Consider the following 72,089-nt stretch of genomic DNA (forward strand, 5'->3'; position numbering starts at 1 on the left):
AGATTAGGGCCATTATGGGTATGTTTCTGAATACGGCACAAACAGGGGTATCCATTTTGGGGTGAAAGTCCTTATTCATATGTGTGTTGTACAAAAAAAACTGTTTTTAAATTGACACAATTGCCAAAAAAATGAAAATTGTAATATTTTTCCTACTGCTTTGCTTAGATTTATTCAAAAATTGCATGGTGAAAATTCGCAGTAGACCCCTAGATGAATTCGTCAAGGGGTCTAGTTTTCAAAATGGGGTCATTTGTGGGGGTTCTCTATGGTTTTGGCCGCTCAAGGGCTCTACAAGTGGGCAATGGGGCCTAAATCGCCTTCATGCAAAATGTCTATTTTGATAAACCACCGATTACTCCTTTCTTTTTGGGCCCTGTTGTGCATCCAGACATTAGATTAGGGCCACAATGGGTATGTCTCTGAACACGAGAGAAACAAGGGTATCCATTTTGGGGTGCAAGTCTTCATTCATGTGTGTGCTGAAGAAAAAAAGCTGTTTTTAAAATGACAGAATTGCCAAAAAAACGAAAATAACTATTTTTTCCTTCTGCTTTGCTTGAATTCATTCAGAAAAATGTGGGGTCAAAATGGGCAGTACATCCCTAGATAAATTCGTTAAGGGGTCTAGTCTTCAAAATGGGGTCATTTGTGAGGGTTTTCTATGGTTTTGGCCGCTCAAGAACTGTACAAGTGTGCTATGGGGCCTAAAAGGTCTTCAAGGAAAATTTCTGCTCTGAAAGCCACCGACTACTCCTTTCATTTTGGGCCCTGTTGTGCATACAAGCATAATATTAGGGCCACAATGGGTATATTTCTGAAAACAGGACAAACAGGGGTATCCATTTTGGGGTGTCACTTCTTATTCTCATGTGCACTATAGAAAAAAATATGTCTTTAAAATGACATATTTTCAAAAATGTAAATTTTTATTTTTTCTCTTCCAAATTGCATTAACTCCTGAAAAAAAAACTGTGTGGTCAAAATACGCATAACCCCCCTCAGTGAATACATTAAGGGATGTAGTTTTTAAATTGGGGTCATTTGTGGGGGTATCTATCATTCTGACACCTATGAGGTTTTGCAATCTTGGCTTGGTGAAGGAAAACAAAGTGTTCCTCAAAATGCTGGAAAGTAATGTTAAATTTGTATGTCTCCTAAATGGTTAAAAAAACATGATCGCTACTCTGGGCCAAAGTAGGTGGATCGGCTTAGACTTTCCAAGGACGAGCACACACATACACGCACTAAGAATCTTTGCATGTATTGCAGGATCTCCAGGTCACCTTGTTCACGCTTTTCCCCTCAAACTGGGAAACTCCTTCACCTAGGGCCAGTTGGAGAGGCTACCCTAGGTGAAGATTGTTCCTCTCCCAGGCCGAACTTACCTGTAACCATAGTTCTTTCCGGTTTTCAGGTTTCAGTGGCGGCCTTCTTGGATTCCAGCTCTGTCGGCAACTTCCTCCAACAAGCTTTTGTGGACCGCTACTGGATTCCTGTCCAGCGTCTCGAGAGACCACTCGTGGTAACCACAGTTAATGGTAGTACCCTCTCCAAAACTATTAAGTTTGCAATGGAGCCGCTAGAGTTGAGGATTGGCACTCTCCATTCTGAGAGGATTTCCCTGCTGGTGTGCCTGGTTTGCTCCGATTATGTAACCCCACCTTGGACTGGAGTACAGGCAAGATATTAAGTTGGGGTGCCACCTGCTATATCAAGTGCTTGCATCCCGTGCATCCTGTTCACAGGGTCACTTTACCATCTAACCTCCATGGTCTACCGAAACCTTATCATGGTTTTACAGACGTCTTTGACAAAAAAGAGGCTGAATCTCTGCCACCGCATTGCCCTTAAGATTGTCCTATTGAGCTTGCGCATAGTGCTATGCCTCCTTGAGGTAGAGTATACCCTCTTTCTCTACCCAACACCCAGTGCAGGGCAAAATATGTTAAGGAAAACCTAGCCAAAGGGTTCATCCATAAATCCTTGTCTCCTGCTAGGGCCGTTTTTTTCCTTCATTAAAAAGGATAGGTCGCTTCGGCCCTGTATCAACTATCGTATTCTGAAAGCAATCACGATTAAGAATAAATATCCTTTACCCTTGATCCCTGAGGTATTTAATTAGCTGCGTGGAACTCGGATTTTCACCAAGACCGACCTGAGTGGTGCTTATAACTTTTTTTTTTAATTCTTTATTTTCAATTTTAATAGAATTAACATTGAAAGTTGTTGGGGCACCATTATACAGTACCGTAAAATGAAATCCAAGTTATATTGATGACAAACTTTCCTTTTTAAACTGACGATAAGGAAACACTGATGCCGTCTAACTCTAGACATTAAGTGAACTTTAAATTGTGTGTGTGGGTACCATTCACACTTGAAACCAAACCGTACGATCTTTTGTTCAGGACAAAGCCCGTTTGTTGTAGTTAAGCTAGATTGTCATTACCAGTTTCCAGTTCTTACAAACAGTCAAACAGGATTAAAACTCAAACAACCTTAGGTAGGAACAAATAAGAACAAAGACACAGGATAAGATACAATAGGAAACGTTGAAGGATGGGCAGGAGAATTGTGGGGTATGGGGGTGAGTGTGTGTGGGGGGGGGTCTCTATGACCTTGGGTAGTTGGCGTCTAGTAGTCTCCGGTATTCCACTGAGTTCTGGAACTCGAGCCAATAGAACCATGTCTTCGCAAACTTTTCTTGGGTGACTTTAATAGATGCCGTAAGGTTCTTCATCTCCCTTATCCCTTGTATCGTATTAAGCCATAGAGCTGTCAAGGGTGGAGTCGTCAGACGCCAGAGTCTCGGTATGCAAGAACGTGCTGCGGTAACCAGATGACACACTACTGATTTTTTGTACACTGCAAGAGGAATCTCGTTATGATGTAGAAGAAAAAAGGCGGGTGTTTTGAGTATAGGATTTTGAGTAAATTTAGAGGTAGTCTGCCAAACTTCCGTCCAGAATCTCACCAGCACAGGACAGTCCCAGAAGATGTGTAGGAGAGTCTCTCGAGCGGCACCACATCTCCAGCATAGGGGAGAGACTGATGGGTATATTTTGTTTAGGTGGGCAGGTACCCTGTACCAGCGCAATAATACCTTGTATCCAGCTTCCTGGATTTTACTGGATATGGATGAGGAGCGTGTAAGCATAAAGATTTTTTCCCTTTCTGTCTGGGAGAGTGTTATTTCAAGATCCTCCTCCCATTTCTGGACAAAACCTGGAGGATGGGGTTCTAGTTGTGTGTTGAGAATATCATACACTAGAGATAGTGTGTGAATGGGCCCTCTGCACTGCATATTGACTCAAACTGGGTTTTTGGGCGAGTGAATGAACTCGGGTGGGGGAGAGAACTGAGGAAGTGTCTCAGTTGCACTGTTTGCCAGAATGGGATTGGGGATTGGTCTTGTGTCCCTATCAGATGGTCCATAGAAAGCCATTGGCCTTCGTGTAGGAAGTGAACAGCTTGAAATCTACCACTTCGAAACCAGAGGCGGAAGGCCTTGTTCTCGTTCCCCGGGGGGAACGAGGAATTGCCCAGGATTGGGAACATTGGTGAGGGGCTGGGGGCGATGTCCGGCCTTATCAATACTTTTGCTGCTGTCGCCAGGGTGGGACCGATTGTAGGGTGATGGTTCAGCTCCCTGGGGGTCTGTTCCTGTATCCAGGGCAGAACCCTCAGTGGTACGAACGTAGCTGTTTGTTCTATAGTGATCCATTATTTAAGGGCCCTGTGTCTGTGCCAGTCTATTATGCTGACTAAGTGAGTTGCTAGATGGTATCGCGTTAAATTCGGGAGGCCCACACCCCCTTCTTTTTTAGGTCTTGTTAGGGTATTGCGAGCGATGCGCGTTGGCTTATCCACCCATATGAATTTAGATGTGAGAGATGATAGATGTTGGAAAAATTGTCTGGGAACATATATGGGGAGCGCCTGGAACAGATATAATATTCTGGGGAGGATGTTCATTTTGAAGATTGCGCATCTCCCGAACCAGGAATGAAGTCCCTTAGTCCACAAGTTTAGATCTGTCTTAATCTTGCTTAGGAGTGTGGGATAGTTAGCCGCATACAGGCCCTCCACTTCAGGCGTAAGACTTATGCCTAGATATTGAATATGGCTACCGGCCCATGTGAATGGAAATGAATTTTTAGTTCACTGACTAACATTTGCGGGAAGGATATATTGAGAGACGCAGATTTGTGGTAATTAATTTTAAAGTTTGAGAACTCAGAGTATTGTTTGATTTCGGCTAAGTTCGGTAGCGAGATTCTCGGGTTGGTAATGAAGAATAGAAGATCGTCTGCATAAGCTGCTATCTTATGTTCAGTATCGGCAAGTTTGATCCCCATTACATTTGGATTGGAGCGAATTCTGGCTAATAAATGGCTCCAGGCACAGGATGAAAATTATGGGTGATAAGGGGCACCCTTGTCTCGTACCGTTCTAAATCGGGAAGAGGGGTGATATTTGTCCTTTTACTCTAACCGAGGCCTTGGGGTAGGAGTATAGACTAGAGATTCATCTTAGCATTCTAGGGTCCAGTCCCAGGTGGGTCATAGTGGCAAACTAGAAAGCCCAGTCCAGTCTGTTGAACGCTTTGTCTGCATCTGTGGACAACAGACAAGAAGGTATTGCTAGTTTTTTGGCCAGGTGGATTAGGTTTATCGCTTTTGTTGTGTTGTCCCTTGCTTCTCTGAGTGGGACGAATCCAACCTGGTCTCTATGGATTGTATGTTGTAAGAGGGGGAATATCCAGCTTTCCAATATTTTTGCGAACAGTTTCAGGTCCACGTTCAGCAGGGAGATGGGGCGGTAGCTCTGATATTGTGAGGGGTCCTTTCCTTCTTTTGGGATTACTGTAATATGAGCTCTTAGGGTGTCTCTGTGCATCTCTTTTCCTATCGTGAGAGAGTTAAAGGCTTGTAGAAAGTGCGGGGTTAGGGTCTCCGAGTATTTTTTGTAATATGAGAGAGTGAGTCTGTCTGGCCCTGGGAATTTTTCTGTTTGGGTTTCTGAGAGCGCTGCTGCAACTTCGTCTTGCATGATCGGATCTTCTAATATGTCTAGTGTCTCTTGTGTGAACCTTGGAAGTTTGATTAATGTAAGTATTCCTGTATTTTGGCCTTCCGAGCAGCCCTATCTTGTTCCGATAGTGAGGGGGTTAGATTGTATAGAGATTGATAGTAGGCGCGAAATGCTTCCGTTATCTGCTAGTGTAGGTGCATAGTTTGACCGGAGGGAGAAGAAATATGCAGAACATATGTTTTTCTCTGGTAGCCCGGAGGGCATGGGCTTGTTGCAGAACTCGTAGAAGTGATGTCTACATTTTGCTAAGGACCCCTTTGCTTGTCCCAAGCATAGTGTCTGTACCCGATTCCTCAGCTGAATTAGTTCCACCCCACCAGTGCTGTCCCGATTGGCTTTGCGTAAGAGTTCGAGCGCCTGGTTTGGTTTAATAGCCCACGTAGGTGTGCTCCTCGTTCTTTTTTGATGCGAGACCCCAATCCTATCAAGTTGCGCCTGATTATACATTTGTGTGCCTCCCAGATTACCAGCGGGTCCGTATCTGAGGTGCAGTTGTTTTCAAAGCAGTCTGCTATGGCTTTTTGAATTTCTCCTGATGTCTCAGGGCTGTGGATGAGGGATTCATTTAGGCGCCAGTGCCAAACTCTGCCGTGAATTGTGGGGAGTGTCAAAGAGAGGGTTATGAGAGCATGGTCAGAGAGTGTGATCCTATCTATCTCTGCTGAATCTAGCAGTGGGAGGGTCGAGTGGTGTATCAAGAAGAAGTCGATCCTACAGTCTGAATTGTGTGGTGTGAAAAAGTACATGTAGTCTCTGGTGTCAGGGTGTAAGACCCTCCAGGCGTCTGTCAACTGATGTTTGTGGAGTATTTTCCTAATCCTACGGTGTGCAGATAGTGTGAGACAACTAGATATGTCTATAAGTGGCTCAAGCCAATACCAGGGTACCCTCCTTGAATTCCTCCAAGTCCTCCAGGGCCCTTTCTAGAAAAGATACCTTGTTGGAGTTGGGGAGGTACATGGTTGCAAGTGTTACTGGAGTGCTGGCGAGCTTACCTTTGACGAAGATGCATCTTCCCTCAGGGTCGCACTGCGTTGCTGTGTGCTCCCATGGAATAGAACTGGCGATTAGGATCAACACCCCTTTAGATTTGGAGACTGGGTTCAAGCAGTGGTAGGCGTTCGGGAACCTGGCGTCGGAGAATTGAGCGGCCCCTTCTGCTCTGAAGTAGGTCTCCTGTATGAAGCCTACCTGCGCCCTTTTCTTCCAAAGGAGACGGAGAATGGAGGACCTTTTCTCAAGGACGTTCAAACCCTGTGCATTAAGAGAGACGACAGCAGAATTTGAGGAAGCAAAAGGCATAATCGATGCACTTGTGGTGGTACCAGGAAGTTGTTAAGAGGTTAGCTGAGATGTGATCACACGGGCCAAAGGAGGGGCAGGGGAGAGGAGGAAAGAGGGGCTAGGTAACAGGTGGGTACAACGCACGAGAGGGTAGGGGATGGGGATTGAGGTAGACAAGACAAATTCTATATTCTCTCCAAGTTAGTCAAAGGGCCTGTATTCCCCCGAACAAGGGGAGGATATCAGGAACTCTGTAGCCCTACTGGGGAAAACGTGGGAGAGCGCACAGGAACAAGCCGCCGCAGATCCGGAAGGTGTGGAGCACTAGGAAACAAAAAGGATCAGATCAATAGGTAACGTTCTCTGCAATAAGGCAATAACCGAAAAACAGTAAAGTTTGATCCAGGTGGTTCCGGCGATCCGAATCACCGCAACTTGTATATCTTGCGACTGATGAGTAGGAAAGTCGTCGCACGGGGTAGAAAAAATGTTGACGTAAGGGTAGTGTTTCCTTCTTCCCATTATGAGGGAAGGATAGGGTTTTTAAATGTTTAGGGGGAAACAGTTCAGTGTCCCATAGCATTATGGTAGCCTGTTAGCACTAACCACGGGGTGACAGTCTATGGGTCTGAGACCTGAATGAAAGTCTGCGTATTGTCTGAATTGAGTCCCGTAACTGTAAAGGGATCTGTCGGTTCAAAAGGCTGTATTGCGTCTTCGAGATTAATGGTCTGTGAGGCCCCTGGGTTTTTATATGCTGGGTGGAGCCGTCTCTTGGCTTAGGGTCCAGTCTGAGATTGGTGTTGAGGGGACGCCGAGGAAATCAAATGCCCCATCTAGGTCAGCCAGAGATCTGACCGTGAAAAGCCGGCCCCATTTTCTGAGGATCAGTTGAAAGGGGTGCCCCCATCTGTATGTTGCCTCGGCCCTGCATGCTGCTTTCAATAGGGCGCGTATCAGTCTCCTGCTGTTAAGCGTCAGTCTGGACACATCAGGAAGAATTGTTATGTCTACGCCATTATGTTTAATGGGAGATTCGGGTTCCGGGCTCTTCTGCCTTGCAGGCAATGTACTCTGTCTAATTCGATCATCCTGTTGTCAGGTCGCTATAAAAACTTGTTAAAGATGGAGGTCACATGGTCGTATTAGTCCTCCGAAGGAATATCTTCAGGGAGGCCCCTTAGTTTGAAATTATTGCGGCGGCCTCTATTTTCAATATTGTCCAGGTGAAATGTCAGTTCTCTAAGTTGTTTCTGCTATTTCTCAATTGTGAGCGCCATTTGTTTAAAGTCCATATTCGGGGCCACAGCATTCTGCTCCAGTAGTATAACCCGCTCTATCAACTCCTGCACTGCGTGGCTGACCGCGTTGATTTGCGTCGTGTTTTTTCTCAATGCGTCTAAGGTGCATATCAAGGTCCGTCTTAGTGGGCAAGGCTTGGATCATGACCCAAAGAGCCTGTAAGGTCTGCGAGTCGTCTTGTGGTGGGCCCTGCGTAATTGGGGGTCCTGATATAGCTAGCGGTGCTAGGGCATGAGGTGATGGTTGGCTTTATACTGCTGCTTCCCGCCATAGGTGTTGTGGGGTGGATGGGAGTTTTGTTCGTTATGTGGACAAGGCTACCCAGGCCTGTTGTGACTCCCAGTGGTTGGTTCTGACCCGGCTCTTGGCTGCAGCAGCTGCTGCTAAGCAGTGTCCCCAGTACCTCTCTAGTAGCTGCTGGGGTGGGTAGGCTCCTCTGGACAGTCGTCTGTGGGGTTGGGGGGCTCTGGGGCATCCCTTGCTGCAGGTCCCCTTTCCCCTCACTGACCTTGTTTTGTGGCTGATAACTCTGGAGCAGTGCCGCTGGGTCCCCTGAGCTGGTAGGCGCCAGCTCCACTTGGTGGTCCGGTGCCATTTTGGAAGTGCAGAGTGGAGTGTCTGTAGCGCCCACGCTGCACGGTAAGGGGCCTTTCTGAGCTCCGCTGGCTGGTGGTGAGTCTCCCTCACTGGATGCACTCCATTTCTGCCTGTCCTGATGCAGGGTCAGCGCTTCCGAGTCTCCAGAGCAGGTGGGCATCCGTTCTCTGGGGCTGTCCGGCGCCATGTTGGGGTGGCTGTGTGGTGTGCCGGCAGAACTGGAGCCATTTAGATACCGGCTGATCGGGGTGCCGCAGGTGGATAGTGGGTCTCCCCTCCTTCTTCCCCCCCTCTTCATGGCCGGTAAGCGCTGCATGGTGTCTCTGGAAAGGCTGTCTGAGCAGTAGCGGCGACGGAGCTAGGGTGAACACGGCTTCATTCTTCCATGCTCAGGCCACGCCCCCATGGTGCTTATAACTTGATCTGCATCCGCGAGGGAGATGAGTGGAAGACAGCCTTTAACACTCGAGACAGACACTACGAGTATTTGGTGATGCTATTTGGGCTGGTTAACACTCCAGCCATCTTTCAAGAGTTTGCTAATGACATTTTCAGAGATCTCCTTCAGCAATGCATTGTCATGTACTTGGACGATATACTCTCGCACCAGAGACAGGTTCGCAGTGTTCCAGCGATTAAGGGCTCAGTCAGACGAGCGTTTTTTGAATGCATTTAGGTGCGTGAAAAAAGGGCAAAATATATGTATAAAAAATTTGCATGACCGAACCGACAGGCGCCTATTTAATTCGCAATGTGCAGCTACAAGCGCATTAAACTTAAAGCGTCAGGAACTTCATCCTGGTACAGCTGATCCTCATTCATCCCACTGTAAGGTGTTATAAATTGGGGACAATTAGGCCTGCGCTTCATTCTGCTTCTGGTTCGACCTGGATGTGCAAGACTTTACTGGACTTGAAGACATGTCGTCGCAAGATAATATTTTCTTTGGCTGGTTTATTTTACGCGTTCTTAGGCTGTCGCATCAGATGCCAGGGGAGGTGCTTGGTGACCTTGCTAGGGACCAGCCTATTACTAGCAATAGTGCTGGGGCAGTCAGGAGGAGGCAGATTAGGAGGTACTGGGTGCATCCGATGAGAGCCTCGCTATTAGAAGTGCAAAAAAAGAGCAAAGACAAAAAATTCAGAAGAAAAGTAGAGGAGCAAGAGACACCGATCACAAACTAAAATATTTTTACACAAATGCACAGAGCATGGGAAACAAACAAAAATTGGAGCTCCTAACACAGGAAGAGAAATATGATGTCATAAGCATCACAGAAACATGGTGGAATGATACACATGATTGGAATACAAAGTTTGAAGGATCCAACTTATTTTTAAGAAACAAACCAAAAAGAGGGGAGGTGGTATTGCATTGTATGCTAGGAAAACATTAATTTCCATAGAGATTCAAGCTTCAGAGCATGGTAGTTCTGTAGAAACTGTTTGGGTAAGAATACAAGAAGAGAACAACAGAAAGGACACCATTGTAGGCATTTACTATAGGCCACCTAGATGAGCAGAAGATATGGATGAACTCTTTCGACATCAGATGGCCAAGCTCTTAAAAAGCATGAAATAGTGATTATGGGAGAATTTAACTATTTAGACATTTGTTGGGAATCTCCCTCAGGTAAAAGTAATGGATCCAACAAATTCTTATCCGCTCTTGCTGACAACTTTATCTTACAAAAGGTCGAAGAGAAAAAGAAAGGGATCCGCTATCTTGGACCTAATTCTTACCAACAGGGAGGAAATGGTTGAGAAGTAAAGGTGGCTGGGACCTTAGGAGGCAGTGATCATGCTATCCTTGAATTTTGGATAAAAAGGGGAGAAAAACCTGAGAAAACTCAGTCCTCAAGGTTGGATTTCAGAAAGGCAAATTTCAATGAAGTCACAAAGAGGGTAGGAAGAATCCAATGGCTGGATGTTCATAAGGACAGAAATGTTCAAAAAGGCTGGGAAATATTGCGAAATGAGATTCTCAAAGCACAATCTTTAACAATCCCTAAAAGAAGAAATAATAGGAAACATTTAAAGAAAACCAGGATGGATGAACACAGAACTTGCACACATGTTAAAAACGAAGAAAAATATGTTTATCAAATGAACAGAGAGGGGAATATCTAAAGAAGAATAAAATGCAGTCTGCAGAAACTGTAACATAGTAACATAGTATGTAAGGCCGAATGAAGACATTGTCCATCTAGTCCAGCCTGTCTATCCTACTGTGTTGATCCAGAGGAAGGCAAAAAACCCCAAGGCCAGAAGCCAATTAGCCCTTTTGGGGGAAAAATTCCTTCCCGACTCCCTAATGGCAATCAGACTGTTCCCTGGATCAACCCCTAATAGTTCCTACCTGCCTATATACCAGGATTGACACTTAACCTAATATAGTAGGGCAAGTGTCAGAAAAGCTAAAGCTGATAATGAATTGAGGCTTGCAACACAAGCCAAAAGCAATAAAAAAAAAGATTTTGGGGGTATGTCAAAAGCAAAAGAAGAAGTCAAAGATGCTATTGGATGCTTACAAGATGAAAATGGTGAATTAGTTATGAATGTTGTTGAGAAGGCCGAACTTTTAAATTTCTATTTTGTATCTGTTTTCTCTCAGAAAGTAGATAGAACATCAACTGATCTTTCCTGTTCTATTGGGGGAATAAAAGTATGCAGGCTATCTATAAGCAGAAAGATGGTGAGGGAACACTTAGGTAACTTAAATGAATTCAAATCCTGAGGTCCAGATCAATTACATCCTAGGATACTAAAGGAAGTAGCAGAGGTAATTGCTCAGCCACTCGTCATAATCTTTGAAAATTCCTGGAGAACATTTTGTGTTGGCAGAGATGCATGGCTGAGCAATAAAACCCATTTTTTCTGTATCTATAGGTATTCTGCTGTCGGTCAGGAGCACCTGCAGACTAGGGAGGCAGCAGCACTCTCTTTGAAGCTGTGTGAATGTTGTACAGGTAAGATGGCAAGGCAACAAAGTGAGTTTGTTTCCAAGCAAGCAGGCAGATATTACCCTGCCCAAATAACGTATGGCAGCATATATGGTGCTGTTGGCAAACTAGTTATTTAGGCAGTTTGAAATATTTACAACTGCCTAAATAACTTGTTCATCAAAAAATAGTTGACAGAGTTGCTGTAGATACGTTGGATGTAAATGTTGTGTTGTGGAGGATTTTAGGTCCTTTTGCCGGAAGTTTGTTATCAAACCTGTATTTTGCATTTTCCTTGTGGTTGTGTGACCTGAATCCTGTGCTCTGTTTTGGTTCAAATTCACAGATGTTATCCACCTTCTTCAAACCTCATTGTTCGCCATGCGTGGCCAAATCTTCCCAAGGCTACCCACACCTTGCACATGCAGAAGCTACAGTATTGTTGGCTGGACCACCACTTTAAGCATGTGTTAACAGTGACTCTGCTGGCTTACATGCTGCCCTTTTCTTGAATGCCTGGTCTAAGTCCACCCCCCCCCCCCCCACATCCCCCCAAAACTATGTGTGATTTTCAATGTGAAATCCATGTAATAACATGAGTACATTCTTGTCCGTTTGAAAAATATTTTTAAGAATGTGGAAGGTCTCTCACAGGTTTCATTTAGCTGATAGGATTTCCTTTTTGCTCTGAATTGTAGTCAGGTGTCTGATGCATGAGAATATCCAAGTGCGACAAAATATAAGACATACTGGCATATGCCACTCTTGGGCAGCTGTAAAATAATCTAGCAGTATTGTGTGTTAGTTTGTAACAATAATTAATTAATTATCTTAATTAACTACCCCCCCTAGAAAATTTGAGTATCTAGATAATCTGTAGCTTTCGCTAACTAATGCACCGCTAATAGTGTGGATGGCCAAATAAACAATGCTGATAGGCATGCCCATAGACACCACCTGAAGCTTGCCATTTGGCATCGGCCAATTAGCTACCGCTCTCTTGAAGAGTGTGTTTTCACGGCTTACTGTTTATGACAGATCATCATGTGGTAACATACAAGCGGCATGGCTACTACCGTGTGATCTAGTACTTCAGACAACTTGTCATCCAAAGAGCAGGATATCCTACACTCTGGTGCGATTTTCTACAGTCATACCATTTATGTTGTCCCACACATTGTACATGTTTAGGCCTCGGTCAGACGGGCGTTTTTTCGCGCGATTTGCGCATGCGATCTGCGCATAAATAGAACCATTGCTTCGCAATGGCATCGGACACATGGCTGCTTTTTATGAGGATGTCTGATAAATTATAGGACACGAGGAATCGCAGATCGCGCCTATCCGCGATCTGCGATTCCTTGTAGTCTATTATATGCGCTCAATGGGGCCGGCGGCAGCAGCGCCGACCCCATTGAGAACATATACTACAGAAATCATTCTCCTCTGCCACACCCATTGAATTCAATGGAGCCGGCAATACAGCCGGCTCCATTGAAAGCAATGGGCTGCGGGCGAGCGCGTGATGAATTTTCGGGAAGGGCTTAAAAATATAAGCCCTTCCCTGAAAATCACCAAAAATAAAAAATATATATATACTCACCTTGTCCGTGCAGCCGGAGTTCAGCCGCGGCCGGCCGGTAGTTCTCCTGAACTGCTCTGGGTAGTATTCAGCAACCAGGGATTTAAAATCCCCGCCTGCTGAATGGGCTGCCTCTGATTGGTCACAGCCCTCACCAATCAGAGGCAGCTCTCACTCACCTATTCATGAATTCATGAATGGGTGAGTGACTGCTGCCTCTGATTGGCTCAGCGCAGGGACCAATCAGGGGCAGCTCTCAGCTGTCATTCAATAGCTGAGAGCTGCCCCTGATTGGTCCTTGCGCTGAGCCAATCAAAGGCAGCACTTACTCTCCCATTCATGAATTCATGAATGGGTGAGTGAGAGCTGCCTCTGATTGGTAAGGGCTGTGACCAATCAGAGGCAGCCCATTCAGCAGGCGGGGATTTTAAATCCCCGGCTGCTGAATACTACCCAGAGCAGTTCAGGAGAACTGCCGGTCGGCCGCGGCTCAGCTCCGGCTGCACGGACAAGGTGAGCATATATATATATTTTTTTTAACACATTTTTGGATGATTTTCAGGGAAGGGCTTATATTTTTAAGCCCTTCCCGAAAATTCATCCCGCGCTCACCGTCAGCCCATTGCTTTCAATGGAGCCGGCTGTATTGCCGGCTCCATTGAATTGCAATGGGTTGGACAGCGCTCCTGTGATCGGGGCCTTTTCCCCGAAAACATTGCTAGCTGCAGAGTTTTTCGGGCAATTTTTCGGCCCCGGTCACGCGATTTGCGGATGCGCATCCGACATGCGATCCGCAAATCGCGTCATAAAATGATCGTCTGACCAAGGCCTTATTAGGTAGGCCCCTGCAAGCCTGACAGGAGGTATGTTTCAGGAAACAGAGTTGTCCCATGATTTGGAATCTACACAAACGCACACTTTGTCCAGAAGGTATAACAGTCTATATTGGCATTTTCCTGGGCAAATGAGATGGCATGATGATCCCAAGTCCGTGAATAATTAACAAACCGGGGTCACCAAGCCATGCTCCAACCATGACCCGGGTATTAAGGACTAGCACCCCCTCCTTTTTCTTCCAGCATTCCTTTCTTCAAATAGCCCCCTCCTTTTCGTTAACCCTATCATGCTGTCTTTCTCCTATCAGCTCTGCAGGCCTTCGGCTCCATCAGTCCTTTATTAGGGCAGTTGTGCTCTGGTGCTTTTGAGACAACACAGGGGTACAGAGAATTTTATTAAATCATGGCCTTATCTCTTCCACAGTGAGGGGTATAGCCACAAAGGGCATAGAGGACAACGCTGTAGGGGCATAAGTACACATTCAACAATTACTCAGTTTTCTGCATCATCAAATATTACAAAGTCACAGAATTGGACCAAGAAAAGAAAAAAATATTTTTCCCTAAAATTTAACTTTTATTAATATTATGAAAATTAAATCACTTCAAACTAAATAATAAATAGATAAGTGGGATGTGAGGCTCTACTCCTCATCACATCAAATTTAGCTGTACTGAAAACTCACAGATCAACATATAGTTGATAGTATTCCTGTCGAGATAACAAAAAGATGTTCTATGCCCAGAGCCCAAATATAGTGTCTTTGGCTCTAGTCGCAGAGGGAACAGAAAATATCTTGTTTCCAAAACTCAAATGTTCTGACAAGAATAGAATATTCCTAAAGACTCAACACGTTTCTGTGTTGATGTACCGTAGGCGATCAAACCTTAAGCCAGCACTCTACCACAATGAATGTGCATGCCAAAGTGAGGGAGACCATGAGATTTGCAGAAGGGTTGTCACGGGTGGCTCTATTGTCTCGCCTGACAATGGCACCAAGAGTGCAGTGACCCAGGGAACGTACCGTGGTACACTTACAGGAAGGCCTGTTTTGTCACGTGTGAAGCAAGTACTCCAACTAGACCTTCGGGATGGAATGCCGAAGAAATATCTGAGACAAGTCCAGTAGCTTGTAGTAGTAATCTGGGAGTACGCAGATTTACTATACTGAATTTTTGAAAAAGTAGAAAATACCATCTCCACAACGGTACTATGGAATGATACAAGCAGATGCAGCAGTAAGCAGTGATCTGAACACGATGAAGAATACAGTAATACTGACTGAATTGAGAACTGACTTCAACGCTCTTTCCTTTCCTTTCCTTTTCTCTGAACTGATTTGAAAAACAATTTCCCCACTAGTTGTTCTAACTAAAAAGATGATTAAAGTTTGAGTGTAGATGAAGTAGAGTTAAAAGTGACTGTAAGACTAATCATGGTTTTGCGTTCCCCAGGTAGTACTGACTCACTGTTAGTAGATCGACCTCAGAAAGGCTCTCCTCCTCTCTGCTGTAGGATGCCAAGGGAGTGGAATAACACCTCACTCAACCTCGGGAAGAATGCGCTGCTACTGCTGACTTTCTTCTGCACGAGTACCTCCTCCTCTCCGCCACGACTGGACTACAACCACTCCTCTCTGCATCTACCTACCTGCTCATTGACTCCTCCTTTTATCTCCTCTGTTTCTTTCCCACACTTTCTAGACTCCTCCCACTCTTGCATATGGACTTGTGTTGTGGCTTTCCTGCCCTTGGACTCTGCACCAGTGAGATTGAAACTGACTTAGCCAATAGGACACGAGCTGACATCAGCGCTAAGCTCTAGGTTTAGAGGAGAGATGGGGAGAAACAGGGTCTCTCCTACAGACGGCACCTTCTATGTCCAAGGACGGAACATAGATAGGTGTGACAGGACAAATGTTGGTGTGAGTGTTCATCTCTTGCTGGAGGCGGGGTCTTCAAACCTCGTCATTAGCAAAAGATGCTTTGTCGGCGATGACAAGTGCCCGGAAGCCTGCACGGAGCTCCGGAGAGCAGCGGCTGCGACCCGGACGGCGCCAGCTAGGTGAGTATTGCTTTTTTTTTCAGCTCCTTTTCTGCGACTTCAGCTGTGCTGAAATGGCAGCCAAAACATTGTCATGATAACGCCGCTGAAACTGCAGTAAGCGCAGCATTGAGAAGCGCTGCGTTTCTGCAAACACCTGTGAGGGAGGCCGAATGTGGTCACAGCGATTTCAGCAGCGTTTTTTTCAGTTCTGGTATTATCAGCTTGCTTGGGTGCGTTTATAACTGCACTGAAAACGCAGTAGACTCTGTGTTAAAAAAATGCTACGTTTTTTTTCAACCGCGTGTGTGAGATTGGCCTAAGCCTCATGCACACAGCACGCACGAATTCCCCGTGGGAAATCCCGCACGAATTCCGCCTGTGCCCGCAGCCAGCGACCATGCTTACCTGCGCCGTCGCTAGGTGATGACACGGATCCCACGTCACTTCTGCATTGCTCATTGCGGAAGTACTGCGGACAATAGAAGCCGTCCCTGCGTATCCGCTCTAAAATATAGCATGCTGCAATTTTATTTTCGGCACATTGTGTCCGTAAATAAAATCCGCTTGTGTGCGCAGAGCAGAGGAATCGTCACACACATCTATGGGCAAACTGAGCAGCGGATCGCCCACAAATCAATTTGCCCCGTGTGTATGAGGCCGTAGGATTGATTCCCACCTGCATAAGGCCTGCTTCTCACCTGCCCAATATTACCCTCACAATCCATGTGAAACCCCTGGATGCGAGGCGTATCCACGTGGAAACAGACTCGCATTACTGCGGGGATGAAGGAATCCCCTGATGCGGCTGTCACAGCCGCAGCAAAGGATCGCGGAGCTCCCCCATTGCTTTCAATGAGACTGGCGCCGCTGCCTCCCGCCCCTTTGAAAACAATGAGCAGTGTTGCCGAAAGATAGAACATGATGTGATGTGTTTCCTGCAAATGTGAATGAACCCATTCAAAAGAATGGGTTTCATATCTGTTTGAGATTTAGGCGTCTCGCCAGCGTGAAGGCCCCTGCAGGGTTTCTGTCTCTCTGCTCCGTTTTTGGAGGAGAGAAACTGATTAAAAAAAAAAACTGGAGAAAAAAAACGAATTTGCATTTTTCCGCATCGATTTCAATAGGGTTTAAAAAAAACGGAAAGCAAACAGAAAGGCTTCCATTTGTCAGATTTCAGTTTTTTGGGGCAGAAAAATAGAGTTGTTTTTCTGTCCGAAAAAAACCCAAAAACCTGATGGAATGGGAACAAACGGGAGCCTGTCTTTGAAATCAATGGGGAACAAAAACAGATCCGTTTCCTCCAAAAAACGGAGCAGAGACTGAAACCCTGAACTGACCCGACCGTAGGGGTGAAAGCAGCCATCCACCTACATCCCCCCGATCCCTGCAGAGCCTGGGTGTGACGCAATCCATGTACGTCCACACGATTGTCTCCTCTTGTGGAGTCCTCGGCGTTCCGTCTAGAACTCATTGGTTACCAGCCGGTTATTTACCCGCCTTTCCCTTTCACTTCTTTGTATAAACCAACGGCGGTCACACTTCCCCAGAACACAGAGGATAAACCCTACTGATCTCACCGTGCTCGTTCTCGTGCTTCACGTGCGCGCCTAGAAGTAGGAGCTGTTCTATCGTTCTGTGCAAAAAGCCCCCATAGACGTCTATAGGAGCTGCGCAAGGGGAAGCGCCAAACTCCGTGCAAAACGTGTGCATCACGCATGGGTGTGAACCGGCCCCGTGTGCGTAAAGCTCAGTACTGCTACCTTGTCCACGCGCAAATACATTGCAGCGAACATTATGCGCATACGCTCCTGTGAAGACGCCCGGATCGAAAATGAAACCCAATAAAGATTATCAAAGAAAAAAGTCTGTCCCGGTACAATGGCGCCAGGTTGGAGCGCGTCAATACCCAGCAAACGGACACTGCCATCTTCACGGAAGGTAACAAAGTTGGCGGTATCACACACGTTTATCTTGGTGTCGCCATGTAGCGCTTGTCTGATGAAGGTACAGAATACCCCATCTGTTACTATATATACCATATATCTGTTACTGTGTAGCTCCTTCATTAGCATTGCAGACATCTCATGTTCAGCCCGCAGCACAGACAGACAGTACATAATGGCTCAGGAGTCAGTAGAGCAGCCGGTCACACGGCAGTCACCTCCAAGTCACACGTCTAATCATCCCTGGGGGAAGGTGTGTCACACGGAACCCAATCCACGGCTTTATTTTCCAGAGGCGGTCCAGGTAGGCTGGACATCGGAAGTGACGTCCGAGCTGCCCCATGGCATGCCGGGATTTGTAGTCTTCTACGTTTCCTGAGTGTATACAGCTCCCGGGACGTAAGGTGAGACTGCGAGGAGGTTGTCGTGGTCCTCTGTGAGTCGTCAGGGCGGAGTAGAGCAGTGTGAGCCCCCGTGTATGTGGTGGGATGCATGTCCGCTCATCTGCTGGTGCATTGTATCAGTAAACATGGGGTCTCTGGCTGTGTAGCTGTTTATTCCACAGGAGCAGTAGTTCTGTGTCTAGCCTGTACAGTATGACGTCATCAGGCAGACATGAGTGCAAGCTCTTGTGGCCAGGTTGTTATTCTTCCTAATGACACGCCCCTTGAGGCACATTTAAAGGGACAGGACACATTTAGCTTAAAGGAGATGTCCCGCGCCGAAACGGGTTTTTTTTTTTTTAACCCCCCCCCCCCGTTCGGCGCGAGACAACCCCGATGCAGGGGTTAAAAAAACCACCCGCACAGCGCTTACCTGAATCCCGGCGGTCCGGCGTCTTCATACTCACCTGCTGAAGATGGCCGCCGGGATCCTCTGTCTTCGTGGACCGCAGCTCTTCTGTGCGGTCCACTGCCGATTCCAGCCTCCTGATTGGCTGGAATCGGCACGTGACGGGGCGGAGCTACACGGAGCCGCTCTCTGGCACGAGCGGCTCCATAGAAGACTGCTGAAGACCCGGACTGCGCAAGCGCGGCTAATTTGGCCATCGGAGGGCGAAAATTAGTCGGCACCATGGAGACGAGGACGCCAGCAACGGAGCAGGTAAGTATAAAACTTTTTATAACTTCTGTATGGCTCATAATTAATGCACAATGTACATTACAAAGTGCATTATTATGGCCATACAGAAGTGTATAGACCCACTTGCTGCCGCGGGACAACCCCTTTAATAAATGCAAATCAACACACCGTGAAAAGTTCTTCAACTTTCTGATACAGTTCGTATTCTGATTCCTCACCGTTTCCAGGATGTCTGCTTGCTGGCAGGGAATGGAAACCCATTTCCATTTAACCTTGCATCTGTTGGGCCGGCTTTACGCAGGCGATAAAAACTCACACGACTATGAACCCCATGGGGGCGCACACGAGCAATTTGTTGCTGCAGAGTATTGCATTGCAGGAAACAAATCGCGCATGTCCTATCTCCCTGCGTGCTCTCACATCGCAGCGCCCGGTGCCTGCAATGGGGCTGGCGGCAGCGTCATCGCACCACGTGGTGGGTGTGCGCAGTGCGATGCGAGGTCTTCCATTGAGAACTATGGTAGAAACCCTGCAGTGATCGAGGTGGCTTTGAGATAAAAATGCCTCGTATCCGCAGGGAGATTGCATGTTGGCGAACGCGATATCTGTCCGTGATTCACAGCCTTATATCACGTCCGCACGTGTGAGGTTGGCCGTAGGCCGGGCTCACACCAACAATCCGGATTCTGCATTTGGTTTCAGCTGCGACCCCGCGTACCTGCTATTTCTGTACTGCGGACGGCCGCCGACGCTCGCCGCTGGTCATGCGCACCGCAGATTTTTATTTTCTATTTAGAAAAAGATATCTGTACTGCCCATGGGGAAAAACAAATATGCGCGGAGTCTGCAGCAAATGCTACAATTTATTTTTTTGTTTGCTTTTTTTCAACTCGTGGAATACGCAATTCGTTTCTGCGAATGTGAAAAAAAAAGCTAATTTTTTTTTAACATGTCCTTCATTGCTTGCCATTTGCTGCTGATCCCGCTTGCGGATGCCTAGCGCAGATTTCGCAGTACAAATCCGGTCGTGTGAGACTTCCCTTAGTTTGGGTTCACATGTAGCCAGTTTTGCTGCAGATTGTATTACAGATTTTGAATTTACATTGAAATGGTGAAATCTGCTGCAGATCTGGAGCAAAATCTGTGATAAAATCTGCTGCAGATCTGCTGCATGTGAACACCGCCTTACAATGCGGCAATAGAGACTGATACAATCACAGCTATGTTCACACGTGGCAGATTGGCCACGGATTTTGTGCAGATTATTTCAAATCTGCAGTAGTATTGCAGATTTTGCAGGAAAATCTGCACCAATCCCGCAGCCTCTGTTGTAGATGTGGGGACGGCGTACGGCGGGCATCAGCCTCTGTTGTAGATGTGGGGACGGCGTACGGCGGGCATCAGCCTCTGTTGTAGATGTGGGGACGGCGTACGGCGGGCATCAGCCTCTGTTGTAGATGTGGGGACGGCGTACGGCGGGGGTGTCGGCCTCTTGTAGGTGTGTAGACGGTGTATGGCAGGTGTCATCCTCTTGTAGATGTGGGGACGGCGTACGGCGGGGGTGTCAGCCTCGGTTGTAGATGTGGGGATGCCGTACGGCGGGTGTCAGCCTCTGTCGCAGATGTGGGGACGGCGTACGGCGGGCGTCAGCCTCTGTCGCTGATGTGGGGACGGCGTACGGCGGGCGTCAGCCTCTGTCGTAGATGTGGGGACGCCGTACGGCGGGCGTCAGCCTCTGTCGTAGATGTGGGGACGCCGTACGGCGGGCGTCAGCCTCTGTCGTAGATGTGGGGACGCCGTACGGCGGGCGTCAGCCTCTGTCGCACATGTGGGGACGCCGTACGGCGGGCGTCAGCCTCTGTCGCACATGTGGGGACGCCGTACGGCGGGCGTCAGCCTCTGTCGCACATGTGGGGACGCCGTACGGCGGGCGTCAGCCTCTGTCGCACATGTGGGGACGCCGTACGGCGGGCGTCAGCCTCTGTCGCACATGTGGGGACGCCGTACGGCGGGCGTCAGCCTCTGTCGGAGATGTGGGGACGCCGTACGGCGGGGGTCAGCCTCTGTCGGAGATGTGGGGACGCCGTACGGCGGGGGTGTCAGCCTCGGTTGTAGATGTGGGGATGCCGTACGGCGGGTGTCAGCCTCTGTCGTAGATGTGGGGACGGCGTACGGCGGGCGTCAGCCTCTGTCGTAGATGTGGGGACGCCGTACGGCGGGCGTCAGCCTCTGTCGTAGATGTGGGGACGCCGTACGGCGGGTGTCATCCTCTTTTGGATGTGGGGACAGCCGGCATACGACGGGGGTGTCAGCCTCTGTCGCACATGCGGGGACGCCGTACGGCGGGCGTCAGCCTCTGTCGCACATGTGGGGACGCCGTACGGCGGGCGCCAACCTCTGTTGAAGCATGTTGGCCGACATCCACCGCTAGAATGAACATGCTGCAATTGTTTTTCTCGCAGGTTTTTAAAAACCTCCTCCACTTTGCTGCTACTGTTAATGCCGCAGATTTTCCGTGCGAAGGGTCGACACAGAAAGTCCATGGCTAATCCGCCGCGTGTAAACATAACCCAGAAACTGCAGCCACCTTACATATTCCCTGCTCCAGACTCCTTGGCTGCAGATGTCAAACTCCACTATCAGATATGTCACTCCTATTTGTCTGTAACCATGGTAACACATTGAGCTGCAGGGAAGCTGTATGCATAAAACGACAGGAGACTTTTTTTTTTTTTTGGCAAGAGCAATAAAAAAAAACACAAAAAGTGGTGGCAAAGGTGGAGGCGGCTGTAATATAGTTTTATAATGCCCATAACATACGGTTTATGGTGTAATGAAAAAACAGGTTTGGTACGGTGTTTCGTTGGAATCCAGTGCAACAGATTGCAGCATATATAGGCCATCCGTGAAAACAGAGGCCCATATACGCTAGTGTGAAAGAGCCCCAAGGCTACTTTCACACAGCCGCTTGTGCTTACGTTTTTGCGACAGGTGCAGCCCAGCAATTGGCGCTAGTACACGAGCGCTAACGGTGCTTATGTAATGGCACCCTAAGGCTTCTGTAAACCTGAATGATAATGAGGCAGGAAGAGAAGTTCTTAAAGGGCCAGCTCCCCATATGCTCTTGCCATGTGGATATCAGACCCCCCTCACCTGGTGTATAAGGTGGAGCCGGCACTGATGGTACATGATCTCCTTGTACGCTGGTCACTATGCCTCGGGGACAAGACTCCCCCCGGGCTCCCAGGACTATCTATGTGTCCGGTTGCTGCTGCAGGTGAGCTGCCCGCTCCTCATCTTCGTGATGCATGTATGTGTGACTGCAGTGAACGGCTCCTGTGTCCGTCCCTACAATCCAGCAGGAGTGACTCATAAGTAGTCGTGATGCCAGCGAAGAAAGGACTGCAAGTGTCCTGAGTATATTATGTGCTGAAGCCTTAAAGAGGTATTCCGGACATTAATCCCCTTGTAGTACTGATGACTTCGCTTCAGGATGGGTCAGCAATTGTTGATTGCTGGGGGTCCTCCACCCAGGACCCCTGCGCATTGGGTCGGAGCCGTAGGTGTAATAAAAGGTACGGCTCCCATTGATTGCAATGGAAGTGAAGCCTTCTATTACACTCCTGGATCTGACCCCAATCTGGACGGAGATGCCAACGTTCAGCCTACTGCCATGAGTGCCGGGCTGAGATCAGCTGGTCACCCACGGACCTCTGCCAATCAACTAGTGATGACTTCTCCTGAGGATACTGCAAGGGGTTAAATGCCCAGAATACCCCTTTAAAGACCAAGTCCTCCTGTAGGGAAGTGCATGTGCAGCAATTACCTAATCTGCTTTCTGTATCGGTTTTGATCCCAGTATGAGCAAATGGATTAGAAGAACATCTTCCAGAAACAGCGCCTCATCTGTCCATTGGTTGTATCTGGTATTGCAGCTCAAGCTGTTCAAATGTGAATGGAGATGAGTTGCAATACCACCCACATCCTGTGGACAGGTGGGGCGCTGTTTTTGGAAGAAAGAAGCCATGTTTTTTCTAATGTTTTAAATACTGGTTTAATTTGCCCTGCGGAGCTGCTGGTTTATCGCTGGTGACCTTGGTGGTCCCGCAAATGTCAAAGACAGATACAGAGAGCTACATGGTGTGAGGACCACAGCAAAGAGCAGCTTCTATCTTAGCTCAGTGGACCCCTGTGATTATTGCCTGGTGAAAGAGATTTAGTCCAGTGCTGGTGCCGGAGAATAGGTGGCAATCTTCACCACTCAGAGTCAATGGCTGACATCATTTTTTATTGACGCTGAGCGGTGGAGACGACCAACCTGACAGGAGACTAGTGCCAAGCTCTGTATGTAATGGGACCGGCTGTAATATTGCTATATCTTACAGAATAGTGAGTGCAGCTCTGGAGTATAATACAGGATGTAACTCAGGATCAGCACAGGATAAGTAATGTATGTATACAGTGACTCCACCAGCAGAATAGTGAGTGCAGCTCTGGAGTATAATACATGATGTAACTCAGGACCAGTACAGGATAAGTAATGTATGTACACAGTGACTCCACCAGCAGAATAGTGAGTGCAGCTCTGGGGTATAATACAGGATGTAACTCAGGATCAGAACAGGATAAGTAATGTAAGTACACAGTGACTCCACCAGCAGAATTCACTGAAGGGGTTAATCCTTGTAGAATATTACCTTTTCCATTATTTTGCCAGCTCCAACTGTTCTGACTTCTGGTCATCTTCTGACCATGCTGAGGGTGAGAGCGCAGCATCTGCTGCTGGGGAAGATTTGCGGACACCGGTGCCCGGGGTCCACGAAGCTGCCAGCCCTCCTCCGACTCAGCGACGGCCGCCTCTCGTCCGCACGGAGCCATCAAACCTTACATCCAGAATGGGTCGCCCTGGCCAAGAAACAGCTGAAGGGAAAAGATCCAGAGAGTCTGAGATGGCACACGCCGGAGGGTATAGTGATAAAGCCCCTCTACACCAAGAGGGACACGACGGAGCTGCCCGAGGAGCTGCCAGGGGTCAATCCATTCACCCGAGGCCCCTACCCCACCATGTACACTCACAGACCCTGGACTATCCGACAGTATGCTGGATTCAGCACTGTGGAGGAGAGCAACAAGTTCTATAGGGACAACATAAAGGGTAAGGATCTACACGGGGCAGGCTTTTAGCCAAAAACATGAGTTTTGTGTTTTTTACAAAATACTACATTTTGATGCAAAATGGCGTGAAGTCGCCCATGAGTGTAACATGCTGGCGGGCACCGATGTCCCAGGTGTCTGGGGTATCATGGTTTTATGATTCAAAAGTGTGACAGGGAGGTTTAATCTGGCATCAATGCGACCTGATGGTTGCCAGATTATTAGATAATGTGACTTCAGAACTGAATTGATCCCTTAAAAATATTTTGAAAAAGTTTGAAAAAGATTTAAAAAAATTTAATTTTCTGAAAATATAGAATTAAAAAAAAAATAAATACAAAAAACATATTGCTCAAAATTCACCACTAACATAAAGTACGACGTGTCAAGAAAACTCGCTCAGAATCGCCTGGATAAGTAAAAGCATTCCAAAGTTATTACCACTAAAAATGACTGATCTAAAAAAAAAAACGGTGCCCGGTCTGGAAAGACTAAAGTGGTTGCAGGGGAAGGGATTAAAGGGGTTGTGCATTTTAAATGAAATATTTTTACCGGCTGGGCATGGGTTAAAAAAACAAGCATAGTCACCTGTCTTCAACCACCCTGGGTCCCAGTAACCCGCCCCACTGCCGGCAGCCAGGTGACCGTTGCGGCCAATCAGAGGACATAGCCTCAGCTTCCCCAACTCCTGGCATTATGTGAGCGCTGATGCCAGGAGTTTGGCAGGAGATGCTGTAGCTTCTGATTGGTTGGAGCAGTCACCTGACTTGCAGCAAAGGACGGGGCGGTATATTTTAACCCATGCCCAGGTTTTTATGATTGTGGCAATACCGTTCCATGTGTATTTTTTAACCCTTGCAAAACAAGCCACGTTTTTTGGAAACTTTTTTATTTTTTTTGCTGTAAACTTTTTTTTGTTTTTTAACTTTTATTTCGTAATTTTCATTGTCCCACTGGGGGACTTCACAGTGTTCTCTCCAGACCACGTATAGCAAAGCATTCTTGCCCGTCCTCAACAAACTGACAGGCTCTATGCCAGTGCTAGGCCCCTGCCCGCTCTCGCAACACACGATTGCCGCGCTATCATGTCGAGCCCTCCTTCTATGTCTGACAACCTGGCAGCCGTACCCAGGATTGACCCTGTCTGTATACTATATCTGGCACCCGCTGCATGAGCACAGCTCTTATGTTTGTGGCATTCATTGCATGTAGTAGCGGATCAGCCAAATGGAAGTTCAGTTGCATGCGTTGCAGAAAGGCGATGGCACACTAATGATTATTGTGGGTGACGGTGATACGATTTTTCTGAATCTTTCTTCTCATGGTGGGGTGAGGCTATGTGGACCCACTGGTTTTGCCCCATGTAAATTTTAGGTCTTCGCTATCCCATTCTGTTGATGCTACATCTCTCCTAACATTCGATTTCGCTTGCAGCCGGTCAGCAGGGATTATCTGTGGCTTTTGACCTGGCCACCCATCGAGGATATGACTCGGACAACCCTCGAGTTCATGGAGATGTGGGCATGGCTGGAGTGGCCATCGACACAGTAGAAGACACTAAGATGCTGTTCGATGGAATCCCTTTGGAAAAGATGTCCGTCTCTATGACCATGAATGGCGCGGTCATCCCGATCCTGGCCATGTTCATTGTCACGGGGCAGGAGCAGGGCTGTCCTCAGGATAAGCTGACCGGGACCATACAGAACGACATACTGAAGGAGTTCATGGTCAGGAACACCTACATATTTCCTCCAGAGCCATCTATGAAAATCATTGCCGATATCTTCCAGTACACATCGCAGGTAGGTGGGCACATTCTTCCACATAGGTGCAGATTTGGAGACCATAGTAATGTTGCCTTCTGCATCTACAAGCAGTGACTTCTTATTCGCGGGCTACTGCTGGTCAGACTCAATATCTCGGCTGCAGTCTGGTCTCCCGGTTTCCTCCTCGGCTTATATGTCTAGAGGAAAATATGCTGAAGATTCCAGAATTATCACGGGGGACAAAATCCTCATTAGTAATCTGTCTACTAATTGTTTCTTCTATCCCCTCCTTTGCTTTCCCTCTCTCCAGTACATGCCAAAATTTAACTCCATATCGATTAGTGGATACCACATGCAGGAAGCCGGAGCCGATGCTGTTCTGGAGCTGGCGTACACCGTAGCCGATGGTCTGGAGTATTGTCGAACAGGGCTGAAAGCCGGACTGACCATTGATGAATTTGCACCCAGGTAAGAACGATCCACTGTGATGACAGGTGTCCTTTCCATTAGCAGAGGTTGTCGGGTATATTATATCTGCACCTTACAGAATAGTGAGTGCAGCTCTGGAGTATAATACTGGATGTAACTCAGGATCAGTACAGGATAAGTAGTGTATGTACACAGTGACTCCACCAGCAGAATAGTGAGTGCAGCTCTGGAGTATAATACTGGATGTAACTCAGAATCAGTATAGGATAAGTAATGTATGTACACAGTGACTCCACCAGCAGAATAGTGAGTGCAGCTCTGGAGTATAATACTGGATGTAACTCAGGATCAGTACAGGATAAGTAATATATGTGCACAGTAACTCCACCAGCAGAATAGTAAGTGCAGCTCTGGAGCATAATACTGGATGTGACTCCGGGTCAGTACAGGATAAGTAATGTATGTTCACAGTGACTCCACCAGCAGAATAGTGAGTGCAGCTCTGTAGTATAATACAGGATGTAACTCAGGATCAGTACAGGATAAGTAATCTATGTACACAGTGACTCCACCAGCAGAATAGTGAGTGCAGCTCTGGAGTATAATACAGGATGTAACTCAGGGTCAGTACAGGATAAGTAATGCATGTACACAGTGACTCCACCAGCAGAATAGTGAGTGCAGCCCTGGAGTATAATACAGGATGTAACTCAGGATCAGCACAGGATAAGTAATGTGTGTACACAGTGACTCCACCAGCAGAACAGTGAGTGCAGCTCTGGAGTATAATACAGGATGTAACTCAGGATCAGTACAGGATAAGTAATACAAGTACATAGTAACTCAACTTGCTTTTCTACTATAACATAGTAGAAAAGTGAGTGCATATCTTAAAATCCATACTATTGAATCTGTGCAGTATGCTGGGCTGTCAGGATTGAATCTTGGATCCTGTGATTTGTAATCAGGTTGTCCTTCTTCTGGGGCATTGGGATGAATTTCTACATGGAAATAGCGAAGATGAGAGCTGGTCGGAGGCTGTGGGCACAACTGATTGAGAAGCACTTCCAGCCCAAGGATAAGAAGTCACTGTTACTACGAGCGCACTGTCAGACGTCGGGATGGTCACTTACAGAACAGGTGAGGACGCACAACTAGTCACTGAGAGTGATGCAAGGCAGAGCACTGCTTCCTCCAAGGACAGACCTTTTTTAAAAAATCTCCAATGTAGCAAAAATGAAGCAACTTTGCAAATCGTATTAGTTACAATCTTCAGTGTCCATGGCTCCTGTGCAGATCTATGTATGTCCATGGTAACAGACTACAAACAAACCCTGCGTCATCACATCCTGCAGTCATATTCCCAGGCATCTGTTCCATCCTTCTTGCTAATCTACCAAATTGTAATAAGAAGTAGGAAGGATAACAATGTGACTCTGGGATCAGACTCCTAAGCCCCATTTAGACGGGACAACTGTCGGGCAAACGATGCCCGACACTCGTCCCCGCAAGTACCAGCTCACATGCTGTTGCATAGGAGTATCGTTGCTTCACAGCAGGGAGGCTGCAGGAGATTTCTCTCCTCGCGCTCCCCTGCCCCTCTCCATTCACTTAACATGGCGGCTGTTCAGTACTGAACGGCTGCTATTTACACTGAACGATCAGCGATCAGATTTTTAAGCTGCATAAAATTCTGAGCGATGAGTGTAAATTGCAGCCGTTCAGTACTGAACGGCTGCTATGCTAAGTCAATGGAGAGGGGCGGGGAGCGCGAGGAGAGAAATCTCCTCCAGCCGCCCTGCAGTGAAGCAATGATACCCGCTCCTGTGCAAAAGCACGTGATGGGTACTTGCGGAGATGAGTGTCGGGCATCATTCGCCTGACAGTCTTCCCTTCTAAATGGGACTTTACCCTGGAAACGCATAGGAGCTGTTGACACAAAACGGTAAGAGATTTTTAATTACGTCTTAATCAAGATTTTCTAAATTGCTTCATTTTTATTTCTATTCACTGGAACAAAAAAACAGATTGCAAAGTTGGACAAAGTCTTAAAAAGAGCCGAAGTAACTGGATCTGTTCTCCATGCAGCCACCACTATGGGGAGTTTATAGAAAGCACATTTTTTTTCGTTGAGCTATATACATGTGCAGTGCGCCCCCTAGTGATAGCTAGTATTTTATCACATAATTATTTTTATATGTTGGCAGGACCCATATAACAATGTCATTCGCACCGTGATAGAAGGCATGGCCGCTGTTTTTGGAGGCACTCAGTCTCTCCACACTAACTCGTTCGATGAGGCTTTAGGTCTCCCCACTGTGAAGAGCGCGCGGATAGCTCGTAACACCCAGATTATAATTCAGGAAGAGTCTGGGATTCCCAAGGTGGCGGACCCTTGGGGTGGTTCCTACATGATGGAGTGCGTCACAGAGGATGTCTACCAAGCTGCGCTGAAGGTGAGGTGTGGATGTAGCAGAGCTCAACCCTGCTGTGTACTGGGCACCATATGATAATATTATGTATGCACTTTTTTAGGGTATTACTTGGATCCTGCATGTTAGTTGGACACTAGATGACGGTTTTATATGAGCACTTTATGACGACATTACTTGGATGCCGCGGTTTAAGTAGGTCGTTATATGACTATTATATATACTCTGCATGGAGGTATTACTTATAGTTGGCCACTATATGATGGTATTATATAATCACTTAGTGAGAGTGTTATATAATGGTATATATTAGTTTGACACTATATAACAGTACTAGCCTGGGGACCCGAAACAGAACGTGTGAAATAAAAAAAAAGTGACATTTTAAGTAAGAAAAGCGCTTCGTATGATCTCGGCTTTTCGCTGCAACAGACTGTTGTGTTTTTCCAAAATAATGCCCCGTTTGCCAATCTCACCCCCAGCCATGACTACGGCTACTTCATCACTTGTTGGCGCATCAAAACATCCTTTATGTTGACCAGAAGGTGTTTTGTCTGCCCCGATGTCGGGCATGCTTCGCTTAGTCAGTTTCTACTGTCCAGTGCGTTGATTCTCGAGTCGGGCGTTAGTTTTCTCGGGCGCTGCAGCTACTCGAGCGGCTGCTACTTTAAGTGCGGCTGTTGTCCTTCGGCCCAAACCGTTTCTTCGCTTGCCTGGCATCTTATATCTAATACACAAAATCTGTTTGTTTGTGTCGTATACAAATCCCCAGTTCTGGTCCGATTTTTAGTAAAATTTGGCATTTTTTGTTGCCAATAGCAACCAATCATAGCTCAGCTTTCATTTGTTATTCTGCTGAGGTAAAAAGAAAGCTGCACCGTCATTGGCTGCTATATATTATACTGCTGAGGTAAAATGAAAGCTGCTCTGTGATTGGTTGCTATGGGCAACAGTATTTAATCCGTTTAGTGCTGAGGTGAAATAAAAGCTGCTCTGCGGGCACCAAAAACAGTTTTTTCCTGTTAGACAGTTGTGATAAATGAAGGCCGGCGGTCATACATTTGCTCCATGTACTCCTGTCTGCGGACGGATCATTATCCACACGGACGTCCGAGGCGGAATCAGGAAGGACATCATGTTCCAATGATCGGTTGCTCCACCGGGGTTAGACGGGGCTACAATGCAGTCCTGAAGCAGAAATGTCCAGCGCTCAGTCTGACTCTTCTAGTGGGAATTACTGGTTGTAAATAACTATAAATACTAAATCGAGTCCGTAGAATCCATTGGTGAAAGCAAATTTGGGGGTTGCTACATTAAAATTCAAGCAAAGGCAAATAAGGTTGCCAAGACAATTTTTTTAGCCTATAACCTTCTCGGGGTCGGGATTATACTGTGTCGTACAGTTTGTGCGTGACACTCCAACAAACAGACAGACATTGACCAATATATAGAAGATGATATAAGTACTTCATGAAGGTATTACTTGGTTGCTGTATATTTGTGGCGCACTAGATGATGGTATAATATAGGCACCTATGAATGTATTACTTGGTACTGTATGTTAGTCGTCCCCTAGGTGACGGTACAATATAAGCTCTTTATTAGGGTATTTCAATATTGAATATTAGTTGGGAGCTATATGATGGTATTCTATATGCTCTTTATGAGGGTATTACTTGTATCCTGTGTATGAGTGGGTGCTATATGACGGTATTATATTGGCACCTTATGAGGGTATTACTTGGATGCTGTGTATTAGTGGGTGCTATATGACAGTATTAATTGGATGCTGTGTATTAGTGGGTGCTATATGATGGTATTGTATAAGCACCTTATGAGGGTATTACTTGGATGCTGTGTATTAGTGGGTGCTATATGACGGTATTACTTGGATGCTGTGTATTAGTGGGTGCTATATGACAGTATTAATTGGATGCTGTGTATTAGTGGGTGCTATATGATGGTATTGTATAAGCACCTTATGAGGGTATTACTTGGATGCTGTGTATTAGTGGGTGCTATATGACGGTATTATACAAGCACCTTATGAGGGTATTACTTGGATGCTGTGTATTAGTGAGTGCTATATGACGGTATTACTTGGATGCTGTGTATTAGTGGGTGCTATATGACGATATTATATAAGCACCTTATGAGGGTATTACTTGGATGCTGTGTATTAGTGGGTGCTATATGACGATATTATATAAGCACCTTATGAGGGTATTACTTGGATGCTGTGTATTAGTGGGTGCTATATGACGGTATTACTTGGGTGCTGTGTATTATTTTTGCCCGGGGCTTTATTCCCTCTAACTTAGCCCTACTGAAGCCCCCAGATATTTGATGTCAGTGAGCAGCCTAAAAGCCACGTTACATTAACCCCTCATTTGTCTTCTGTCCTGCATGTGTTGGTGCGTGCTCTCCTGTCTCTGACGTGCAGCTTATTAACGAGATAGAAGAGATCGGTGGGATGGCGCGAGCCGTGGCTGAGGGAATCCCAAAACTGCGCATTGAGGAGTGTGCAGCCCGGAGACAAGCCAGGATTGATTCAGGTGAGGGATGGTACCGCCAATTTTTGTGTAATCTAGTAATGAGCTCTCCTATTGCTGTAGATAATGACCACTAGATGGCAGTATTGCATTGTAAGTATAAAATCCATGAGCATTCTAGATACTACTAGCTCTGCTACATCTGCGTGATCCAGATAGATTTGTGAAAGTGAAGGCTTCTTGTGCCAAGAATGAATGATATGGCAAAATCTGTAAAATCACAGCTCAAAGCACAGAGACCGCAGAGGAGAAGGTACACCTTGTCCACCATTACATCAAGAATGGGGTAGCATTACATATAATTCTTCAGTATGACGTCTACTAACATACATACACTATTGGTTTCTGATTTTTATTACATGACCAGTAAGTGACCCTGACATATGGAGTAACATTTTCTTAACTGCTTTGATTAAGTGTCAGTTTTCACTGCAGTTCTGACATTCTACTCCTGAAAAAGACAGCTCAAGAGCCGCCTGCACACGACAGTGTCCGATTCCGCATGCGGGAGACCATAGCAGAATTCGACCCTGACAGCAGCTGGTGTTCGCATGTACCTGTCTCTTTTCCTCTTCATCTGTACTGCGGATGGTCACGGCAAACCATCGTAGAACTTGCGCAGTACTCATTTTTTTTTTCAAATGTTTATTTCTCCCACACCGTCACTAGGCGATGATGCAGAATCCGCGAACTGTCTGCAATGGAAGCCGTCCGCACAAAAGTAGTGTGCTGCAATTTTTCCTTCCTTCACGGAAACCGCAATTGGTTTCCACAAGTGTGCAAGAAGAATCAATTTCCCATAGCATGCTATGAACGATATTTGCTGCGGATCCGCAGCAGTTTGTGTGCATGCGGCCTTATTAAGCGTCCATTAATCGATTAGTCTGTAAGTGTTAAATCTGTTCTGCGCACTAAGACACCACCCCTCAGCACGGACGTGAGATGGTGTCCTAATAAAACCACAAACACACTCGCATAGTATTTGCAAGGAACTAACTAATCAGGGAAAGTGGGGGCACCCCTGCCTAAAAGCGGGGTAGGCGCCCTAATAAGGACGGCCCCACTGTCTTCATCTGGGACCTGGCTACTCCCAATTAGAAACCTGGAGAGATGCACAAAACAAAGGAAATGACACACACGCAGAACACGACTGTTTATACACCACAAGTCTGGACACCCGCACAGACACTCAGAACACATCGCTGTTCACACTGACACAGCAGGTAATGCATACCACATAGAATAGGACAGTTCATACAGCACATGTCTAGCCACCTGCACAGACCTAATGCACACGTCACTGTTTGCCCGCACACACGCGCCTCACGTAATGCATACCACACAGAACAAAAACCCCACTCAGAACTAGTAAACCATTGGTAGTCCTCACACCTTGGGGAAAGAGAGTAAGCCACCATGCTGACATAAAGGGAACTGTGTCAGGAATCGCCCATCTGACCATACATGACATCAGACGTCTGGAGGCCGCACCTGTCAAAGGGAAGGGCAGAGAGGAGTCCGCCTAAGATGCAGACGGGGACTACAGGTGTCCAGACCGTCCTCCAGGAAGGTGAAAAAAACACTTCAGACTAACAAGCATCACACCCTGTTCTCAGTGGGATAAGACAGAATGAGTAAAAGGAGCTTGTATTTCTGTGCAGCAGACCAGTGGGGTTTGGCTGGCTGGAGAAACTCCACACTCAGCCAGCTCAATTATCCCACCTGTGAAGGTGTGCTTCTGGAAACCCATAGTACTACAGATCCCAGCAGCATAAACTAACAGTAGCTTGATGATCCGATTGCATTAAATCTGCAGGTTCTGAAGTGATTGTTGGAGTGAATAAGTACCAGCTGGAGAAGGAAGAGACTGTAGACGTTCTTGCCATTGATAATACAGCTGTGCGCAATCGACAGATTGAGAAGCTAAAGAAGGTATGTGCTGTTGTAAAATGCTGCCATTATTATAGTAGTTATTTTCTGGTACATAGGGGGCAGTATAATAGTAGTTTTATTCTTTTACATAGGAGCAGTATTATAGTAGATATATTCTTGTACATTGGAGCAGTATTACAGTAGTTATATTCTTGTACATAGGGGGCAGTATTATAGTAGTTATATTCTTGTACAGAGGGGGCAGTATTATAGTAGTTATATTCTTGTACATAGGGGGCAGTATTATAGTAGTTATATTCTTGTACATAGGAGGCAGTATTATAGTAGCTATATTCTTGTACATAGGAGGCAGTATTATAGTAGCTATATTCTTGTACGTAGGAGGCAGTATTATAGTAGTTATATTATTGTACATAGGGGCAGTATTATAGTAGGTATATTATTGTACATGGGGCAGTATTATAGTAGTTATATTATTGTACATAGGGGCAGTATTATAGTAGGTATATTATTGTACATAGGGGCAGTATTATAGTAGTTATATTATTGTACATAGGGGCAGTATTATAGTAGTTATATTATTGTACATAGGGGCAGTATTATAGTAGTTATATTCTTGTACGTAGGAGGCAGTATTATAGTAGTTATATTCCTGTACATAGGGGGCAGTATTACAGTAGTTATATTCTTGTACATAGGAGGCAGTATTATAGTAGTTATATTCTTGTACATAGGGGGCAGTATTATACTAGTTATATTCTTGTACATAGGGGGCAGTATTATAGTAGTTATATTCCTGTACATAGGGGCAGTATTATAGTAGTTATATTCTTGTACATAGGGGGCAGTATTATAGTAGTTATATTCTTGTACATAGGGGGCAGTATTATAGTAGTTATATTCTTGTACATAGGGGGCAGTATTATAGTAGTTATATTCTTGTACATAGGGGGCAGTATTATAGTAGTTATATTCTTGTACATAGGAGGCAGTATTATAGTAGTTATATTCTTGTACATAGGGGGCAGTATTATAGTAGTTATATTCTTGTACATAGGGGGCAGTATTATAGTAGTTATATTCTTGTACATAGGGGGCAGTATTATAGTAGTTATATTCTTGTACATAGGGGGCAGTATTATAGTAGTTATATTCTTGTACATAGGAGGCAGTATTATAGTAGTTATATTCTTGTACGTGGGGTAGTATTATAGTAGTTATATTCTTGTACATAGGAGGCAGTATTATAGTAGTTATATTCTTGTACGTGGGGTAGTATTATAGTAGTTATATTCTTGTACATAGGGGGCAGTATTATAGTAGTTATATTCTTGTACATAGGAGGCAGTATTATAGTAGTTATATTCTTGTACATAGGAGGCAGTATTATAGTAGTTATATTCTTGTACATAGGAGCAGTATTATAGTAGTTATATTCTTGTACATAGGGAGCAGTATTATAGTAGTTATATTCTTGTACATAGGAGCAGTATTATAGTAGTTATATTCTTGTACATAGGGGGCAGTATTATAGTAGTTATATTCTTGTACATAGGGGGCAGTATTATAGTAGTTATATTCTTGTACATAGGAGCAGTATTATAGTAGTTATATTCTTGTACATAGGGGGCAGTATTATAGTAGTTATATTCTTGTACATAGGGGCAGTATTATAGTTGTTATATTCTTGTACATAGGAGGCAGTATTATAGTAGTTATATTCTTGTACATAGGAGCAGTATTATAGTAGTTATATTCTTGTACATAGGGGGCAGTATTATAGTAGTTATATTCTTGTACATAGGGGGCAGTATTATAGTAGTTAGTTATTTTCTTGTACATAGGGGACAAGTCAGGGCTCTCATTCCTCCAGTTGTCCTTGAGCCCCTCCTGTGTTGTCTTGGCTGTGTGCTTAGCGTCATTGTCTTGTTGGAAGGTGAACCTTCTGCCCAGTCTGAGATTCCTTGTGCTCTGGATCAGGTTTTCATTAAAGGGGCCAAAACGAAAAAATTTTCACACCCCAGTCCCCCATGTTAAGCAAGCATCACAAACTAGCCCTGTAAATCGGTTTTTTAGAGCGTTTCTACTCACCATGAAGCTGTTTCATGAAGTTATAAAAATCTTCTTCCAAGATGGCCGATGTCATTTCCCAAGGTGCACCGCTGGTCTTCTCCCATGGTGCACTGCGGGTCTTCTCGCATGGTGCACCGTGGATGTTCTTCTCCAGTCTGAGCTCCACTGCCGATTACAGCCACCTCATTGGCTGATCGGCACCACGTGACGGGGGCGGAGCTACGCAATGACGCTGAGAAGGGGGAGGAGCCAGGACGCAGCTCGGGAGCCCGGACCATCCAAAAGAGGATTTCTCTCTGCGCAAGCGCGACTGTTGCGGCGACCAGAGGAGAAGTTTGGTAGTTGCCATGGAGACGGGGGCGCCAGCACCGGAGGGGGTAAGTGTATAACTTCTGTATGGCCAATATTTAATGCACGATGTGCATTAATATGGCCATACAGAAGTGTATAACCCCACTTGCTTCTGTGGGACAACCCCTTTAAGAATATCTCTGTACTTTACTCTATTCAGCTTTCCATCCCCCCTGACCGGTCTCCCTGTACTGGCCACTGAGAAACACCCCACAGTACAGATAGTCCCCTACTTGCGAACATTTGACTTACGAATTTCGCAAGATGCGAACAGTCTGTCCTGCACAGTATGATGTAATGCTATGGCAGTACATCATACTGTGCAGGGACCAGGCAGGCTTCTGTCAAGCCTGATAGAAGCCTGTCCGGTCAGATCGCAGGACACTGTGTGGTTGCTAGGCAGCCGGGGGCCTTCTGAAAAGCCCTAGGGCTGTCTATGCAGAGCGCCTATCAAGCCGTGCGCTTGATGGGCACTCTGCATAGGCAGCCCCGGGGCCTTTCAGGAGGTCCCCGGCTGCCTAGCAACCGCACAGCGTCCCGCGATCTCATCGTGGGACGCTGTACAGGCCCCCTGAACGTCAGGTGCTGGCTGTTTCTTACAGCGGGCACCCGGCGGCAGCAGTTCCGACGAGTCGCGCCGCTCGTCAGAACTGTTAACACTTTAAATACCGCTGTCAACGCGATCCCGCTCCATACAACCATTTGATCGGACTTGCGAACAAACGGACTTGCGAACAGGTTCCTGGAACGGAACCTGTGCGCAAGTAGGGGAGTAACTGTACAATGCTGCCATCACCAGGCTTCACTGTAGGGATGGTATTGGGCAGGAGATCAGCGGCGCCTCATTTCTTCCAAACATAATACTTAAAATAGCAGCCAAAAGTCCAGTTTTAGTTTCACCAGATCAGAGAATCTTGTTTCTCAGTCTTCAGATGGGCTTTTATGTGTCTTCAGGCTAGCTTAGAAGACGTAAGATTACCGCATTTCAAGCGTGCGCTGTACGTGGTAATTCGCAGGCAATCAAATACATTACCTTACGCAATTTTACCCGCATTAGTTTGCAGGAATTGCCCAATAGGGAAGCGCAAAAAATAATGCAGTATGTTCTATTTTCCTGCGTATTTAGTGTACGAGAGCCAATTGTTCTCTATGGGCGCGTAATCAGCGACAGGTAGACTGCACATGACAGGCTGTGCGTGAGATATGCTGTCATGCGCAGTACAATTTCGCTGCCAAACGCAGCAATAGGCCGGGTCACCAGCGACCCATGCAGAGTTTCATGCATACGGCCGTGTAAGCTCGGACTTACTGAGGAGAGGCTTCTTTTTGCCCACTCTGCCATAAAGCCCGGATAGTGGAGTAATGGTAACCAGTGGGTTCTTGGTCACCTCTCTTACTAAGGCCCTTCTCCCCTGTTTACTTAGTTTGGTGGGTCGGCAGCTCTAGGAAGAGTGCTGATTATTCCAAACGTCTTCCATTTAAGAATTATGGAGGCCGCTGGGCTCTTGGGAACTTTTAGTGCAGCAGATTTTTTTTTTGTAGCCTTCTGCATATCTGCGCCTCCACACAATCCTGTCTCTAAGCGCTACAGGAACTTCTTTCCTCCTCATGGCTTGGTTTTGGCTCTGATATGCATTGTGAGCTGTAAGACCTTATCTAGACATTGGACATAATGTTAAAAGACAGACCAATCAGCTGAATTTACCACAAGTGACTCCAATCAAGGTATAGAAACATCTCAAAGATGATCAAGAGAAATGGGGGAGCACCAGAGCTACATTTTAAGTGTCACACCAAAGGGTGTGATTACTTGCGTCAAAGCAAAATGTTAGCTTTTTTGGCAGTTGTAATAAATTTACAAAGATTTCTTTAATTCTGTTTTCATCTTGTTATTAAGGGCTGAGGCCCACAGCAGGATTTCCGTCACGTAAAACGCAGCAGAAACCCGCCTTTTTAATGCAGCTATTGGGTTCTATTGAACCTAATAGCTTAATGCGCACGCTGCGGAATTCCGCCGCGTGAAATAACCTGTGTCATGTCCTATTTGCCGCGGAAATATGCGCGGACGGCTTCCATTGTAGTCAGCGGAAGTATAGTGTGAATATGCGCACCGTCGGCTGTGTCATATGACACTGCTGGCGCATCATGCGCGGTACTGCGCATGCGCGCCGGCACGTCATTAGGGGAGCTACGCAGCGGATCTGGAGGCGACTATAGGGTCTTTCGAAAGGCGCCGTGACGGACTCCTCTGCGGTATTCCGCTTGTGAAGCCCGTCACAGCCGTGGGCATGAGGCCTAAGGGGTATTGAGCGCAGAATAGCAAAATGTTAAAAAGTGAAAGAGCCTGAAGACTTTCCAAATGCAGTCTAGCAGTTGTATTTCTGTGATCGAGGGACAGTATTAACCCCTTAGTGACGAAGCCTGTTTGCGCCTTAGTGACGGAGCCAAATTTTGAAAATCTGACGTGTCACTTAGCATAGCATAACTCCGTAAAGGCTTTACATATCCAAGCGATTCTGACATTGTTTTTTCACCACATGTTGTACTTCATTTAGGTGGAAAAAATAGACTGATAGAATTTATGAATATTTATTAAAAGTGCCAATATTGGGTAAAATTTGAAAAAATTGTTGTTGTTTTTTTTCCACATTTTCAACTGTAATTACGCAAATATGTGCAAACCTACTGTACAAATTTTTGCTAAGGTATAAATTTCCATCAGTTTACTTTATACTGGACGCACTTTTGAAAAACTTTCGTGCTTTTTTTAACCATTTAGGAGACGTACAAATGTAACATTACTTTTCAGCATTTTGAGGAACACTTTGATTTCCTGCACCAAGCCAAGATTGCAAAGGCTCATGGGTGTCAGAATGATAGATACCCCCCACAAATGACCCCAATTTAAAAACTGCACCCCTTAATGTATTCACTGAGGGGGGGGGGGGGGGTTATGAGTATTTTGACCCCACAGTCTTTTTCAGGAGTTAATGCAATTTAGAAAAAAAAATAAAAAAATCACATTTATGAAAATATGTCATTTTAAAGACACATTTTTTTCCATAGTGCACATGAGAATAAGGAGTGACACCCCAAAATGGACTCCCCTGTTTGTCCTGTTTTCTTAAACATACCCATTGTGGCCCTAATATTATGTTCGTATACACAACGGGGCCCAAAATGACAGGAGTAGTCGGTGTCTTTCAGAGCAGAAACTTTCCTTGAAGGCCTTTTAGACCCCATAGCTTGTAGAGTTCTTGAGCGGCCAAAACCATAGAGAACCCCCACAAATGACCCCATTTTGAAAATTAGACTCCTTAACAAATTTATCTAGGGGTGTACTGACCATTTTGACTCCACAGTTTTTGAATGAATTGAAATCTTAGATAAAAGTAATAATGTGATTTTTTTTTTTTTTTCGAAGACACGGGTAATTAAGGGGGCCTGGTTGGGATGGGTACATCGGGCAATAAAAACAGGTACCCCCTCCTCTCATACTTTTTGTGGGGTACTTCTGACCTCCGTGCCAAGGATGGGGTGTAAAGCTGGGTTCACACTGGGCGGATTTGCCGCGGAAATTCTGTCCAGAATTTCACTGCGGCAAATCCGCCTGCGGCTGCTAATCCTGGGCTTAGCCAGCCATGTGGATGAGATTTCTCAAACATCTCATCCACACGAGTCGGCAAACCCGTCCCGCTTCTTCCGCTGTGGCCACGCTCTCCCCTATGGAAGCACGGATATGATCCGTGACGGGGGATGAAATGTAAGCGTTTTAAACTTCTTTTTTTTTTAAACTTTTTTACACAGTTTTTTTTACTTAAAATGATCACTGTGATCCAACAGTGATCATGTCCCCAGTGACATCCCTCAGCTCATGGCTACACATGGCAGCCAGGAGCAGAGGGATTTTAAATTTCCCGGGGCCTGAGCCCCTCTGTGCATGCGCTTGATGATTGACATCGGGCGCGCATGCGCAGAAGGGGACTCAGGTCCCGGAAGACTGGGACATCGCGGCGGACCCGGGGTGAGTATTTTCACCTCCCTTCATGGATCCGAAAACATGAGGGGAGGTGAAATTAACGTTATTTTGACTTTTTTAAAACTTTTTTGTGATCGCCGCTGTCCATTGGATAGCGGCGATCACGGGCCCGGGGACCTTCAGGAGCTGGGAGCCAGGAGATTTAAAATTTACCCGCAGAAGAGCGCCGCCGGGTCCCGGAAGACCTTTTCACCGCGGCAGACCTCTAGGAAGCCGGGTAAGTACTTTCAGCTGCCCTGATAGATCAAATCCATCAGGGCAGCTGAATCTTTAACTTTTTTTTTTAACTTTACTGCGATCAGAGCTATCTATTGGATGGCGCCAACGCAATGCCGGGGGAGACTGCCCACAGCCCAGGATGACGGCTTCATGTTGTCGGCTACCTGCGGGCACCGACAGCATGGAGCTGTCACTTCCTCAGCTAAGAGGTCTTTAATCAAAAGTGAATGTATGTTTTTACGCCCTCTAGGATTAAAGCCCACTTAGAGAGGACGTAAAAACACTATGGGGCCGTCACTAAGGGGCAGTATTATATTTTATATGTAATATTTATTTTATATAGTTGTGTTTTTGTACGTATGACAATAACACTGAGAATTTAAATACGTCATTCGGATCGGCTATTGTGTGTCTGATATTAATATAAGTGATGGATGACTTTTTGTTGGGGTCAAATGCAACCTGCCGAGCTCTAGATTTATTACCGCTCCTTTACAAGTAAGTGGAGGACGAGGTCTGATAATTGCTCTCAGCGGACATAAGAGGCTTCTCTGAGTACTTGACTATTTTTGGTTCATTCTAGCTTATTCTTGATGGACCTGATCTTTTTGTGTAGTCTGAAGTTGTCCTCATTAGCTTTTTATGATTTTCCTTTTCATCTTCCTCCTCTATTACACCAGTGAGCAGTGTATTGCATTCCCTTTAGTGATAATGAACAATAGTTGACATTTTAGCATCCTCTACTTACAGACGTTGCCTTCACTACCCAGTCCTCCTGAGTGCGCCATTCATTTACTGTAAAGGTCTCTTTTTAATTGAAACCAGTAGTGGTAATATTGCTTCCAAGACTGCAGGTTTTATATGACTGACGGAAGCAGAGGTTAGATAAGGTCTGTCAGAAGCAAAAGCTTTACATAGATGACTGCAAGTTGTAAGCAGAATGCTGGAGACATGGATGTGGATCCCAGGCACAGGAGAGGCTGAAACTGTGCTGTGTGCAGCAGCATGCATGTCACATGCGGTGTGCAAACCCAAGCAATCAGTAGGGAGAGGAAGAAGTGAGTGGTAGATTATAGCCTTCAATCTACAGAGAGCGGCCTGGAGGAGATTCGTTGACAACAGCCAAGTACACAAGGGTAGACCGATTGGTGGTTGTCACCCAGTACATTTTCTGGATTGTTTCTATGGAACAGTCCAGGCATCATGTTTGTGATATGTTGTTGTTGATGCCCATCATGCATTTAGTGGCTGGGTATTTCCACCTAGTGCCAATCTATGGTGCTGTCACTGACAGCCTCAAGCTCCATCTGTTACAGTAGAAGTAATCACAGACTCCTGCAGGGACGGGTCTACACATGATGGTATACATATATTAATATGACAAGTTGATGGCATGGTGTCCTGCAGCTGGAAACCCCCAGTGACCAGCTGTAATCTACTAAGAATCTGGCAGCAAGTGTTCAATTATACTGTAGCTCCACCACAGAGGAAAGTAAGTATTACATGGTTCTTATTAAGCGCAGTGGACTGGGCATATAAAGGTGCATTTAAACAGAAAGATCATCACTCAAAAGATGGCTTTTGAGCGATCATTTTGCATAAAACTACTACTTGGTACTAATGCCTATTAGTACCAATTAGTAGCGTGTGAGCCGCAGGGAGATGTATTCAAGGAACAGAGCACCTGCTGTTCCCTGATTACATGCCCTTTGTTATGGCTGCGGGGCTGATAGCTGACACAATGTAATCAGTGCTTCATGGGCAGAACACAGCGTGTGGTCCTTATCAGCTGTTCTGCTGAATGATAGATTTCATGCCGAACTGAAATCCATCCTTCAGCAGAAAAGTGAAAGATGGGCACATTTACACTCAACGATTATCGCTCAAAAGATGGCTTTTGAGCGCTAATCGTTGTGTCTAAATGGGCCTTTATGCACGGTCCTCCAGAGATGGGGGTGCTTTGTGTAGCTGCTTTCCAATCTATGAGGGTCAGGTTTATGGGGGTCTCTTTTCTAATGTACAACAACCTCTGTAATCACAGATGAGCTATTCTGTGTTTTGTTCTTTCTTTTATTTTGTTCTCTGGTATGTGCATATATACATGGTGGACAAGTTCAGCTCTTCATCCCTTGTTATGTCTATCCCGTAGGTCAAGGCTAGTAGAGACAGTGCTGCTGCGGAACGCTGTTTAGCTGCCATCACTGAATGTGCCGCCACAGGCCAAGGAAACCTCCTGGGACTTGCAGTTGAAGCTGCCCGTGCAAGGTGACCCATGCATTTATTTTAATTTTGTAACAATGAAACACATTTTTGTGTGCGTGGCAACATATCCTATCACAGTCCTACTGCAAACAGCCTGTGCGGCCCTGACCTTGCTGAAATACGGGTGGGAAGGTCACTGCCTCCCACACATTCAACATACTCCTCTTCTGCTGCTATCATCCTCATTCAGCTACTGGATGCTCCTTTCCTGTCTACATGAGGTCTCTGTATTCAATGACATGGAGTGAAACACCTTAACCCCTTAGTGGCTTCCAATATGCCTATTTACAGTGGCTGCTATGCTGCTTAATTCCACCATTTAACCACTTAGTTGCCATGCTCAATAGCAATTGCAGCCATTAAGTTTAAAGAGGGTTCAATAGAGAAAATCCGACAGCATAAATGGTGCAAATTCGTCCCATAGGGGACCTCTTTATTCTTCAGCAGATCAGTAGCAGCGACGTTTCGATTCCCACTAGAGTCTTTGTGAAGTTGCTGATATGTTAAAGAATAAAGAGGTCCCTTTTGGGTTGAATTTGCACCATTTATGCTGTCGGATCTTCTCTATTAAACATTCTGTTGTTTTGGATCTCGCTTGGATCCTGTATCTTGTTGGTGAGTGCTGCTGGTACCACTGCCTTTTGCTATAACTATACATGGGCTGTCTCACTGCATTGGTGCCCCTGCAAAGCGATGACAGACCAGAAGCAGGGCCTAGGAGATTTACACTGACAGTCATAAGACACTGCAATGGAGAAGTATTGCAGCTTATTACAGAAGCTTTCAAATAGTTACCCGGTCTAGTCCCATAGATAGACTACAAAAAAAGTTCCATAGAGTTTTTTGGAAGAAGAAAAACAATGCATGTTCCCATATAAAATGCTATATTATGTAAAAAAATTCAAACCACACATAACTGGTAATGCCGCATCCATAACATCCTTGGGTCGTCCTCTACTGTCATATTGTTGAACGTGGCCTAGTAATGCCTCTGAACATCATTAGGGCAGTATGGTTCTCTATCAAGGCACTAATGCCATACAGAAGTCTGAGAAAGCTGGATGACAACATTGCATCATGATGAACACTAGAACACATGGCCAGTTGAGAAATATATCTCTCAGTGTATAGCAGGGGGTGGATTTCAGACTACCTTAGACTCCCATTGCACAAGCTGGAGTCACTGCTCATTGCTGTCACCCGGTTAGAGGAGGCTACCTTTTAGCTTGACACTGAAGAAAGTACATAGTAGGTCAATATTTTCCTTTATTACCGGCCTAAATATATTTTTTTTGGCTTCGGGTGGCATTCACTTTAGGGTTTATTCACACACAGCGGGCAAATGGCAGTTTTTGACTGGACTTTCATCTGTAGCAAAATTGCTGCAAAAAAGTGTGTGTGTGTGTGTGTGTGTGTGTGTGTGTGTGTGTGTGTGTGTGTGTGTGTGTGTATATATAGTTAGTTTTCACCTTGTAGCAGCTTGTGGCCGTTACCCCCGTGGCACATTTTGTCACATATAGGTGTCAGGCTTACAGACAAGTGATGATTTCGCTCCTCTTAGCTGATGAGAGATGTAACAGTGAACCGCTCATGGTGATAAATATGCCACATGTGGAAATTAAAACTTTTTATTAAAAAAAGTCTCCATTCTGCAATTTTCTAGCTTGATGTCTGACAGAGATTCGGCCAGTGTAAAATGATGTTATGACTGCAGTTGCCCTTTAAATTCAGTCCGTTATTGCACACTGACTTTTACTGCTTGTGACCCGGACTCAGTATTATTGATCGCTGAAGCCGGTCTTTGCTTATAGTCGTTATTCTCATGTCACTTAGGGATCCTGTCACCAGATTATGCGCTTTAAGCCTGCGGCAGGTCGCTATAGTGCTTGTAACTAGAGATGAGCGAACGTACTCGTCCCAGCTTGATGCTCGCTCGAGTATTAGGGTACTCAAGATGCTCGTTACTCGAGGCGAACACCACGCGGTACTCGAGTCAATTCCATTTATTGTACATCTAGATTACACAGCTGATCCCAGGGAGATTCGTATCTGTCACTGTCCTGTCTGAGATAAGAAATGTCACGGGGCTCTGCGGAATTAATAGCATATTATCCATCTGACCCAGCCATACCCACACAGACCACTGCCCTCGCCCTGTGCCTCAGATCTCCGTTATCAGTCACTGCTTGATTCAGATGATGAAACCTCTATACTGTGAGCAAGAAGCAATTTATACCCAGCAGCAGCAGTATCCTCAGGAGTGCAGGATGTTCTGTAACTTAGGATATATTCTTTTTCTATATTAACTATTTTTTTTATTTGGATTTTCATCACTTTTCTTATTTAACAAAAACATAAATAAGAATCAAAACAAATAATGTTGCAACCTTGTACACTGGAGTGCGGTGCTCTGGCAGGCTTCCGTGTAGTCCTCAGTGCTGAGAGAGCATTCTCTCCCTTGTAACGGGGCTTGAATACCTCACCTCCAGCAAGAGGTTGCTGTGATTGGCTGAGGTGTCGTTCCTGAGCCAATCAGAGCCAGGTGCTCGATGAACCAATCACAGCCATACGTTGCATTACATCGTCGAATGGCTGTGATTGCTTCGTTAAACGCCGGCTCTAATTGGCTAAGATGGTGTTCCTGAACCAATCACAGCGATTTCTTGCTGAAGGCTGCGGATTCAAGCCCTCTTACCAGGAAGAGAATGCTCTCTCAGCGCTGAAGACTGCCGGAGCGCCGCAGACCAGCGAGAGGGACCCAGACAGTGCCTGCAAGGTGCGTAGCAAGAAACCCCTGAAAAAAAACACCATGTGCCTCTATTGGCACAGAAATTTAATATGAGACACGGTCTTATTTTTAGGGAAGCACAGTACTTTTGTGACTAGATGTATGGTTTCCCTTGTTCACTTAGTTCACCTAATGTGCAAGTTTAGTTGTGCAAAGCCAAATGCATCCAACCATTTGGACCGTATTTTACTGTATTTGTGTTCTTCCTTACGTTTAAAGTATATGCCTTTTTCTCATGGTAAAAGTAGATTGACTTTATCCTTAAATTCCCTTAATTTAAGGTGAACTCATCCAGGCACTTCTGATAGATTCTAAGGGCAGTATTATAGTAGTTATATTCTTGTACATAGGAGGCAGTATTATAGTAGTTATATTCTTGTACATAGGAGGCAGTATTATAGTAGTTATATTCTTGTACATAGGAGGCAGTATTATAGTAGTTATATGCTTGTACATAGGGGGCAGTATTATAGTAGTTATATTTTTGTACATAGGGGGCAGTATTATAGTAGTTATATTCTTGTACATAGGGGGCAGTATTATAGTAGTTATATTCTTGTACATAGGAGCAGTATTATAGTAGTTATATGCTTGTACATAGGGGGCAGTATTATAGTAGTTATATGCTTGTACATAGGAGGCAGTATTATAGTAGTTATATTCTTGTACATAGGGGGCAGTATTATAGTAGTTATATTCTTGTACATAGGAGGCAGTATTATAGTAGTTATATTCTTGTACATAGGAGGCAGTATTATAGTAGTTATATTCTTGTACATAGGGGGCAGTATTATAGTAGTTATATTCTTGTACATAGGGGGCAGTATTATAGTAGTTATATTCTTGTACATAGGGGGCAGTATTATAGTAGTTATATTCTTGTACATAGGGGGCAGTATTATAGTAGTTCTATTCTTGTACATAGAAGTATTATACTAGTTATATTCTTGTACATCGGGGGCAGTATTATAGTAGTTATGTTCTTGTACATAGGGGCAGTATTATAGTAGTTATATTCTTGTACATAGAAGTATTATAGTAGTTATATTCTTGTACATAGGGGGCAGTATTATAGTAGTTATATTCTTGTACATAGGGGGCAGTATTATAGTAGTTATAGTCTTGTACATAGGGGGCAGTATCATAGTAGTTATAGTCTTGTACATAGGGTCAGCACACCAAAATTAGGACTGGGTTCTAAACAAAATTGAAATCTGATGGGTTGATTTATACTACTTTGCAGCTATTCCTGATTTTTGGACTCAAAATTCTGATAGATTCTACAATCTGTGACTGAGGCCTTAGGGCGCAATTTATGAAAATAATTGTTGTTGTACTTGGTAGTCGAAATGTGATCCATCCTTCTGCTCTCTCGCTCCCATAGGTGCACTGTGGGGGAGATCACAGACGCAATGAAGAAGGTGTTTGGTGAACACAAAGCCAGCGATAGAATGGTGAGTGGAGCGTACCGCCAGGAGTACGGGGAGAGTGAAGAGATCGCCTTTGCTTTGAACAGGTAGGTATAATTAATGCACAACAATATGTTGAGCTTACAGTCGCATTGTGTTCCCCATTCAAGGCCAAAATCTAGAAATGAGGTTTTTGGTGTTTTATTGGAGTCCAGCATCCTGCTAACCGTGTCTGAAAGCCTTATGCTCACATTTTGGGGATTTATGTAGCGCGATTCACAGCGTTCTGTACGAGTGCGATGAGTGCGTCTCTGATGTCTGCGCTGTCACAAGGCATCAGCCAAACGGTCCGCTCTCCACATCCCTGCTGGTATTGCTTACATGTTAACCGTCTATGTGAAATACACAAATGTAGCAAAGACGAGTTTGTCATTCAGCTGATCGGATGTCACTATAATGACCCTCTGTTACAGATGCAGCAGAGCTGAGTTTGACATCCGGCACAATTCATGATCAGATTGTAGTTTGTTTCTTTTCTGCACGCCGGACTGACGGTAATCTGAACTCCGAGTTAACATCATGAAGCCCAAAAGAGTTAAATGCCGATTTATTTATTTATTTATTTATTTATTTTTTTTTTTTTTTTAAAGCTCTGCTACATTTATTAACAGTTGTTGCTTCGTTCGTTCTTTGGCACAACTACTTGCTTCCCAACGTGTTTTCCGCAGGACTGCAGGTGATCTCGCATCAGGGTAGACCACAAATTCAGCTCTGCTACAGCGAAAACAGGAGACATTCACAGCTCTACCCCGTCAGGGTGTATTTACACGGGTGATTTCTGCGCGTTGTCAGACGCACGTGAAAGGAACAGTTTTTTTAATGGGTGTATTCACATGGGTGATTTTTCTCTTGCACCAATAGTGAGAGAGAGAAGATTGCAGTATTACCTATTTTTGGGCGTTCCTGTTTAAGAACTGCTCATTATTCCTTATGGAAGCAAAAAAAAAAAACCCCACTTTGCGCTGACATGTAAATCATGGCACTCGCCGTGTAAATACTGCACAGGCCGCTATTACAATGTGCTAGCAGCTGCCGCTAGCGCACGTGTTTATCCAGTGATTGCCAGGCTACGCATGCAAGCACTATTGCACAAGCATTAATGGCGCTCATATAATAGCGAACTTACACTCACAGCAGGTATTGTGATGTATTATAAATTAACCCATCGTGATATCACAGCGAGTTGCGTTAAATTAGATGATAACAGGCTGCAGACAGCTGGGCTTTGCATCTTCGGTACCCTGTCAGGCTGGCACAGCAGGCACAGGGTCCTTCATGATCACGAATCTGCTGCAGGACGTCTGATGTGACAGCTTCCTATACGCCCGCAGTCCTGCGTCTGTGTCCTGATGGCTGATGGGGCTCAGGTGTGGGCCGGGGCTCAGGTGTGGGCCACGGCACACGGCGGAGCTGAAGATGGAGCCAAGTAAAAACGTCTCGGTATGGGCCTAGAAGAGGTAGGCTCCATCACAGTCCTACTGAGTATGTTACTCGCCTCCTCCGCCGATCCGCGCCCGACACCCTTTGTGCTTGCTTTTCACCTGCGCCATTTACCGATCCGTCTCTTTCAAGGACAGGCAGCGCCACAGCTGAATACTGTTCAGTGACGCCGCTGGGGTTTGCCCTCTGTAATGCCGACGCTGCTCACGGGCCACATAAAATCAGGTGACGGATTTGGCCCGCGAGCCTTATGTGTGACGTGTAGCGTACGCAATGTTTGAAGCTTCAGCTTGTCCGATGGTTGCAGTGAGCGCTGGCGTGTGTAAGGGACTTTACAGAAGGGGTAATTCTCCTCCAGACCCATTACAGTTAATGGGGTACTCAGACATGTGGTCGCTTGTAGATGCACCAGCGGTCCGTGAAAACCAATCTCAGCAGGCCCCAGTCTGCTCTCATTTCTTGGATGACACTTGCTCATTCAAGTCAGTGGGTGTGCAGGAACAATTGTGGGCACGTGAGATGGCGTGCCGCTCATGCATTAAGGCTAAAACACTAAGAATGATCTAATGCAGTCACAGAAACGTGCAGTGGAGCCTAAAGAATTCTTTCAGCAGCAGAGGTGTATATTAGGAGGTTCTACAGCAGCCGAGCTCGACATTTTGAGGTTCTGCAGCAGCTGTGATGTGTATTGCATTGTACAATTGCTTAGTAATTCTCCCATGTCAGCAGAGAGACCCTCCTTACCTGTAGGTATGATTGTCACATGGAGGCAGACGGTAAGTTGTGTGGATCATATATTGCAGAGTCCAGTGCTTCATGGAGCGAGAAGGAAGGAGACCTCGTCTGCTCGTTGCTAAAATGGGTCAAGATGGCCATGACAGAGGAGCGAAGGTTATCGCCACAGGGTTCGCAGACCTCGGCTTTGATGTGGATATCGGACCCCTTTTCCAGGTGCCTTATGTTAAAATTCCTCAACCTGTATAGTTAATTGTTACAATCAGTGTTCTATATTAGTACACAGTCTCTGTATATTCCTTTTCTCGTAGCCCCCACGCCCCCATCACCACCCCCCGTTGTATTCTGCAGGCCTATTAACAACTTGCAATACAGCGCTGGTTGCAGGATGCTTGGAGATGAGCAGCCTCGTGTGTGCATGGGAAATCTGTTGGTACTCATGTTCGCTCACCTACGGTTAAAGCCATTTCCAGGCCTCTATGCTGGGGCCCTTAATTCTTAACCAGCGGTGTCCCCCTTTAAAGTCTGTGTGCAACTTCTTTTCAGAGTCCTGTGCTTCGCGCTCTCCTATACAAGTCTGTGGCAGAACGTGTGCGCGGGACTCGGATTTTCGTGCTATGCACCAACTTCAGAGCGGGACACCGCTGGAACGGGTAAGTATAACAAAAATACATCACCGGGCTCCTAGTCACATTCCCTAACGGCACCGTAATTTAGTTTATGGTTCTGTGAGGACTTGACAGGTTCCTTTTAAGATGTCTTAAAGCTGGGTCACAAGCAGTATGGATACCAGTAGAGCTCCCACTATCGTCCTCACACAACTTTCCCAGACTCCTGAATGGCAGACACTCCTCAGTATGCAGTCCTATATTGCTTACCTCCATGTCACTGGGTAGGAATGTCCTTCACAACTGTAGAAAAGAGCCTGACCGCTGCTCTCCCGCTACTGCAGTAATGGCCCTATTGGTTGTTGCCCCACTATTCTGCACAGGACGGATCACGTCGTCCCTCTTCCTCTATTTTTCAGCTACTTGCGTGTTTTTGAGCTGTTGAGGGCTCAATGGGTACAAACACTAATGACCTCTTCTCCCTCCGATAGACTCCTCGTGAGGTGGCTCAACAGGCGGTGGATGCAGATGTGCACAGCGTCGGCGTGAGCACATTGGCTGCAGGCCACAAAACGCTCGTCCCGGAGCTCCTCAAAGAGCTGTGTGCCTTGGGACGACCCGATATACTGGTGATTTGTGGAGGAGTCATCCCACCCCAGGTAACTGTACAGGAGGGTCTGCACGTACTGTGCTCCAATGCTTCAGCTTAGGGTGGGCTGGTGCTCATACAAAACAGGCAGAGCTGCAGTGTAAAGCATGGTGGACGCGGAGAGTTGCAGCTTCTGATGAGATGCTTAATTATTAATTGTCAGATTCAGTTTGAATTAAGTGGTTCAGGGGTCTTTTGGGGCCTTCAGGAGAGACACTATTTAGCAGTATTCAGTATACAGGAGTTTAATGATTACAACTTTATTTGTTGGGCTTTTGGTGTGATTTATTTTTGCCAACATTTTTTCCCACGAACAGTACTGGCTTCCTTTTAGCATTTTGATGCACAAAATTTTCGCTCTCTCAAAATTTTTAGGCTTATTTAAAAAAAATAAACAATAGACAAAATGTTTTTACACTCCAGTTTTTTTATAATATTGCGTTACCCTCAGGGCTCCTACCCACTAGCGTTTTTTTAACACTGCGATATCGCTGCGTTTTTTTTTTAATGCAAGTGTCAATGAGACTTTCTAATGTTAAAATGGCATCGCACAAAAATCGCAAATTTGTGCTTTGCGATTTTTGTACGACGCGATTTTAACATTAGAAAGTCCCATTGACACTTGCATTAAAAAACGCAGCGATATCGCAGTGTTAAAAAAACGCTAGTGGGTAGGAGCCCTTAAAATACACTTTTTATTCAGCCACTGTCTACCCCAAATTTTTTTAGAAATGCATGTAATTTAGTGTAATTATGACCTCCTTGGATCCAAAACCGTCCGCGTCACTAAGGTGATAAAGCGGTTTTCTGGCACTAAAGTACTGGTGACCCGACTTCAGGATGGATCATCGATAGTTCATCAGTGGGGGTCCGTCACACGTGATCCGATCCAGCGTGCGCGTGGACCTCCTTCTCAGGCCAGTGACGTCACGTTGATTCGTCATGTAGCTCCGTCCCATTCAAGTGGATGGAATGGAGCTGCGATATACGGTAACACATAGCCACTAGTTCCAACAAATAATTGCTGGAAGGACCATATGCCTTCCTGGGTGCTAATTGCTTTATAGTTGCCCTGCAGAGGAGCCCCAATTACTGGTGCTAGTTACATGAAAGTACTTCGTCACACGGTGGATTATCAGGTGTGTGCAGGAGATGCTGGATTAATGGCATTTCACTGGGCATTATTGGACTTTTTTGGGACTCTTGTTTCTCCACAGCTGGTTTCACATACAGATAAAGGGCAGGATGCAGGGTTTCAGGGGTTAATGCTGATTTACTGACAGACAAGGTGACCCTGCAAGAAACTTGTCTTTGTCGCTCTCCGTGGCGCGGCCGAAGACTGTAACTTGTGAGATGTATCTCTGCATTTATGTATGAGGAGCAGAGCCGACGGCAAGAGAGTCCGTGATGCATATTCCAGTGCCCAAGGAACGTGTCCTACACTGCGGGAGGTGCGAAGTGCCAGCTGACATAGTCACATTCTGAGAAAACACACATTTATTATATATATATGATAGATATTTTGCTCAGAAAACATTAAAGGAATATTTAAATAAGAGAGATGGAACAATACCTCTGCGCCACCTATTGGAAGGCAGCATTCCTGCAAGTCAGTGTTAAGACTCTTTATACAAGCCTTGTAACAATGACTGTGAATTAAAATTCTAGGTGCTCTCCCTAAGGAGAAAAGGTGACGTTCCTGACCCACATCACAGGCCTCTCTCTAGCCATGCCAGAAACGTACTGCACATTGATGAGGGGCAAACATCCCAAAACAGATGTCTGTGTATGGATTCTGGCTCGGCTTTCAATTCACGGTCATTGTTACAAGGTTTGTATAAAGAGTCTAACGTTGACTTGCAGGAATGCTGCCTTCAGATAGGTGGCACTACAGAGGTATTGTTCCATCTCCCTTATTTGCATATTACCCAGAGGAGCATGAATGGCCTTACAAGTCTCCGCACTCACTCACCTTCTAGGTGCTCTCCCTAAGGAGAAAAGATAGCGTTCCTGACCCACGAATACTTGAATTACACATTGGGTCTCAATGAAGCACGGCATCTCTAGACTCTTTCACTTCTCTCACATGTGTTCAGTGTGAACCTGCTCTCATCTGTGAACAGGGCACCAATGGTGGACCTGCCGATTCTGGTGTTCTCTGGTGAATGTCAGTCGAGCTGCACGGTGCTGGGCTGTGAGCACAGTCCCACTACATGACATCGGGCCCTCATTCCACACTTATGGAGTCAGTTTCTGATAGGTTGGTTAAAACATGCAGACCAGTAACCCACTGGTGGCCATTTCGTAGGGTTCTTACAGTGTTCCTCTGGTCCCAATGCCAGGTTGATGCCCTTCTACCACCCTGTACAGCTGCTCTCATGGAACATCTTATGTCCTGCTATCTGCTTCATGCTTTCAACTCTGTGCTGGGGGACACAACACACTTTCTTGTACCAGCACGTATGGATGAACCATCCTGGAGGAGCAGGACTACCTGTGCACCCTGGTTGGCCTGCAGGTAGCGCCTCATAAACCACTAGTGAGAAGGACGCTAGGAAGACTGGAGAAGATTGAGCCAGGAAGGAGAAGGAGAGTCTTTGGCCACCACCTGTAAAACAATTCCCTTCTTGGGGGTGTCTTGTTGTTGTCTCTCCAGTTCTCCTGTTATCACTTTATTTGCACCAAAGTAGGAGGAATGGATTCACAACCCCTTCTGCTTCCTTGACAGATCGATATCCCTGAAGTGCAAGTGACTTATAATATACTGTGATGCTTAAAGGGGTATTCCAGTTACACAAAGTTACTATCCAAAGTTAATACATTTTGCAGTGTGGTTCCGCCTTAAATTTTGTGTCCGTAGCTCTATAAACCATTACCTCCTTTTGGAACTTCGGAAGTGTTTATTCACAGTTTTCCTTGGATGCATCCTGTAGGCATTCCAGTGCTACAAGTTGGGCTTACTCAGTAGGAACAACCATGGACAACTGTTTTTTTTTGTATGTTTTTTTTGTTTTGTTTTGTTTTTTTATTCAGCTCTTGGGATCGGATTGTTGACCAACAGTAGGGCAGCGCTTAGTGGGGGTTCACACAGGGAGGAAGTACAGAGTGGGGAATTGTGGAAAATGTAGTTTCAAGCTGTATATCGGCAGCAATGCGACCGCCATCTTGGAAAATAGCGATGTCTGGAAATATCAGAAAGAAAGGACAGGATAAGGCCCAATGTCCACGGGCGGATTTAAATTGCGGAATCCGTGCGGGCGATCCGCAGTTCAAGGGAAGGGAAGCATGGGGCGCCCGCACTTCAATTAACACCTGCGGCTTTGATTTATGGATGCCATAAATTGTAGCATGCTCTATTTTACTGCGGATGGGCTCCATTAATCTCTAAGCGAGTGATCTGTAATGCATCCACAATTCAACAGCCGATTTATAGGCAGATACCTCTCTGGTTGCTTGGAGACCAAGCAGGGAGGAGGGGGATGGCGAGCACTTTGGGCGTGCGATTTCTTCTTTTCTGCACGGACGAGCCGCAGTGCCTCTTCACGGGGGAAAAAGGCAATCTTCATACTGGTGGGAGGTCTAGTTTTCTGATACAGGCTTCTAAATCCTCTGCATAGATCTAGAGGTAAATGCTAAGATTCTGTTTGCCTACAGCCACCAATAATGGAAGTTCATTGGCTTACTACATACTGCTCAACCCTATAAGGGCTAGCGATACAATACAGAGTGGGTGATGAAAAAGTTGGCCGCCACCACGCTCTTATGAAAGCCGTGTAAAAGGAAATTTGTCTTGGTTGCCCATAGCAACCAATCACAGCGCAGCTTTTATTTTACCTCAGCAGCATAAGAAATGAAAGCTGTGTTGTGATTGGTTACTATGGGCAACAAAGACTGACTTTCTTTTAGACAGCGTTCATAAGAGCGTGGTGCCGGCCTACTTTTTGGTGGCCCACCACGTAGTAGTGAGAGATTCTGATGACCACGTATATGCTGGGTACAATGTAATCGTGAAGGACTTGTGTGGAATCAAATCGCAGATTTATTGTTATTTACATCCCTTCTCTATGATCATGGCAGGGATTTGTGAACGTTAATGTACATGGTGGTTTGGCTCCACAAAACAATCTCCATGAGGACCCTTCACCTGGCTGCCCTTTGGAATCTGTCAGTAGTGCAGCCTCAAGACTGTAACTTCCAGAGATTATTTCTATGCTATGATATAAAGATTTTGTTCATATGTGACCCTAATTGTATGAGAGTGCCCATTATATATGTAACTGGAGACGTCAGGAGGCACCTCCCAGTCTATGAGGTTCCTATGAATATGGATGTGTGAATGATCCTCAAAAGGTCTCCATGATTATACTGGGTCCTGGCAGAAATCAGAAGAGTCAGCGTTGATCCTGGCAGTAGTGCAGCCTCAAGTCTAGAACTTCAAAGAACCATATTCAACATACAATTAAACACCTTGATATATTCATGGATCTTCCCATCAAATAGAGAAACTAGGGCAGATCTACTATTGAAAACTATCTTGCATGACATCTAGGAGGTGTTTTAGACACTTTTTGCCAAAAAAGGTGTGGCTTCACAGGAAAGGGGCATGGCCTAAAATTTGACTTTTCCAATGAAAATGCACCAAACGTTTGATGCAAAATCTCTCTAAAAACTAAGCCAACTAATGGGCCAGACAGTCTAAAGATGCACCAGATTTATCATCCAGCATTAGCCACTGTGATAAATTAGCGCATTTTAAGGGTATGTTCACATGGCAGAATTCACAGTGGAATTTTCCACATAAATTCCACTTTAAAAAGCCATCAAAATCCACAGTTTTTGGTGTAGATCCGAACACGGAATTCGCCCAGTCAATGGGCAAAATCCACTTGTAGAATTCCAATGCGGAGTTTTGGGGTTTCCATGAATTTCTGCATCTGAATTCCGCGTCAGACACAAATTGTGACCATTTTTAGAGGTGGAATTCGCTACGGAAAATACCACTGTGCGTTCTACCGTGTGAACATACCCTGGACGGTTTGTAGTGTCTAGTCATTAGACCATGTTAGTAAATCTGCCCCAAGGGTTTTTTGTATTGAAGTCCTCAATAAGGTGTTTCTGTGACAGAGGCCCCAGAGTCAAGACCACTGCTGCTACCTACATGAGGAATTACTGACCTTAGAACGCTCTGAGTGCTCCTCATCCCTGTTGAATTTTTCGGTTGTGTGTTTCTTACCCCTACATTTTGTGCTTTCGACAGGACTATGAGTTCTTGTATGACGCTGGAGTATCCAGTGTATTCGGACCCGGAACCCGAATCCCCAAAGCTGCCGTACAAGTCATCGAAGATATAGAAAGAAACCTGGAGAAGCGCCAGCAGTCATTATAACTCGTAAGGCTCCATATTGTGTCCCATTTGCAGGGCTGGTCAATTAGAGGCGGATATGGTAGGTAGCGAACATCAGAAGATGGTTAGAAGACCATTCACTTCCTCAAAAGACTTTTTGCTTTGTGGCATCAAATTTGATAATTGGTGTTTGTGAGAATGTCATTTATATGTTGAATCATAATTTAAAATAAAACATACTTTTTTGTAAATTTTTGCCCTTTTTTTGATGAGTTTCTCGTGGTACAATCCAAAAATATCAGTTTCAGATACTTCTCAGATAACGTCAGAGATTCTGACTATGCTACAACAGTTAACAAGAGGCATGTTTTTTAAATTTCTTTTGGCCACACACAGAAGTATAGGGGGACGCATCATTCAATGACTGCTTTGGGGGTTGCCTTAGTAGAGTATTTGTGTCTTAGGGCTCTGTTAGGGTGGCTTCACACTTGCGAGAAAATTGCACGTTTTTGTTTGATGTGAGATTTATGAAACCAATGTTTTTTCAATGGTTTCCTTCCCATTTGCGATGTTTCCACTCATGCAATGCGGAGTGGAAAAAAAATTGCAACATGTCCTATTTTTGTGTATTTTTTTTTTTTTTTTATCTCCCATGTTTTCCTATGGAGCCTACTTTTTATTGCAACACACAAACTTGCGATTTTTCATGCAGTGCATTTTTAACATTAGAAAGTCCTATTGACGTTCGTGCTAAAAAAAAGGAGTGTTTTCAGTGTGAAGGAGCCCTTGTTGGGTTTCTAGTCTTGCACTCTTATTTTCCATCTCTTAAGGTCCTCCTGTCTAATGTTCATTGGAGAGCTATTGGAATTGATTCACCGTGCGCTCCCTGTAGGTCCTAGTATCAAATGCCGATTTTACCATCTGATTTGAATAGACACTTTATTAGCGATTCCGGTACTTTCACGATTAGAGCTTCCTGGGATGGAAATGATCCCTGTGACCCTGAAGTGCAGCATAAAATCATTTGACAAGTTTTTCCATGAATCCGTTTCAGTGTGAATCCACATTTAGAATGGCAAAATCCAGCGATCTGAGTGACTTCCAACGAGACCCGATCATCGGGGCTAGACTAGCCGGGGTCAGGATTTCATACACTGCTAACCTTGTGGGTTTTCCCATGTAACCGTGTGGAAACTATACAGAGAATGGAGGGGTCTAGAAAAAACATCCAGTAAAAGGGGATCCTGTGGATGGGAAAAATACTCTTCATTAAAGGGGTCCGAGGAGGATGTCTGCCAAACAGGCAGGACACAGCAAACTACTTGCAGCTGAGATATAGCGCTAAATACAGGTGTACTTAACCCATTGATGACACAGGATGTAAATTTACATCCTCTGCATTCAAGGTTTGTATAGAGGGGAATTAGGAGCCGATCCCACTCCATACAATGCAGGCGTCGGCTGACAGCCACAATCAGTGTGACTCTGATCACAGCTGATCCTTTTAACTAGAGATGAGCGAGCATACTCGGTAAGGCGATTTACTCGAGAGAGAGCATCGCCTTTTTCGAGTAACTGCTGGCTAAGATTCGGGGGGGTTGCGGAGAGGATCGGGAGAGAGAGGGAGAAAGATCTCTCTCACTCTCCCCCCCCCCCCCCCCCCCCCCGAATCTTCAGGGTCGAGCCAGCAGTTACTCGAAAAAGGCGATGCTCTCTCGAGTAAATCACCTTACTGAGTGTGCTCGCTCATCTCTATTTTTAACCCTTTCCAATCCACTGTCTGGCGTCTAAAGAGATTCTGATTGAAGCCTGTACAACTCCGATGACTGAAGACGTCCGGCAGGGTATTCTTACTGTATATTACTGGCCACTCTGTTGTCGGGGGCCTCCCCAGCGTGTCCCATACCGCAGTACTGGTTATAGCCAGCAGATGGCACTATTGTATAATGGCAGAAAGAGAGAGCCCCCTAGGAAACCCTGGATCCAAAATTGGATTGCAAAGGGTTAAATGCTGCTCTCCATTCTGACAGCGCTATTTCAATGCTCCGATCGGAGTTTGGAAGTTCTGACTGTTTTCCCCGCCCCCACCCCTGCGATGAGTGGGTTGCCACGGCAGCTTAGGAATTTCTGAAGGCCCCCCAGGGCTGGCTTGGCTGATATTCTGTCATAACACAGTATGATGCAATACTATGGTAATGCAATATACTCTATGAGCGATCAAAGGATGTCTGATGTGAGGACTAAAAACCAAAATTTTAAATAAAAATATTTTGGTATCGCTGTGTACATAAAAATCCAATCGATCCGACGCATTATTTATCCTGGTGAACATCAGCAGAATTTCACCTTTTTTTTGTCACACTGACAAAAAAGTGAATAGAAAGTAATGAAAAAGTTGCATGTAACTTACAATGGCACCAATAGAAACTACAGGACGTCCTACAAAAAACAAGCCCTCACACAACTACGGTATGTCAGCAGAAAAAGCATTTCTGACGTCCGTAACTTTATATTTATCACAAATATTATTTTACTTCTTAGAGGTACTGCGGCAAAAAGAAATATATAAATTCAGTATCCTCCTAATCATACCGACTCCTAAATCTATCATTCATGTTTTAGTTTTTTTTCATTACATTATGTGGTACATTACATAGTATCTAGAGATGAGCGAACGTGCTCCGCCCCGCCCCTTTTTCGCCCGAGTACCGCGATTTTCGAGTACTTCCGTACTCGGGCGAAAAAATTTGGGGGGGCGCCGTGGCGGCGCGGGGGGTTGCGGCGGGGAGTGGGGGGGAGAGGGAGAGAGAGAGGGCTCCCCCCTGTTCCCCGCTGCTACCCCCCCGCACCGCCGCGCCTCTCCCCGCCCCCCGGCGCCCCCCGAATCTTTACGCGCGAGTACTGAAGTACTCGAAAATGGCGGTACTCGGGTGCGTAAGTACTCATTACGAGTACGTTCGCTCATCTCTAATAGTATCATTGAAAAACGCAACTCCTCCAACAAAAACAAGCCCTCAGACAGCTACGTAGATGCAAAAATAAAATTTCTGATATTTCGAAAGTGGGCAGGAAAAAAAACTAAAATTTGATAAAGAAAAAGGATTAAGACTAGAGATGAGCGAACGTATTCGTCCGAGCTTGATACTCGTTCGAGTATTAGCGTGTTCGAGATGCTCGTTACCCGTAACGAGTACCACGCGATGTTCGAGTTACTTTCACTTTCCTCTCTGAGACGTTAGTGCGCTTTTCTGGCCAATAGAAAGACAGGGAAGGCATTACAACTTCCCCCTGCGACGTTCAAGCCCTATACCACCCCCCTGCAGTGAGTGGCTGGCGAGATCAGGTGTCACCCGAGTATAAAAATCGGCCCCTCCCGTGGCTCGCCTCAGATGCGTTGTGAGATAGCTGAGGGACAGTGGTATCGTGTTGGAGCTGCTGTAGGGAGAGTGTTAGGAGTTAGTGTAGGCTTCAAGAACCCCAACGGTCCTTCTTAGGGCCACATCTAACCGTGTGCAGTAGTGTGGAGGCTGCTGTTAGCAGTGTTGCACTTTTTTTTTTTTTGCTATATCGGCCGTGCAGAGCATTGCGCCCTGCAGTAATACTACAGGGACAGAAGTGGTGGTTAGGCAGGGAGAGTGTTAGGAGTTAGCGTAGGCTTCAAGAACCCCAACGGTCCTTCTTAGGGCCACATCTAACCGTGTGCAGTACTGTGGAGGCTGCATTTAGCGGTTTTTCACCTTTTTTTTTTTTCTATATCGGCCGTGCAGAGCATTGCGCCCTGCAGTAATGCTACAGGGACAGAATTGTGTAGGCAGGGTCAGAAGACATATATAGATTGAATATACGCAGTGGTCCTTTTGAAAAAAAGATTTGAAAAAAATCTATTTGGCCTGCCTGTCACTGTGCTCAGTGTTCTGGGTCCGTGTCTGCTGGGGGTAAAATTTCTCCAAATAAATACGCAGCCAGCTAAGTGTTACAGCAGGCATGCGCCAAATTATTTCCTGGCTCTGAAATCACCGCTCTGTTGCACTTAATAACAGTGCAACACTGCAGTTCCGTGACACACACATCAGGGACAGAATTGTGTAGGCAGGGCCAGAAGACATATATTATAGATTGAATATACGCAGTGGTCCTTTGGAAAAAAATATTTGAAAAAATTCTATTTGGCCTGCCTGTTACTGTGCTCAGTGTTCTGGGTCCGTGTCTGCTGGGGGTTGTAGTTCTCCAAATAAATACGCAGCCAGCTAAGTGTTACAGCAGGCTTGCGCCTAATTATTACCTGGGGTTCCGTAAACGAAGTCAGCCTCCAACCACAGGCTAATAAGCGGCACATTTAATTACAGCGTTCTGTTTCTGCACTACTGCTAATACACCATGCTGAGGGGTAGGGGTAGGCCTATAGGACGTGGACGCGGGCGAGGACGCGGAGGCCCAAGTCAGGGTGTGGGCACAGGCCGAGCCAGTGCGGTGGCCAGGGGTAGAGGCAGGGCCAGACCGAATAATCCACCAACTGGTTCCCAAAGCGCCCCCTCGCGCCATACCACCCTGCAGAGGTCAAGGTGCTCTACAGTGTGGCAGTTTTTCACAGAGACGCCTGACGACCGACGAACAGTGGTGTGCAACCTTTGTCGCGCCAAGATCAGCTGGGGAGGCACCACCACCAGCATGCGCAGGCATATGATGGCCAAGCACCCCACAAGGTGGGACGATGCCCGTTCACCGCCTCCGGTTTGCACCACTGCCTCTCCCCCTGTGCCCCAACCTGCCACTGAGATCCAACCCCCCTCTGAGGACACAGGCAGTACCATCTCCTGGCCTGCACCCACACCCTCACCTCCGCTGTCCTCGGCCCCATCCAGCAATGTCTCTCAGCGTAGCGTCCAGACATCGCTAGCGCCACAGTTTGAGCGCAAGCGCAAGTACGACGCCACGCACCCGCACGCTCAAGAGTTAAACGTGCACATTGCAAAATTGATCAGCCTAGAGATGCTGCCGTATAGGCTTGTGGAAACGGAGGCTTTCAAAAGCATGATGGCGGCGGCGGCCCCGCGCTACTCAGTTCCCAGTCGCCACTACTTTTCCCGATGTGCCGTCCCAGGCCTGCACGACCACGTCTCTCGCAACATTGTACGCGCCCTCACCAACGCGGTTACTGCCAAGGTCCACTTAACAACGGACACGTGGACAAGCACAGGCGGGCAGGGCCACTATATCTCCCTGACGGCACATTGGGTGAATTTAGTGGAGGCTGGGACAGAGTCAGAGCCTGGGACCGCTCACGTCCTACCCACCCCCAGAATTGCGTGCCCCAGCTCGGTGGTGGTATCTGTGGCGGTGTATGCTTCCTCCACTAAACCACCTTCCTCCTCCTCCTACGCAACCTCTGTCTCGCAATCAAGATGTGTCAGCAGCAGCAGCACGTCGCCAGCAGTCGGTGTCACGCGGCGTGGCAGCACAGCGGTGGGCAAGCATCAGCAGGCCGTGCTGAAACTACTCAGCTTAGGAGAGAAGAGCCACACGGCCCACGAACTGTTGCAGGGTCTGACAGAGCAGACCGACCGCTGGCTTGCGCCGCTGAGACTCCAACCGGGCATGGTCGTGTGTGACAACGGCCGTAACCTGGTGCGGCTCTGCAGCTCGGCAGCCTGACGCACGTGCCATGCCTGGCCCATGTCTTTAATTTGGTGGTTCAGCGCTTTCTGAAAAGCTACCCCCACTTGTCATACCTGCTCGGAAAGGTGCGCCAGCTCTGCGCACATTTCCGCAAATCCCACACGCACGCTGCCACTCTGCGGACACTGCAACATCGGTTTAATCTGCCAGTGCACAGACTGCTGTGCGACGTGCCCACAAGGTGGAACTCTACGCTCCACATGTTGGCCAGACTCTATGAGCAGCGTAGAGCTATAGTGGAATACCAACTCCAACTTGCGCGGCGCAGTGGGAGTCAGCCTCCTCAGTTATTTACAGAAGAGTGGGCCTGGTTGGCAGCCATCTGCCAGGTCCTTGGAAAATTTGAGGAGTCTACCCAGATGGTGAGCGGGGATGCTGCAATCATTAGTGTCACCATTCCTCTGCTATGCCTCTTGAGAAGTTCCCTGCAAAGCATAAAGGCAGACGCTTTGGAATCAGAAACGGAGGCGGGGGAAGACAGTATGTCACTGGATAGTCAGAGCAACCTCATGTCTACATCTCAGCGCGTTGAGGAGGAGGGGGAGGAGCATGAGGAGGAGGGGGAAGAGACAGCTTGGCCCACTGCTGAGGGGACAGATGCTGCTTGCCTGTCATCCTTTCAGCGACCACTCATCAAGATGAACAAAGCCTGGATTTCCCCAGACTTCTCTTCTCCACCAGCGAACAGCAGCGATACCTAAGCAATACGTAGGCTGCACCCGCGGATGGAAGCATCGTTCTCTATCACCATCCAAAATGGGGACCTGTTTGCTTCATCAATCTGTGTATAATATTCATCCTCCTCCTCCTGCTCCTCCTCCTGAAGCCTGACGTAATCACGCCGAACGTGCAATTTTTCTTAGGCCCACAAGGCTCAGTCTTATAATTTTTCTAAACAATTTTTATACGTTTTAATGCTCATTAAAGCGTTGAAACTTTCACCTCAACCAATTTTTATTTTAACTGGGCTGCCTCCAGGCCTAGTTACCAATTAAGCCACATTAACCAAAGCCATTAATGGGTTTCACCTGCCCTCTTGGTTGGGCATGGGCAATTTTTCTGAGGTACATTAGTACTGTTGGTACACCAATTTTTGTGGGCCCTCGCCTACAGTGTAATCCAATTAATTTTTTGCCCACCTGCATTACAGCTGACATAACATCAGCTGTGATGGGCAATGCAATGGGATATATTTATGTACCGCCGGTGGCTTCCTGGCACCCACCCATGCTGTGGGTCCACAGGGAGTTGTAACTGCATGTGTCCACTTCTAAAGAACCCCAGCCTGACTGGGGCATGCAGTGTGGGCCGAAGCCCACCAGCATTAAACATGACATTACTACCTCAGCTGTGATGGGCAATGCAATGGGATATATTTATGTACCGCCGGTGGGTTCCAGGGAGCCACCCATGCTGTGGGTCCACAGGGAGTTGTAAATGCATCTGTTTCCACTTCTAAAGAACCCCAGTCTGACTGGGGCATGCAGTGTGGGCCGAAGCCCACCTGCATTAAACATGACATTACTACCTCAGCTGTGTTGGGCAATGCAATGGGATATATTTATGTACCGCCGGTGGCTTCCTGGCACCCACCCATGCTGTGGGTCCACAGGGAGTTGTAGCTGCATGTGTCCACTTCTAAAGAACCCCAGTCTGACTGGGGCATGCAGTGTGGGCCGAAGCCCACCTGCATTAAACATGACATTACTACCTCAGCTGTGATGGGCAATGCAATGGGATATATTTATGTACCGCCGGTGGGTTCCAGGGAGCCACCCATGCTGTGGGTCCACAGGGAGTTGTAAATGCATCTGTTTCCACTTCTAAAGAACCCCAGTCTGACTGGGGCATGCAGTGTGGGCCGAAGCCCACCTGCATTAAACATGACATTACTACCTCAGCTGTGATGGGCAATGCAATGGGATTTATTTATGTACAGCCGTTGGGTTCTAGGGAGCCACCCATGCTGTCGGTGCACACGGAATTCCCATTGCGGAGTTGTACCTGCCTGTGACTATTTATAAAAAACCGCGGTCTGACTGGGGCATGCAGACACCTTCACAGAATGAATAGTGTGTGGCACATAGGTTCCCCATTGCTATGCCCACGTGTGCAGCTCCAGATGGAGGTGGCACAGGATTGGATTTCTCATTGCTTCTGTACAGCATTGTGGGCTATCGCCCCCCCCCCCTTTTTAAAGAGGGTCGCTGCCTAGCCGTGCCAACCCTCTGCAGTGTGTGCCTGCTTTTCCTGTGGCAGACTCACTTATAAATAGACATGAGGGTGGCGTGGCATGAGGGCAGCTGAAGGCTGGGCAGGGACAGTTTGGTGTGCGCTGTGGACACTGGGTCGTGGGGGGGGGGGATTTGGCAGCATGTAACCCAGGAGAAGTGGCAGTGGAGTGTCATGCAGGCAGTGATTGTGCTTTGTTGGAGGTAGTGTGGTGCTTAGCTAAGGTATGCATTGCTAATGAGGGCTTTTCAGATGTTAAAGTTGTTGGGGGGGGGCCCACTCTTGCTGCTATTGTGGCTTAATAGTGGGACCTGGGAACTTGAGATGCAGCCCAACATGTAGCCCCTCGCCTGCCCTATCCGTTTCTGTGTCGTTCCCATCACTTTCTTGAATTGCCCCGATTTTCACAAATGAAAACCTTAGCGAGCATCGGCGATATACAAAAATGCTTGGGTCGCCCATTGACTTCAATGGGGTTCGTTACTCGAAACGAACCCTCGAGCATCGCGAAAAGTTCGTCTCGAGTAACGAGCACCCGAGCATTTTGGTGCTCGCTCATCTCTACTGAAGATACAGTAGCAGTGAAATAAGCGGCATCACTAGGGATTTTATAATGTCTGTCAATCATTAGTGACATGCTGGTGAATCTCATCAGACAACTAATAGCATACCTGAAGCAACTCACAAATTACTTCCCTGCTGTGAGCCCCTCTCAGACCTGGAGAAGAGGAAGCCAGTCTTAATAAGCCACCCGCTGACATAACCTCCGAGATATCATGTCACACTCCCTTCTGTCTTATCTATGTCAAATAATGGATTTCAATTGCATAATGTAGGAAATCTATAGCCAAGTAGCCCATCTGCTTGTTGCTAATATGTTCTGAATTGGCAATTCGGGGCTGTGGAATTCTCTACGATGTGAATGATAATTAGTGTTACGTGAGATCATTTCATGTCGGGATGTGATGATATAGTACATGTTTTATGAGTCTAATCCTTGTGATCAGCATGTTGATTGTGCTGCCAAAGAGGAAGACGGATAACTTGAAGTTTCTAGACCCAATGCAAAATTTGTAGCATGGCCACCATTGACCGTGTGTCACATATACTACCGCTGTCTTTGGGCCCCATGGCATACCAGGACATGCGATTGTTATCTCTCTAGCGCCTATAGGACCACAACAAGCTCTTTTAGCCCCCAAGGTGATTGCTTCAAAATGTGCACCCATAAATGTGATGGCTGGCAATTGGACACACATTCAGATGCATCTACTGTATTCTTGGACAAGGGTAGTTTTGGAGAAGCATATAAAAACACGTCTGTAATTCAGATCAGTATTCTGGACGTGTTTCAAAAGACTTTACATTCATAAGTCATCAATTTGTAATCCGTATTAACCTCCATATTTTACTTATTTTCTATTGGGCAAATACTGATCTGTTGTTGCCCAATACAAAATAATACAAGTGCAGAGGAATATACGCAAAAAATACAGCATGCTGAGCTTTTTAAAAACTAACATACAAAGTACATCCATATGATTAGCCCTATAGATTCTCTGTATGATGTTACTTTCATAGTGCAGTATTCTGGGAAGTATTTTGTATAAGTATTTTTAAACCAAAATCAGGAGTGGAATTTACCCAGAGAAAAAGTATAAAGGAGAAATTTGCATCTTCTTCATATTTAGGATCCACGCCAGGTTTTGGCTTGCAAAGACTGACCAAAATACTGCCACGTGGCCTTACGGTTCCCTCAACAGGGACCTAATATGGAGCAAAAGCAAGCTCGTCTAAAAGCGACCCAAGGTAGTATAATGCAAGTCCTTGCAACACTTAGCGGGGTTTTTTTTCTGAAAGCGCAAAAAACTGCTGCAATATTGAAAATGCATAGGGAGCATATCGCAGACTTCTGCCACAGCTGTGGCAGGAGTTTCCTTCATCCCCACAGGAATGCTGCTGCTGGCCCCATTGAAAGCAGTGGGTTGTAGGCAACCCCCGCAGCATAAGTTTCGGGGAAGGGCTTGAAATTTAAGCCCTTCCCTGAAAATCATCCCTAGCTGGTGAAAAAAAAAAATTATATACTCAACTCTCCGCCGCTCAGGCACGTCCTGTGGCTGGCTCCCCTGCACTGCTGTCAAGCTCTTTCAGCAGCCAGGGATTTAAAAATTCATAAATGAATGTCTAAGCGCTGCCTGTAATTGACTGAGCCCTCAGCCAATCAGCACAGCCCTTTCAGGAGGCGTGGATTTTTAAATCCCCGGCTGCTGAAAGAGCTTTACAACAGTGCAGGGGAGCCAGGACAGCTGTCATAGCTTTGGCAGAAGTCCACAATATACTCCCTATGTTTTCAATGGGGCTAGTGCTGCTCCCGCTGGCCCCATTGAAGACACTGAGCAATATCGCAGATTTATTCCCTGCGATGCAAAGCTGTACTGAAAAATCGAAAATGAGTATGAAACCATTGAAAATCATTGGTTTCATAATTATTGCTGTTGCATCGCAGGGAAAAATATCGCTAGTGGGTGTCCACTCTTAGGGCGGACACCCACTGGCGTTTTTTTCTCCACTGCGCTGCGAGAGCAAGTGAAAACTCTCGCCTTGCAGTGCGAGAAAAAAAATGGGATGACGCTGGGATATCGCCAGTCTTTTCAATGGGGCTAGCGGCAGCAGCTCTAGCCCCATTGAAAAGATATGGAGGATACCGTGGACTTCTGCCACAGCTGTCACAAATGTATCTTGTTGTAAGTCATGTGACCTTGTGATATATATGTGTTTGCAAGTGGGTCTAAGAGAGAGGTCTATGTTGAGAAAGTTAGTGAGAGTAGTCTGTGCAAGTTAGTGAGTGAACCCGACAGATACAGATTTGTCTGTGCATGGAGAATGGAAGAAGCTGAGCGATATCCTTCAGCTTGGCCTGGGCCTACCCTAACCAGGATGTGCCGGTGCTACCACTAAGCACTGAGAGAGAGAGAGAGAGAGACCGTGGCTTAAGAGAGAGAGAGAGACACCAGAAGCATGAGTGTTGACCGGTAGAGAGTTAGAGAGAGAGAGAAAGGAGAGTTGCTGGGAGCTTGATCACACAGATAACTAGGACTGTGGATTGTCTGGATTATCCCAAGAAGTCATCCCTGTCACACTACTTTCTAGAAATGTACTTTGTGCTTGACAAGTGTTGTACGTTGCAACTTTACTGACGTTACAGTAAACGGACATTAACGACCGTTTCCGGTTTGTCCAGAAAGTATCCCTGATTGGGGTTTAACAAACTGCTTTCACTCAAGGTGGAAGACATTCTTAGTAGAACTTAATCATGCTGCTAGATATTGCAGAAAAGCGGTGGATTTTCATCACGTATTTGTTTCAATGAGTGAAATCTGCTGTGAAAAACTGCACCACAGTCCACACCAAAATCTGAATGAAGTCATTTGAAAATGTCTGCTATGTGTTCTCATACCCCAAGTATATATACACACTGCTCACCTGCATATGTACCCCCTCCTACAGGTGAGCAGCTCCACTAATCTTTCAATAGCACCTGTGGAGGCCGCACTAGGCTTTGCCCCATGTAGGCACTCCTGTTGGGGTAAGAGTCTAGCCTGCCATGTGCCAGAAAAACAGGCGCTTGACAGGCATGGAGTGACCGAGCACAAAATTGTGGATCATAATACACTGGATGACGCAGCGCAATAGCCCCTCTGACGGTTAGTGCCACAGTCGAAGAGACCAAGGCTTACAAATTGATGCAGTATTGAATGGGGGCTCCGCTCCCTTGGTTTACAGTGTAGGACAGTGACGTGAGGCCTAAGCTCTGACCCCTCTCTCAAGGTTTGCGGGCAGCCATCTTGGGGACTTTTATAAGAGAATTGGAGCTGCGTCATGGATCCAGATGGAGCCAGAAAGTGGGACACAGCGCAAGTGAGGGATGCAGCATAGAGCAAAGTGGATGCAGCAGGAACAGCAGCCTGTTGTAAAGGCTATAGATGTAGCGTGAACCCCATCCTACAGAGCAGGAGAGATCCAGCAGCACATGGGAGGAAAGAGAGTCTTCCTCTCCGCAGTGCCTGACATGGCAGCTGTTCTGAAGCTATGCTATGGACATAGGCGTACCGGTAGGGGGTGCCGGGGTCGCAACAGCGACCCAGCCCTTGCGCTTGAGGGGGCCCAGAGGCCGCCCTCCAGCATATACAGGTGACTTTCACTTTGCACTGTCGGTTGCCGCTTGCTAAATTAGTGCGGTCCGGCCGACAGCACAAGCCAGGAGGAGAGTAGGAGAAGGGAGGGGTGGGACTTGGAGAGAGGACAGGGGAAGAGGAGGAGGTGGGGGAAGGAGCAGAGAGGACTTACCAGCACACAGGCACAGCACAGCAAGACATCGAGGGGCCAGGGAAGATGTCATCTCCCTGCTGCTTCCTTCCTGTTCCTGCTGACACTGCGTACACCTGCTCTCCTGAGCAAAGAAGCAGTCCGGGCACCAGAGTATCTTTGTATCTATCTATCTGTCTGTCTGTATGTCTTTCTATGTGTCTGTCTATCTATCTTGCCTAGTCTCATATCTATCTATCTATCTCATATCTATCTATCTCATATCTATCTATCTATCTCATACCTATCTCTATATCTATCTAATATCTATCTATCTCATATCTATCTATCTATCTATCTATCTATCTATCTATCTATCTATCTATCTATCTATCTATCTATCTATCTATCTATCTATCTATCCATCCATCCATCCATCCATCCATCCATCTCATATCTATCTATCTCATATCTATCTATCTATCTGTCTCATATCTATCTATTAATCTATCTCCATATCTATCTATTAATCTATCTATCTCCATATCGATCTATTTATCTCCATATCTATCTATCTCCATATCTATCTATCTCCATATCTATCTATCTCCATATCTATCTATCTCCATATCGATCTATCTCCATATCGATCTATCTCCATATCTATCTATCTCCATATCTATCCATCTATCTATCTATCTATCTCCTATCTTTCTCATATCTATCTATCTGTCTCATATCAATCTATCTATCCATCTATCTCCATATCGATCTATTTATCTCCATATTGATCTATCTATCTCCATATCGATCTATCTATCTATCTATCTCATATCTATCTATAATCTATCTCCTATCTATCTATAATCTATCTCCCATCTATCTATCTATCTATCTATCTATCTATCTATCTATCTCCATATCGATCTATCTACCTCTATATCTATCTATCTATCTATCTATCTATCTATCTCATATCTATCTATAATCTATCTCCTATCCATCTATCTCTATATCTATCTATCTATCTATCTATCTATCTCCATATCTATCTATCTATCTCATATCTATCTATCTCATATCTATCTATCTCATATCTATCTATCATATCTATCTATCATTTCTCATATCTATCTATCTATCCTATCTATCTATAATCTATCTCCTATCTATCTATCTATCTATCTATCTATCTATCTATCTATCTATCTGTCTCCATATCTATCTATCTATCTATCTATCTATCTATCTATCTATCTATCTATCTATTTCATATCTATCTATCTATCTCATATCTATCTATCTATCTATCTATCTATCTATCTATCTATCTATCTATCTATCTATCTATCTCATTATCTATCTATCTATCTATTTATCTCATATCTATCCATCTATCTATTTATCTATCCATCTATTTATCTATCTCCATCTCTCTCTCTCTCCTATCTCTCTCTTGCCTATCTCTCTCTTTCCTATCTCTCTCTCCCATCTCTCTCGCCTATCTCTCTCTTAGGCCTCATGCCCACTTGCACGCACATATTTCACTGCTGAATCCCGCAGTGAAATCAGTACATGCCCGCTGACATGGAGAGGGGAAATACATTATACTTACCTCTCCGGACGCTGCGGGGCTCTCCTCTGTGCAGGCCGGATCTTCTTTCTTCCGGTCGGCGGACGTGCTCGGCACACCGGCAGCGTGCCATGTGCACCAATATTTTAACCCCTTAGTGACCAAGCCTGTTTACGCCTTAATGACCAGGCCAAATTTTGCAAATCTGACATGTGTCACTTTAGCATGGAAAAAGACCAGAAAGGTTTTGCATATCCAAGCGATTCTGACATTGTTTTTTCGCCACATATTGTACTTCATTTAGGTGGAAAAAAAAGACCGATAGAATTTGTGTTTATTTATTAAAAGCGCCAAAATTGGGAAAATTTTGAAAAAATCGTCATTTTTTCACATTTCCAACTGCAATATCTCAAATATGTGCAAACATAATATAGAAATTTTTGCTAAGATTTATATTTCCATCCGTTTACTTTATTTTGGGCGCACATTGGAAAAACTTTCGTTTTTTTTTTAACCATTTAGGAGACGTACAAATGTAACATTACTTTTCAGCATTTTGAGGAACACTTTGTTTTCCTACACCAATCCAAGATTGGAAAGGCTCATAGGAGTCAAAATGATAGATACCCCCACAAGTGACCCCATTTTAAAAACTACACCCTTTAACGTATTCACTGAGGGGTGTCATGAGTATTTTAACCCCACAGTTTTTTTTTCAGGAGTCAATGCAATTTAGAAGAGAAAAACAAAAATTTCATATTTTTGCAAATATGTCATTTTAAAGAGAGGACTTTTTTCTATAGTACACATGAAAATTAGGATTTGCACCCCAGAATGGATACCCCTGTTTGTCCCGTGCTCAGAAACATACCCATTGTGGCCCTAATCTAACGTTTGGATGCACAATGGGGCCCAAAATGAAAGGAGCAATCGGTGGCTTTCGGAACAGAAATTTTGCTTGAAGGAGATTTAGGCCCCATTGCCCACTTGTAGAGCCATTGAGTGACCAAAACTATGGAGAACGCCCACAAGTGACCCCCATTTTGAAAAGTAGACCCCTTAACGAATTTATCTAGGGGTACGATGACTTTTTTGACTTCACAGTTCTTGAATGAATCTAAGCCAAGCCGAAGGAAAAAAATTACAATTTTCATTTTTTTGGTAATTCTGTCATTTTAAAAGCAGTTTTTTTGTACAGCACATATATGAATGAAGACTTGCACCCCAAAATAGATACCCCTGTTTCTCCCGTGCTCAGAAACATACCCATTGTGGCCCTAGTATTACGTCTATATGCACAATGGGGCCCAAAATGAAAGGAGCAACCGGTGGCTTTCGGAACAGAATTTTGCTTGAAGGAGATTTAGTCCCCATTGCCCACTTGTAGAGCCATTGAGTGACCAAAACGATGGAGAAACCCCATAAGTGACCCTATTTTGAAAAGTAGACCCCCTAACGAATTTATCTAGGGGTATGATGACTTTTTTGACTTCACAGTTTTTGAATGAATCTAAGCCAAGCAGAAGGAAAAAATTATGATTTCATTTTTTTGGCAATTGTGTCAATTTAAAAACTGTTTTTTTTTTGGAAAGTGTACATAAAAATGAAGACTTTCACCCCAAAATGGATACCCCCATTTGTCCCGTGTTCAGAAACATACCCATTGTGGCCCTAATCTACTTAAAGGAAACATAGCTAGGCCTATAATGGAAGGAGCACCCGTTGGATTTCAGGGTACAACGGAATAAATTCCAGTCCCCATTGCCCACATGTAGAGCCATTGAGCGTCCAAAACGATAGAGCACCCCCACAAATGACCCCATTTTAAAAACTAGACCCCTTAACAAATTCATCTAGGGGTGTACTGCATATTTTGACCCTAAAGTATTTGAATGAATCTAAGCAAAGCAAAAGGAAAAAAATTACGATTTTCATTTGTTTGGCAATTTTGTCAATTTAAAAACTGTTTTTTTTGTACAGTGTACATAGGCATGAAGACTTTCACCCCAAAATGGATACCCCTGTTTGTCCCGTGTTCAGAAACATACCCATTGTGGCCCTAATCTACTTACAGGACACATGGCTAGGCCCATAATGGAGGGAATGCCCGCTGGATTTCAGGGCAGAACTGAATAAATTCCAGGCCCCATTGCCCACTTATACGGAAAAAAATTTGACTTCCTAAAAATAATCCCCCCCCCCCCCTTGACATCCCCATTTTTTGGCATTCCCTAAATATTAGATAAAGGTAATAATATAAACTGCGTTTTATGTCCGAAGACAGGGGTAATTACGGAGGCTGGTTGGGTTGGGCACATGGGGCAAGAAAACCGGGTATCCCCCCCCCTCCTCTCATGTATTTTGGGGGGTATTTCGTAACCTCAGCGGCGGGGATGGGGTGTAGAAAGTGGCGCTGTGAGGCTTTGTAATCTTGCTGCGGTGCAGCGGTCTCACAGAGAAGGCGCTCAACAAGCTGCTCCTGGAACTGCAGGAAGGTGAGCGTTTCCGGGTCTGAATAACGCCGGGCTCACATAGCCGTAGGCGGAATCCGCTTGCGGAGGCCTGCAGCGGATTCCAGCTGTGAGACCGGCTGTGACCCTGCGTACGGTTGCGTAATGTACTGCGCATAACTGCCTACTCACACAGGCGGTTTTTTGTTTGCATTTCCCGCACCGTCGCTTAGAGATGACCCGGGTACCCGCAGCCCGTACACAATGTGTTTGCATATGGGCTGCGAGTATATCCACGGTCATAGAGCACAATGGGCTCTAGGTCGCAGATATTCGTGGTAAAATATAGCATGCCATGTTCTGTTTCTGCCATTGGATTACGTAATTCCGACCCGCTAATTGGGGGGAATTGTGTAATCCAATGCATGCGATTGATCCGTGGATTACCGCTGATCAAGCGCATGCAGAACCTGTAATTCCTCTCCGGTCACACGTGACTGGCCTAATGTTAGATCGCTACTTTATCACGTGACCGGGGACCGCTCAGCGAGGCCGCCGGTCACTGCTCCAAACACTCAGCCACCGTTAGTCGCTGGGAGCAAGGAAATTTAAAATTTCCTGGGCTTCCCGGCTCCTGCGAATGTGTCCGGCATTTTGCCGGCGGGCGCATGCGCAGCAGCCGGAAGGGTCCATGGAGGATAATCGCATCTGGATTCAAATGCGGAAGCCTCCGAGAAGATGTTTCATCTCCTCTCACCGATCGCATCGGTGAGGGGAGATGAAACTGCCACTTTTTAAAGAACTTTTACGTGATCGCCATTATGCATTGGATAACGGCGATCACGTGACTAGTAACCACATACCGCGGCTCCCCGTGACATCTCCAGGCTCTTGGCTACCTTTTGTAGCCAGCAGCAGGGAGATTTTATATTCCTTGG

The 72,089-nt window shown here is 45.8% G+C and overlaps 1 protein-coding gene across 2 annotated transcripts; it reads left to right on the forward strand.

Annotated features, from left to right (window-relative positions):
- Window positions 1-17,955: 17,955 nt before the first annotated feature.
- On the forward strand, window positions 17,956-55,166 carry MMUT (methylmalonyl-CoA mutase). 2 transcript variants are annotated; one of them, XM_066596206.1, is made up of 13 exons: window positions 17,956-18,033; window positions 23,430-23,867; window positions 25,301-25,668; window positions 25,943-26,100; window positions 27,030-27,201; window positions 28,269-28,517; window positions 30,937-31,048; window positions 32,862-32,977; window positions 41,770-41,885; window positions 46,055-46,186; window positions 48,383-48,530; window positions 49,414-49,581; window positions 54,829-55,166. In XM_066596206.1, the coding sequence occupies exons 2-13, from the start codon at window positions 23,465-23,467 to the stop codon at window positions 54,955-54,957; spliced, it is 2,271 nt and encodes a 756-aa protein (XP_066452303.1). In that variant the 5' UTR covers window positions 17,956-18,033; window positions 23,430-23,464; the 3' UTR covers window positions 54,958-55,166. The 2 variants fall into 2 exon arrangements, with proteins under 2 accessions (XP_066452303.1, XP_066452296.1); XM_066596199.1 differs by lacking the exon at window positions 17,956-18,033 and adding an exon at window positions 21,820-21,989.
- Window positions 55,167-72,089: the final 16,923 nt, after the last annotated feature.

The sequence above is a fragment of the Eleutherodactylus coqui genome, chromosome 1, assembly GCF_035609145.1.
Source record: "Eleutherodactylus coqui strain aEleCoq1 chromosome 1, aEleCoq1.hap1, whole genome shotgun sequence".
Classification (NCBI taxonomy): Eukaryota; Metazoa; Chordata; class Amphibia; order Anura; family Eleutherodactylidae; genus Eleutherodactylus; species Eleutherodactylus coqui.

Bases quoted from the DNA above. Each gene is read 5' to 3' on its own strand.
- MMUT (XM_066596199.1), top strand. From the start codon at position 21,842: ATGTGGATATCAGACCCCCCTCACCTGGTGTATAAGGTGGAGCCGGCA. The intron at 25,669-25,942 runs GTAGGTGGGCAC...CCCTCTCTCCAG, and splicing joins TCTTCCAGTACACATCGCAG to TACATGCCAAAATTTAACTC. The intron at 31,049-32,861 runs GTGAGGGATGGT...TTAAATCTGCAG, and splicing joins ACAAGCCAGGATTGATTCAG to GTTCTGAAGTGATTGTTGGA.